Source organism: Ooceraea biroi, chromosome 9 (assembly GCF_003672135.1).
Source record: "Ooceraea biroi isolate clonal line C1 chromosome 9, Obir_v5.4, whole genome shotgun sequence".
Classification (NCBI taxonomy): domain Eukaryota; kingdom Metazoa; phylum Arthropoda; class Insecta; order Hymenoptera; family Formicidae; genus Ooceraea; species Ooceraea biroi.
In genome coordinates, this window is record NC_039514.1 from 4196862 (window position 1) to 4268950 (window position 72089).

The 72089-nt window shown below is 39.3% G+C and overlaps 3 protein-coding genes and 1 pseudogene across 3 annotated transcripts; 1 reads left to right on the top strand and 3 right to left on the bottom strand.

Annotated features, from left to right (window-relative positions):
- Nucleotides 1-11538: 11538 nt before the first annotated feature.
- LOC113562592 lies at nucleotides 11539-12591 on the bottom strand. Its single transcript, XM_026972380.1, has one exon. It carries the CDS (start codon nucleotides 12589-12591, stop codon nucleotides 11539-11541), a length of 1053 nt encoding a protein of 350 aa, XP_026828181.1.
- A 10636-nt stretch (nucleotides 12592-23227) lies between these two features.
- On the top strand, nucleotides 23228-27200 carry LOC113562593 (annotated as a pseudogene).
- A 14748-nt stretch (nucleotides 27201-41948) lies between these two features.
- On the bottom strand, nucleotides 41949-44189 carry LOC105275147. Its single transcript, XM_011331804.2, has 2 exons — nucleotides 43669-44189; nucleotides 41949-42372 (listed from the first exon to the last, which is right to left on the bottom strand). Exons 1-2 carry the CDS (start codon nucleotides 44187-44189, stop codon nucleotides 41949-41951), a joined length of 945 nt encoding a protein of 314 aa, XP_011330106.1.
- A 660-nt stretch (nucleotides 44190-44849) lies between these two features.
- LOC105275148 lies at nucleotides 44850-46577 on the bottom strand. The gene has a single exon (XM_011331805.1). The coding sequence runs from the start codon at nucleotides 46575-46577 to the stop codon at nucleotides 44850-44852; it is 1728 nt and encodes a 575-aa protein (XP_011330107.1).
- Nucleotides 46578-72089: the final 25512 nt, after the last annotated feature.

A 72089-nucleotide genomic window follows, 5' to 3' on the forward strand; every position in this document is an offset into this window, starting at 1 on the left:
AATTGGTGACGACACCAAACTCTTTTTCAGTCGCTCAAACGCCACTTGGCAATTGGGGGACCATTCAAACTTCCGTGTTTCCTCCGTCAAACGATACAACGGTTTCGCTAGTAATGAAAAATTCTTCACAAATTTCGGATATTAAGAACAAAAACCTAAGAAGCTTCGTACTTGCTTCTTTGTGTTTGGTACAGGCCAATTCATAACCGCGGAAATCTTTTCAGGGTCAGTTGTAACGCCCTCCGCTGACACAATATGCCCAAGATATTTCACCTCTTTACTGAAGAAAACACATTTCTTAGGATTAACTGTCAGATTTGCCGCCACAAGTCTCTGAAAAACTTTCTTTAAAGGAGGGGTGTCAATAAGACCGTTTTTGGCCCACGTCAGAATCGCTCCGAACTGTGGTATTTTCTTCCTGCCGATGTAGCTCACAACCTCCTAGAACCGTTTGATGTCCGAGCAATTAGAGGCTGAGAATGGGCAACTTGAAATCTCAAAAATCAATGGGGTTTTTCACATGGTTGTAGTGCCGGTCTCATTTCAGCATGTCATTGTTGAGCTTTCATCACTATATTTTCTCAAAAACTACTAGAGTATGTGCTGCTTTAAATACGAAAGGAAGCTCATCTGACCTTCATGAATTCAAGATAGAATCAAGCCTGATATTTTGAACGGATTGCCATATTACTGAACAATTATACAATAGCATCCCTTGCGATGAATCGGACGATACTACTATAAGCCCAAACTTGATTTTAAGGGATTCGATCATTTTGCGAATGCAATGTATATTCGAAATCACATATTGTGAAAAAATATTTGAATTCCAAACCTCAGTGAGGAGATGTAAAGAATATTTTCCGGAACGGACTTCTTGTTCATGGAATGCAATGCTCAGCTTCGCGGAGCATTTATTAGGATTGGTATCTTCATTCAGATTATTGTGTTCTGCTGCATAGTATGTACGAAATAATCAATCGTTCCATTTTAATTAACAATTCATGCATTCCCAAAGCGAGAACAGTACTGTGCACTATCCACCAGTAGCTTTGTTCTTTTGCTTTTCTCCCCGTCATTCGTTTGTCTTCACGAAATCAGGACCCAACGCATTAATTCTTCACCTCATTCAATCAATGGTTTCTCATCAACGATAAAAGCAATCCTAGAGCACAAATAGTATTGCGCACTCTTCATCTGACCAGTAGCTTAGTTGTTCTGTCTCCTTTCCGGCATTTGTTCTTCTCAACAGATTCAACAATCGACTTGGATACACAGTTGTCTTTTTAGTGCGTTTTTGAACTAGAAGCATTGTAGGTGAACTGTCACCGCATTATTTTCATCGCACTTATGCTTAAATGAATCGTCTTTATCAACGATCAGCGCACTTTCAGAGCATAAACTGTGTGCGCTAATCTTCTTCAGTAGCTTAGTTTCTCGTTTTCACTACTTTTCATCGCTCATTTTCTTGTTACTATTGCATTAATATCCATTATTCGATTACATTATGAGCAATCGTACAAGCAGTAGTATTCAAGTACTATTAGTACTGAATCTGTTGCTACAAATGATACTCCTCAGTGCTCCAACATCTCAGAATCAAACAACATCCCTTCTTCGATGAAGATAAGAGTTAGCATCCAGGGCTGCACAGCATCCGGGACGAGATGCATCGTATGTAAGAAGGCTAAGAAACTGACTCGTATCTCTCCTATGGCGAGAACACAAATATTCATAGACAGAGGTATACTCATTCCGCCAAATGCTCGATGTTGTATGAGACACTTGGAAAATGGTTTTTTCAGTAAAACAGCAACAAATGATATCGAAGTAAAGTCAAACTATTCGATTCTAGACGATAAAACTCTTTGTGGGTTGTTAGAAAACTTGCGTTCAGTTGCTTCTCGGAAAGGACTTAATTTTGATTATCCACCTGCACTTACTGATGACGATTATTATAATCTGACCGGGTAGAAGAAAGATCAATTCGACTCCGTTCTTGCTTCAATCTCTGGTCATATTAGATCTACATCTGGACGTTCTCCTCGGACGTGTCTTGCCTTGCTTTTGACGAAACTACGTACTGGTCTTTCCCTTTCAGTTTTGTCTACCTTATTCGCTCTCCAAAAGAGGAGAGTAGGTAGGGCGATAGCTGCAGCTCATACTGCTCTCCTTTCAATGTTTGTCCCGAACTTTTTGGGAACAAATCATATCTTTCGAGAAGATTTCATCACAAAGCATACGAGAACCATGGCTAAAACGTTCTTCGCGGGTGGAGAGGATGTTTGTATCCTTGTAGCCGACGGTACGTATATGTATATAGAGAAAAGTTCTAATTACAAGTTCCAGAGACGAACTTTTTCACTCCACAAAGGACATTCGCTAGTAAAACTCATGATTCTCGTAAGTTCAACAGGATATATCTTAGAAGTTTTTGGACCTTACTTCACGGATGGTAAAAATAATGATGCAAGCATTTTAACCAGCATAATGCGATCTGACGCGAGTAGGCTCCGATCTTGGTTGCAACCTAACGATGTTTTCGTGGTGGACCGTGGTTTCAGAGATTGCCTCGAGATGCTGGAAGATCTAGGTCTCGTAACTAAAATGCCCCATTTTCTCCGAGAAGGTTCGCAACATATTGCATCTGAGGCCAATGAATCACGCCTCGTGACTAAAATACGCTGGGTGATAGAGGCGGTTAACGGTCTCCTTAAGAAGTGGAAAGCATTAGATCATGTATTCCCAAATTCTCAGATATCGTATGTGGGAGATTACGTACGCATTGTATCCACTCTTTGCAATGCTTTCAGACCACCGAGGATCAGTGACGATCCAAATGATACAATCATTGCTGAGCATATGTTGCGTCTATCGTAAATGCCTAACCTCCTCCAGGAAAGAGTTGAAAGAGAAGGTTGGTCCAGGAAAAGGGTGATGTGGCAACCCGTAGTTGCGGATTCAATACCTGATTTCTCTCAATTGACTTTACACGAGTTGATTCATCTGACCATTGGCTCATATCAATTGAAACAAGCGTAATCTTATGCAGAGGAGCACACAGCTGAAGATGGGATGTATCAACTGTTTGTTCATAGGCAAGAGAGAAATATCTTACGTCTCCAGATACAATCGCGCCACACATCATCGAAGGTGTATATAACTTGTGTGTGTATAACTTGTGGATTGAATATAGTCAAGGAATCAATCCCATCATATCCTGGTACTGCCAATGCAAAGTCGGTGCTAGAACCGTTGGTTGTTGTGCACATGTCGCTCCGTCCTTTGGTATTTGGGGTATTCAAGATACTCTGAAAGACTTCAAGAACGACCATCCCAATCCTACGCACAATACATCCAAGATGCAGCTGAGAACATTTCAGACTGGTCTGACAATGAGTCAGGTGGAGATGGCGATCAATCTAATGGCGAATAATTTTCTAATTGAAGATTCTCCGGCGCCTACTTCCAATTCCTCAATCATTGACTGTTCACTTTCTCATTGTGAATTCGGAGAATATTGTAAACCCCATTGATTTTTTAGATTTCAAGTTGCCCATTCTCAGCCTCTAATTGCTCTGACAGCAAACGGTTCTAGGAGGTTGTGAGCTACATCGGCAGGAAGAAAATACCACAGTTTGGAGCGATTCTGACGTGGGCCAAAAAAAGGCCTTATTGACACCCCTCCTTTGCAACCATTTCATTAAAATCCTTTCCATAAACAATTACGCCATCTAAATAGACGAAACAAATTTTAGAAATTAAATCTCGCAACACTTTTTCCATGAGGCGTTCAAAAGTTGCAGGAGCGTTACAAAGACCGAAAGGCATCACAACAAATTGTCACAAACCGTTTCCAATAGAGAAGGCAGTTTTCTCTTTATCTTTAGAAGACATTCTTGCCTGCCAGTATCCGCTTTTAAGATCGAGCGTCGTAAACCAAACATTACCCACTAACTGATCCAAAATATCATCTATCCTTGGTAATGGGTAAGAATCCTTTTTGGTAACTGTGTTCAATTTCCGGAAATCCACACAGAATCTAATTGTCCCATCCTTTTTTTTACTAGAACGGCTGGGGAGGTCCACGGACTATGCGACTTCTCAATTACTCCTTGTGCTTTCATCTCAGCAATAATCTCATTGACTTCTGCTCGTAAGTGTAATGGAACTCGTCGTGGAGCTTGCTTAATGGGACGAGAATCAGTTAGCTCGATCTCATGTTGTACGAATTTACAATTACCTGCAATAACTTTTTCTGAAAATACATTTTCAAATTCTATAAGAAAATCAGAGAAAACATCCTGAAGATTATTTAAATTCTTAGTTTCTCGCTTAAAAATTTCAGAGAGCAGAGGGGGAAGCCGAGGCGCGTCTTTATTCTCTAAAGAGGAGAAATCTCCTAAATAAGAACAGACCGCTCCGAAATCACTTTCCTCCTCCATTGATTGACCAAGAGCTTCCTCGAGAAAACCATCGAGAAGCCCTGTTTCATTAAGAAAATCTCCACTCAGAATGTAGTCTTCTTGCATTCTGGCAACGACCATAATACGACGTTAAACCGCCCAAGAAGAACTTCAGCAGTCACTTGATACAATACGGGGACTCTCTCCCCCGTCGGATATCTTAAACAACTATCACGCGCTACTTCCTTCACCCGAGAGAGATGAACAAATTTTTCATTTAAAATGCTTACGTCCGAGCCCGTATTTATTATAAATAAACAAGAATTCTTATTTAGTTTCCCGCGGAAACAAAACCGATTTCTACACGGACCATCTATCCGTCTAATATTAAAATTCGGGGCCTGAGCCTCAATTGCCAGGCCGGCCCCACGACGCTCGGCAAAACCTAGTTTTCCTTCTCTAACGCCGGACATTCCGCACGAAAATGCCCCTTCGCACCGCATTGCCAGCACTCTTTTTCGCTTTTCTTCTCATCCCCCTCCTTCCTCTTAAATTTACTCTCCTTCCCAGCCTCTCCGTTCCCGCGCCTTCGCTCACCATTCCCTTCCTTTTTCTTTGCAAAACTATTTTCATTAATAGTTTTTATTGTTTTGGCCCGTTCAATGGCCGCACGAAGGGAGGTGATGCCCTCCAATTGCAACGTTCGTTTGGTATAACCATCTGTTAGCGCAGCGACAAATTGAGAGCACGCGATTTTATCGCGAACGTCTACCGAACATTCCGGATAAGCGAGCCGAGAGAGCCGTTCTAAATCGGCGTCTAGCGTCGGAAAATCTTCTCCAGCGCCTTGTCTCCGATTAGTAAATTGCAGGTAATAATCCTGCGCGTGGATGCCCTCGCCGAAACGGAGCTCTAACTTAGATTGTAATTCCGCAAAGCTGAATTGTTCCGGATTTTCTAAGGCGCTGAGAACCGCTCGCGCTCGTCCTCTCAGGCAAGACGCTAACGCTATTGCCTTTGCCGCGTCATTTCATGCGTTCGCACGCGCGATCAACGTAAATTGCGCTAGAAATTCTCTCAGCGGAACGGATCCATCAAACACATCTTGTTTCAACTTCAACCCGGGCACCTCTGTACCCGAGCCCGTACTAACAACCACGCCCGCGCTCGCGATCCCCTCCGAGCCCGCGCCCGCGTTCGCGCCCGCTCGCTCCCCAGCGCACGAAGGAATATTATGAAAGGAGCTTAGCTCTGTAAAGCGCTGCTCCATCCGCCACTCCATCCGCTCCAGCCGGCCCTCGACATCGGCACGCTGTTGCTGCAGCTCCGCCAGAATAGTCGCGAGGGCGTCCGTCTCTGCGGCCGTCGTCGGCGGCGGCGTCTGCTCTCGCGGCGATCTCGTCGGGGTGGACATCGATCGTAGAAACATAGGGATTCTGATCCTGGCGATCCCGGACGAGCCCCAAAAATGTTGCGCTCCGGTGTCACTCTCGCACTCGCACTCTCAAACACTCGCGGAATACGTTCACGCAAATGAAGAAACTCTCGGTTTTTATAAAACGTTGCGCTTTATTCCGTGAATCGGTATATCGGTATATCGGTATTCAATACAATGTACACGTCCGAACTGCTCGACAGCTGGTCGTCAACTCCGTGTTGACACGTTGTTTACTTGTCTCCAAGCAGCCGCGACTCTCAGCTGGACGACGACGATCAGCGTCTGGCACACCGGGTAACTCGTCTCACGAGCCACCCCCGGACGCAACAATATCAAAGACCAGTATTCATAGTCCGTTCTTATTTCCAGATGATCTGAAGTAATGTCTTAAGATGCTAATACGACTGTGTGATTGGTTTCAAATATCTTATGATTGTACTTAAGATGATCTTAAATCAGAATCAACAATGAATATCGGCCAAAGAGTAATAATAAAGTAATAGATTTTCTGGTTTGCATAAGTACCCATTGTAGTTGGCGCAATTTGTTCATATCATTAGTTTTTTAGAGTCCTTTTTTGAAAGAACTTCAGGCGCGTATACTTGGCGCTTTTTGTACCTTTTTTTTAAAAGGTAATTTTGTTGTGATTTCACACATTTTGTAGTGTGAAGTATGTTATTCTTTTTTATAATATATGAGGAGATGAAAGCCATAGTCCTGTCAGTCAAGGTTTTTAAAATTATTAACTTATATATTTATAAAATATAAAATTATATTAAGTATATTTATGCACAGAAGTCAATATACATATGCAAGAACAAAGAGTTTACCCCCGTCGTTTTTTATTTCGTTTAATAAATAAATATAAATATACATTCTGCAAAAAAGTATCCGGAATTAGTTAATAAAACACAAATTACTTGTTTATTCATCAATATTGATTTTGTCACCTTCAAAATAGGCCCCATCGGATGCCATACACATGTGCCAACGCTTAAGTCCTCAAAACACTTTTCAAACGCTGAAGCTGGTATTGCTTTGAGCTCCTCGTTGTCGTCGTCAACGTGGTCCTCTCACTCACGCCCTCTCGCTCTCTCACTCATTCGCTCTCTCATTCACTGGCTCTTTCGCTCTCTCATTCACTCGCTCTCTCGCTCTCCCGCTCTCTCATTCACTCTCTCTCTCTCTCTCTCTCTCGCCCTCTCGCTCTCTCACTCACTCGCCCTCTCGCTCTCTCATTCACTCGCTCTCTCGCTCTCTCACTCACTCGTTCTCTCGGAAATATATCTTTTGTCATTCCAGCTTCTTGCACTACATCGCGTCGTACACTTATCGTACACCGACCGGCGGAGATGCTGTCCGTATATCCGTGTGACTTACACATGACGGTCAGGTCGATAAGTTAGAGTTTTCTAATGTAGAGCCTCTACATATAATCGTTATGTGTGAGTCACATGGATATACCAACAGCATCTCCGCCGGTCGGTATATGTACATGCTATCTGGCGCACGCGAGGAAACGGAGTTGCTGCCATCTCGTTGAAAAGATCGAACTGTACAAACGACGTTGATGACGTTTCTTAAGTGAAATTTACCAATTGCAGACTTTGCATCGCCATATCTCTGCTCGTAGGGCACGTAGAAGGAAAATGAAAACACTTTTATTACATAATTCGACCCCAAGCTATCCACTGAGCCTACTCTGAACTTGATCCGTTCAGCGGTTATTGAGATCTAATAATCTGAGTGTCTGCAAAAGCGTCGCTTCGCGTAAAAGTGTCACGGTGCGGTCTCGCTGCGCATATGTACTTGGCGCGAGACACTACGTGTCTCTTGATCTGTGTGAAGCATACATAGTATTGCCTGAAGTGATTGTTTTGTTGACTGCCGTGAATGTATAGTTAAAGGAACCAAATATTCATTTAGGTCACATGGATAATGGTTCCGTTCAAATATTTATTTGATCCAAGAAACACTATATTTCGTTAAATGAATCAGTTATATAAGTTTGCATGAACTGAATGTTATTTTGAAATAACTATATATATCTTTTATGTAACATTATACACACGTATTTGTACCAAATATGTTGTTGACTAGACTACCATATTTCGTTAGATAGATGTTCTATTTAGTTGGATTTAAGGAAATAATTCATTTATAGCGAATTTATCCGTAAACGTTACTGTGCCGCTGTGATGCATACTAATACATTGCCATACACGAAATTATGTAAATTTAAAGTTCATGAAATATATTCAATATGTATTCTCTTAAGCAACATGATGTTTACCTAAAACTATGTTGCTTATGTCTTTCTAACATAAAAGAGAATACATATTAAATATATTTCATGAACTTTAAATTTACATAATTTCGTACATGGCAATGTATTAGTATGCATCACAGCGGCACAGTAACGTTTACGGATAAATGCGCTATAAATGGATTATTTATGCATATATGTTATATACATAAATAATACACATTGACACACATATACATGTATATATTCAGTTTATTTTTTATATTCCATTATGTTTGAAATGATACGTAGTACATACATTGTATAAACATTTTGAATTTTAATAATAAGAATTATAAGGTATTTTTAATTTCTCATATTACAAACGCATCCGGACATAGTATAATATTAACGAATAAGACTCATTAACATCATATTAATGAACATAACTCATTTATAAACAATAATGAAAGACGAATAAAAGACAACAGAGATAATCTTTTAGAATAACTTACAGCTATGTAATCTACGATCTACGAATGTATTAGTACTATTTAAAGAAACTTAAAAGTAGCCTTAACGTTTACAAAACTTAAACTTTCGCATAAAACTCGCCATAAACATTAGGAAACGAAACTATTAAACAAAGTATCCCACTAAAAACACCTCACAAAGGTAAAAGAAGTACGCCAAGTACATAAAAAATCCCACCTTGTACGCAACAAAAAGTTTAAAAAACTATTTATAAAAATGAAAACTAAATATGAAATCAATAGTTACCTAGTCAAGTATCTCGAAGCAATTCAGTTTGAGTATTTTATCTAAATATTTCCATACTCTCTTATCACACGACATTGAAGTACTTGGCGTGCCCAGCTCGCATTACACGTGTCTTCTTGTAAACATCTTATAAAATTCTTATAAAGTACAGTATCTGGATTTGTATTTTATCTTGATTTTTAATAATGACTCACAAATCTTTTTAGTTGGAAATATTAAAATAAACACACAGTTTTACAGACTAGCAAAGTGATTATAAATATCTCTTTTCATTACTTAATCAATACAAATAATTTACATGTAAAGTACAGATTTTAGGAAGGACAGTATATTTTAATGCGAGCCAGGCACGTCAAGTACTTCAATGTCGTGTGATAAGAGAGTATGGAAATATTTAGATAAAATACTCAAACTGAATTGCTTCGAGATACTTGGCTAGGTAACTATTGATTTCATATTTAGTTTTCATTTCGCGGGAGGGCGTCGCCCCTCCCCCCCGCCGGGATCAATGCCATAAACCAGGTGATCAAAATCTGTACAGTGAAATCTGTTCCACCGGCTCCAGCGGGGGAGAGGAGTAAAGCCCCTTCCTCCCGCCCTCCCGCAAAGCTGGCTGAAAACGATCGTATGTGTCCGGGGTTCCAGTTTCGGAAAATATAACCTAACTCAAACTTATTTCTGATTTAATGCTAAAATTCAATCAAATATACTCTTTCGTAAACGTATATGGTATCGTAAAATTATGCTCTAGTCATTAAACTTTTTTATTAATGATTTTGTAACAAACAACGAGCGACAGGTGAAACCTAGTGCGGGTTATTCAGGAAGGTGACCTTGTAATATATGTCAAACTCAAGTCCTTGCTTCGCGTGGACAGTTGAAAAGTCGTGCAAAATCATTAAATTCCTTTTTTTTAAATAACTTTTTAATAAATAACGAGCGACGGTTAAAACTTTTTGAAGATCACTCAGGAGGACCTCTATAATATATGTCAAAATCAAGGTCATCGGGACGGGCTCCATTATTGTCAATATTTACCCTATATTGTTTTGAATAACGCGAAAATAGTCTGCACCTGGCAAAAAAGCGTTTTTGTCGATTTCTCAAATTCCAACTAAAAACCTCCATATCTCCTAAATTAAACCAGATAGACACTTTCACCACTCTTTAAGTTTTGTTTGTAATGGCCTGTAGATGAAGAATCCACGGTCAAAACTTGGCGCTCCGGAAATCGTAGTATCCCCCCAAGATGTTACAACTTTAGAATTTTGTTTGATTTCTTTGTGTTGAGCCTCAAAACGTATGCAAGATACATATCAAAGGACCCATTTTCATCATTATTCGAGGATAATGTGTTAAATAATGATGTTTAGGTTTTAACGCTTCTTTGAAAAGATTCATATACAGGGTGTTAAAAAACACCATTCAATATTTATATGGTAGATAGGACACACTATACTGACAAGTAAACCTACCCAAGTGGAACACTCCGATTTTTTCAAATTTGGCACAAATGTAGAACTTTGAAAAATATTTGACCCATATTTTTTCATTTGTGCTCTAAAACGGTTTTAAGGGTAGTTATTACCCTTCCAATTTTCACCCTTCTATCATCAATAAGTACAATAAAAATATATAAGAAACAAAATTTAATACAAAATATATGTTTCTGGATCGCTAATTGTGAATGTGAAGTCAGATTTGCAAAATTATTTGTTTAAATAATAAATTGTTTCAACAAAATAGCAAAAAAGTTGAAAAAATACAGTATAGTGACGTTCGTTATAACTTATAAGAGTTAACATATTATAAGAGTAAGTGATACTTAAATATGGCGTCAAATTTGTAAAATGCAAAGCTTTAAATTATTCGAACAATAAACGGTTAAACAAATCAGGAAGAAGATTGAAAAACATTGAAGTGTGTTGTAGCGGCTTAAATTATAAAGGATTTTAGAGGTGTTCATTACATATGTTGTTGACGTAAAGATTCTCTTTTAATATTGTTATATAAAACCTATTTATTACAGTAGTAAGGAAACAAAATGTGAGATACAGTATTACTAGATTTTTAATAATTTTATTTGCAAATGTTTTTCAATCTTCTTCCTGATTTGTTTGAACCGTTTATTGTTCGAATAATTTAAAGCTTTGCATTTTACAAATTTGACGCCATATTTAAGTATCACTTATTCTTATAATATGTTAACTCTTATAAGTTATAACGAACGTCACTATACTGTATTTTTTCAACTTTTTTGCTATTTTGTTGAAACAATTTATTATTTAAACAAATAATTTTGCAAATCTGACTTCACATTCACAATTAGCGATCCAGAAACATATATTTTGTATTAAATTTTGTTTCTTATATATTTTTATTGTACTTATTGATGATAGGAGGGTGAAAACTGGAAGGGTAATAACTACCCTTAAAACCGTTTTAGAGCACAAATGAAAAAATATGGGTCAAATATTTTTCAAAGTTCTACATTTGTGCAAATTTGAAAAAATCGGAGTGTTCCACTTGGGTAGGTTTATATGTGAGTAAAAAAACCTAAGTAAACATTGGTCGAAAGCTCAACCGTTTCTGTGATATAAACGTTTTGTATGTTAGCATCATAATTGACTTACTGGCTTTTACGTATCACATGCGACGTGAGTCGATATTTAGAGAAGGTGTTCCACATGTCCTCCTTCCATTTCCATACACGCTTGGCATCTTCTTCTTACAGATTCGCGAACTCTCTCGAAAATTCTATGTCTCTGTCGAATGATTTCACAAGCATTGTGGATTCGGTTTCGTAATTCTTCTAAGTCATTTATCGGTGAAGAATACACTTTGGTTTTTAAATATCCCCATAAAAAGAAATCCAAAGGGTTGAAATCGGGAGATCGAGGGGACCATGCAACTGGTCCACCACATCCAATCCACCTTTGACCGAACACCGTGTTTAAGTGCTCTCTCACATTACGCACAAAATGAGGTGGAGCTCCATCATGCATGTACCACATCGATAATCTTTCTGCCAAAGGCATATCGTCCAAGTACTGAGGTAATGTATTAACCAAGAAATTGAGATAAGCAGCACCTGAAAGCCGATTTGGGAGTATTACAGGACCAATGAGGTGATCTCCAATAATGCCCATCAAAATGTTTAACGAAAAACGGTGTTGGTGATTTGTTTGAATAAGTGCGTGAGGATTCTCTTCTGCCCGTACGTGATCATTCTGGAAATTTGTAATTCCATTTCGTATAAATGAAGCTTCATCGGTAAATAAAATGCGAGATACAAAATTCGGATTCGAAGCACATTTAACGAGTAGCCACTGTGAAAATTCCATTCTTGCTTGATAGTCCGACGGAGTGAGTGCTTGCACTCGTTGGATATGGTATGGATAGAGTAACTGCTCATGAAGCGTTCTCCAAATAAGAGTAGTACTGATTCCTACGGCATCGGATATTCTTCTTACGCTGGTTCCGGGATTTTCTTCTACAATCCTTAAAATGCGATTCTCCGTATTGGGCGTCGATACAGATCTAGGTCTGCCAGAGTTTTGATGGCGAGTTTTAAATGAGTCTGATTTACAAAGACGGTGGTGAAGATTTTTAAACAGCGTATGAGAGGGAACTCTTCGATTAGGAAACTTTTCCATGTAAAGACGTCGTGCAGCTAAAGCACTTCCATTAGCACGACCATACATAAAATGCATATCTGCCATTTCTTCATTAGAATAATACGCTGACATTTTAAGCACGATACTTTGTAACTGTGTAATCACTAAATACACCCGCAATCGCCGGTTGATGACAACTGACTGATTGCCGGTGAAATCTTCTGTTATGAAGTGTTACGTCCAGAGCTCCGACGGCTCTACAGTGGGGCGGAACAAGACGCTTGTCGAGTTTCGTGGGCACTTAGCCGCAGAAATCTCGAGTCGAGCCTACCCATACGCTTCGCTGTAAGGGCCTACGACCTTAGGTCGCAATAACCCGAACACACGAAAGGGTCAGCTCGTGGTACGTTTTTAGGCAAGGGAACTGAATCCCTTTTACCAAGGATAGAACCTCGTGCGAAAAGTTGGCAAGAAAAATGAAGGATGAGGTCAAAAAAATAATACTGCGATTTAAATAAAAAGATCATAATATATTGTTGTTTTTTTTTAAATACAATTCGCCGTTTTCTTTTGACGCACGGATTAAAATTAAATATATATATATATAATTAATTAAAATATAAAAGAGGGAAAAAAATTAATGAAATTTCACAATAATTAAATAATAAAATACGAATCTTAAGTATGATGTTGAGAGGATAAAGGTGGTAGGAAATCGTGGGTTAGCAGAGGTTGAAGGAAAGACACCGGGATTAAAACTGGATGTTGTCTGTTTCGGGTGATGACAGGAACGACGGAATTAGGACTTGCGGTGGACAATACCTCTCTCAATCGCGTAATGTCCACGGGATCAGGTCCTACAAGGAAAGCTGAAGGTGGAAGAGGTAGAAGTTATATGGGGAAAAAGTCGAGAGTATACTCTCTCAGGATCTCTAGACCGAATTCGTAAAAGGAACGGATTTGCGGAAGGGAGGGGAAACAATATCCTTGGGTGTCGAGGGGAAGAGAAAGCGGGATTTCTGAAAGAGGAACCGAATGTTCCTCAGTATCAGAAGGGAGCAAATATTGGTCAAGCTCCGGGGAAGGAATAGGCGAAAACCATGGAGAGGATAGGTTTGGGAGGGAAAAAGGGAAATCGGTCTGAGAAGAAAATGATGGTGAAGGAGAGGATCTATGATCGACTGAGGAATCTGAAGAGGAAATGGGGGAAGGTGTGTGCGTGTCGATTGAATCACGAGGAAGAGGACTCGGTGTTAAATCGCAATTGTTGCGAGCGGTCGCCGTAGATTCGGGAGAAGCTGCCCTTCGGTTGGCCGAAAATGTCTCCGCGGGGTGAGACGAACTCTCTGTTCCGCGTTCTAAGTGAGCCACTTAAAGGGGAAAACGGTAATGAACTCTTTGATCATTATTACAAATTAAGGAGGTTCCAGCAAAATAAAATCGGAAGGGAAGAAAATAAATCGAATGATAGATGTTCGGTTTACTTTCTTGCTTTGTAGAGTATATCTTCGTTTGGAAGTCTTCGATTGCTGCCACGGAGTAGAGAGTCGAGCTGGCCAGAAATGAGTTAGAGCTGAGAAATTCACTGACTCTACGACTCAACCGCTGGACTTAGAAACTGTTTCGAGACTTTTCGTATCAAGACTTTCACGTAGTATCACGGAATAAATTTTTTGGAGAAGAGCCCTCCGGCCAGATCGCTCTCTTTATATATGGCTGAAAATGCTAAAAGTGGGGAATTCTAATTCTGGGAATAATAATTTTTTATAAACTAGTGGTCGCTCTAATAATTATCGCGGTATAAACAGACAGCTTTATGATAATGTTTTTCGGGAATTATAATGCGGCACTTGTGATGAACCACCCCTTGACTCCCCTTAATATGACCAACAGGATGTTCGTCGCGTTGGTCCAGATTAATTTTTTTTATAAGTAACTGGGCCACGCGTGTCTGAATTCTTAGTATAAAAATTCAGTAAGTTAATTTATTACTTTTTGCGGGTGACATCTCTCAAGTGTCGCTCCAGCTTTCCCCGATCTGAAGCAATTCTTAGTATAAAAATTCTGTGAGTTAATTTATTACTTTTCGCGGGTGACATCTCTCAAGTGCCGCTCCAGCTTTCCCCGATCTGAAGCAATTCTTAGTTGTTTGATATTAGCCGCATACACGCGGTATGTTTCGGCCATGTAGTGTTTCGGTGGAGTGCAGGTGGCCAGCATCTCAAGAGTTTTCATTCATCACTTAGCATGAGTCTTAGTGAGACCACGGGGCTCCCTGCACTCCCCTTCCCTGATCTCGACGCAGCATGAAGAGTTAAACTATTTGGATGTATTAATTCTCTTGGAAGCGAGGAACTATGGAGTCTCTTGGACGTAACAGAAGTATGTATGGAAATAGAATGAGGATATTTAGAACGCGGTTTATGAACATTAAGGTAAATATCGCATGCGATACGTAGAAGCCAGTAAGTCAATCATGATGCTAACATACAAAAATGTTTATATCTCAGAAACGGTTGAGCTTTCGCCCTATGCTTACTTAGGTTTTTTTACTCAGTATAGTGTGTCCTATCTACCATATAAATATTGAATGGTTTTTTTTTAACACCCTGTATAATACGTGATGTTCCGAAATGAGTGTCTCTAGTAATCTACAAGTGTCTTTCGTAAATATCGGTGCCATTATTATACATATAATTTCTCTAAGAGAAATATATAAATCCCAGATTTTATTTTTGAAAGATACTAAATCGCCAATAAGTATACCAAGAAACTTAAAACGACCTGACCCCGGTTCGGTTGTGCTTATGCACGGATAGGCTCGCCGGATATGGGTTCGGTTGTTAGGTCGCGGGCAGTGAAGAGACGAGATTTCCAACAACGTAATGGTTTATTCAAACGTACTATATACAATGGTTTGCACCGTGTTGACGATTGGTGCGGTCGTCGTGTTCTTATATCGGGCGGCGTGGCTTCAGATTCGCGGGGCGTGGTTAGTGTCGCGGCGCGAAGATAACACCTGCCCCCCTGTTGTTATTGTATCGCGTTGCGCCGATGCTAGTAGCCCGACGTAATGGCGAGTAGGAAATGTCTCCTGACCGGGCCAAGAACGCTTGGCGGAGGCGAAGAACACTTTACCCCGCGCTCGGTGCAGTGACGAAAGACGGATAGTCGTCTGACCGGAGCTCGTGGCTGAGAATGCTCGGCGGAGGCGAAGAACGCTTCACCCCCGGGCGCGAGTTCGGTGTGTGTGACGGTTTGCGCACGGATACCTCTAACAGACCGTTGCCGAGAACGCTCGGCGGAGACCAAGTACGCTTGACCCCCGTGAACGGTGCGGTGTCGAGAGAATCGGTGGCGGGGATCGGACTGGTCGTCTCACTAAGAACACTTAGCGGAGGCCAAGAACACTTGACCCCGGTTCGGACCAGGATAGATCGGATTCGGATTCGGCTTGGAGTTCGGATGCGGCGTAGATCGAGAATTCGTATTGAAAGCTCGGATCGTAGCGTCGGATTCGGAAGTCGGATCGGACTAGTGTGTCCCTCAGCTGAATACAGCCTCTTTTATACCCTGTTCCCTCCGGTGGGGGTTCGATCGGCGGCGGCGTTGGAGCGGCGGTACGGAGGACATCGCGCCCCCTTCCGGCCTTCACCGGAGTAGCTCGGCTTAGGAACCGGTTAACTTGTTTGTACGTTGTTTTGGCGCACAGCGCCAGGTCTTCGCCCGCCTGGTGTTCGGGCGGGCGGCATCGGCGGATGTTCGGCCGGAAATACGATGCGGAGGGGTGCATCGTTACAAACTTAACTAAAGTAGACATCTCTGATGCTGAAATTAAAAGAAATTCTTTTTTTAAGGATGCAGAGGTCACAATAAGTGGAATATTTTCGTTGTTAGTAATAGGGTCAAAATAGCGTATTCTATCATTTAAAGTATTTAAAGAGAATGGCCTGTCTCTGTTTATCAAAATATTCAAAAATTTAGCAATTTCATATCGGCAAATTCCTTCAAAAATGTCATGCATTACATCGAAACATATATTTTCAACGACGTGAAGCTGGCAATTGTGTTGAAAACACATTCTTCCTGTATATCATGACTTTTTGTAATGCAATCAGCATCATAATTTAAACGAGTTCTTAACATTTCGGATCTTTCTAATGTCTGTTTTTGAAGAATATGTTTATCAACTAAACAAGCTCTGCAGGAATATATCGAATTAAAACTTTTAGAAAAACCGAAAATTGTATGAAGTCCTAGATTATCTACAATTCCTATGACGGCAAAATATACTTTCTGTTCTTTATCGCCTACATTTATAATTAAATCATTGGTTTCTAAGTCTTTGATCTCATTTATTATATAACAAAACGTGCTTTTGTTACCAAACTATGATATTTCGTATTGTGCATTTGAAGTAAAAATATATTTTCTAGTAAACTTGAATAGTCATTTGGAATACTGGGTATAGTATAATATACGACACCAATTTTATTAATACCACTATGAGATCCAAGAGGATTGTTAATTTCAAAATCATCAAAATATAAGAGAAGGGGTAAAACTATCTTCTCTGAAAATTGGTCTTTGAGATATCTCCATATTTCACACTGAAGACCAGAAGTTAATTCCTCACTGTTTTCATTTTCGCGCATATATTTCACGATTGTGTCGAACACATTTGGTAGTTGTAAGAATTTTGTTAAAAGAGGTCTCATTGGAATAATTTGTATATCTATATTTACTACATCCATGCCGTTATGCACTTTTATACGTTTTGGATGTAGTGTTGCACCGATGTCAACAGATTGCGGCATAATAAAATATCCATGTCGTATAAGAAGTTGTAATGTTAGATGTTCTGTTTTAAAATTGGCGAAAGCATTTTGTAAACCTATACACATATCTTTTATGTCAAATGGTACATTTCATTTCGTTTCTTCACATTCGTACTTACATTTTATAATTTCAATAGTAACGCCATACAAATTGCTTACATATTCTATTATTTTATGTGCAAGTGATCGTGATAAGACATTGTTAGAATATAGTTTTGAAACAAATAAAGTAGCATTTTTAGTAACTATATTATCAAACTGTTATAACGTTATTGATGAATTACTTATTAAGTTTTCGCAACCTTGCACTGTCAGTACGTTTTTCGAATCGATATAATTTTCAAATATATCTTGGCTTATAATCTCTGGACATGATACATCACTATGAAATGAATGCAGATCAGTAATGAAACTATTATTATTTTCAAGTGGATGCTTCAATAACAAATGGCGTTTAAATGAATATATGTTAGTGAAACTGCGCGTGCAATTTCTTTGCTTACATATAAATGTAGATGATAATACATTATGTATCAATTTTAAGTGTGCTATAAAAGTATTGATGAGTAATCTTTCCATTCTTAAAAAGCCGTGTTAAATCAAATCGAAATCATTATTGCCTCTTTTCTGCGATGCTAATTGGTTATCTCGATTCGCGTTGTGCGTTATGTTCAGTTTAGATTACCATCGCGCGGCTGTCTTCGCGTGGAGGTTAACAATTTGGTAGAGTGTGATAATTGTGTTGTGCTACGTTTATATTGGTTTATATTGGAATTGTGAAATAATGCGTGTAATTTCTGAAATAAGAACGAAGGAACTATTGTGCGACGATTATGTTGGTGCTCACAGAGATGCATCAACTAATATAGCCGAACGAGAAATAATGCATGTAATTTATGAAATAAGAATGAAGGAACCATTGTGCGACATTTATGTTGGTGCTCACAGAGATGCATCTATTTTAAACGGTGGAAATACCGATTCACAAGGTATGTTTTCTATATTGCGATGACAAAATAAACATTTCCCATTGTGTTGTGCTACGTTTATATTGGTTTCGAACGAGAAATAATGTGTGTAATTTATGAAATAAGAATGAAGGAACCATTGCTTTACATATATTCTTTTTATTTTTTAGACAAATATTTTACGAATTTTCACGATGATTTTAATTAGAATTAAAAACATGCGTTAATCATAGTCTATTTTCATGCGCAATCCTCTTCAGTTTCTTGATGAATTTTTCTAAATATTCTTGGCGTAACTATGATGTCATGCTTTTGCGTAATTCTTTAATAACAAGTGCATCCTTTGAGGCTAACGGCACCAATTTCGCGAATTGCTTAGAAATCTAACGATGTCGCCGGATGAAATATCACCTAGAAAAAAATTAGTACAATGGAAAATGTTTATTTTGTCATCGCAATATACAAAACATACCTTGTGATTTAGTATTTCCACCCAAGAAATCTTTTCTTTATTTATTTAAATAACATAATAACAACTAATAACATAATAACAAGAACACATAACACAGCATAATACCGCATCACGAAATTTATATGTATATATTTTATATAGGGTGGGGCAATACTATTACCACCTTAAATATCTTCGAATTTATAAGGTCCAGAGGAAAATTTATGTAATCAAAATTATACGGTACGAAGGGGGCTAACATATAGCGATAATAATTTTTGTGCTGGTGGAGACGCTTCGAAGATATCAAGGTCACCTTCATTTTTTTAATGGGTTCGGTATGTTGTTTTTTCATAATTTCATAGAGGAGCTTAAAACAAGTACGGAACTCATGACACAAAATTATTGAACAAGATTAAATGTAAATGAAAACGATAAAAAATACATTTTTATGTTAAATGAAATTTACATATAAAAGATGTACGAAATGACGCTTTATTAGTATGTTTTGTCGGAATGTTTTGATTTTGACATTCCTCATAAATGAGGATCAACTTGTTCTTCAAACGGATACATCGATGAAAATAAATAGTGACGTAAACTTATTTCAATGAAAACAAAGACCCTTTGAAGGCCATCTTAATAAGTTCACAAGATAAGATAAACATGAAAAGTAGTATCGATAGATAAGTCAATTGTGCAAGATGTATTCATTTGAAGAACAAGTCGACATGATCCTCATTTATGGAGAATGTCAAAAAATTCAGTGAGAGCGCAAAATTTATACGCTGAACGATATCCTAATCGCACTCAGCCTTCGCGTCGAACATTTAAAAATGTGTGTGATAAACTTAGACAAACCGGTAGCTTAAATACACGTAATAGTGAGCGTAAAAAGCGAAAAACTAATGAAGGGAATGAAATTAGAGTTCTCACAATGGTGGCTCAAAATCCGCACATTAGTTCGCGACAAATTGAACGAGAATCTGGTATTAATCGGAGGAGCGTACTCCGCATCTTGCATCGTCACAAATTCCATCCATATCACCTCAGCCTTCACCAAGCATTACATGGAATGGACTTTGTAAATCGTGTTGAATTTTGCCAATGGACTCAACAACAGATTCGAATCAATGACTCATTTTTTGATACAGTGTTATTTACTGATGAGGCAACATTTACTAATCACAGGAATGTTAATTTACATAATATGCATTTCTGGGCAGTGGAAAATCCTCATTGGCTGCGGCAGATTGAACACCAGAGACAATAGTCTTTGAATGTATGGTGTGGTATCATAGATAACAAAATTATTGGTCCTTATTTTATCGACGGACATCTAAATGGCAACAGCTACGCCAATTTTCTACAGCATAACTTGGTTCATTTATTAGAAGACCTGCCTTTAATCACACGACAAACAATGTGGTACCAGCATGATGAATGCCCTGCTCATTTTTCATTAGTTGCGAGAAATAAACTTAATGAAAAATTTGCAAATCGCTGGATTGGACGTGGAGGTCCTGTAGGGTGGCCAGCTCGTTCACCAGACTTGACACCACTGGATTTCTTTTTATGGGGAACCCTAAAAGACATGGTCTACACCTCAAATCATGCGACAACGGATCATTGAAGCCTGTGCGTCAATAGCTCCCGACGTTATTAGAAGAGCAAGCCAATCAGTGATCAGAAGAATCCAGTGTTGTATTGATAGTAATGGCCATCACTTCGAACACCTTTTATAAACATTAATAATAAAATAAGAGATAAAACGTCACGTAATAAAATAACATAGTTTCATTTAAAAAAATGTATTTTTTATCGTTTTCATTTACATTTAATCTTGTTCAATAATTTTATGTCATGAGTTCCGTACTTGTTTTAAGCTCCTCTATGAAATTATGAAAAAAAAAACATACCGAACCCATTAAAAAAATGAAGGTGACCTTGATATCTTCGAAGCGTCTCCACCAGCACAAAAATTATTATCGCTATATGTTAGCCCCCTTCGTACCGTATAATTTTGATTACATAAATTTTCCTCTGGACCTTATAAATTCGAAGATATTTAAGGTGGTAATAGTATTGCCCCACCCTGTATATATATTCCTCTGCTTTCATTTTATATAGAATTTCTTTTTTTCTGTAATAGAATTAGGGTTTAAATTACAGACTCAATGCAAATTATGTACTCTTCTAAAAAAAGTTTTTTTTAATGTATAATTTTATGTATCTATACATATAAAATCCCTATTCTGTCTGTCGTTGAATTGATCGGGTACTTCCCAAAATGCTAGAAACACCAAATTTCGCATGGTGATAGGGGTTCACCCCCAGGTAATGGGAAAATTCTTGAAATCTTTAATTTCAACAATGATAACGCCTGGCGTAGACAGGCGTTTCCTTAGTTATTTATATTTTTCTAATTTTAATAATTTGAAATATTGGTAAAACTGACGTTTAGGGGAGGCAGCTCCGATGACCTTGATCTTGACGTATGTTGTCACCCTCCTGAGTGACCTTCAAAAGGTTTTAGCCGTCGCTCGTTGTTTATTAAAAAGTTATTAACAAAAGAAGTTTGATGATTTTGCAGGAATTTTCAGCTGTCCACACTAAGTAAGGACTTGAATTTGACATATATTACAAAGGTCACCTTCCCGAATAACCCATACTAAGTTTCAATCGTGGATTGTTGTTTATTAAAAAGTTATTAACAAAAGAAGTTTCGAAAGTATAGCAGTTATTTTGAATATTGAAAACTCAAACAGTTAAATACAAAGTATTCTCTGCTTTAACTTTTTTTTTATGGAGGAGGAATCCGTCATGGGCCCCCCCGCGCTCCTTGGGCGGAACGCGGGGGGAGTGTGAGACTCTTACTCACTAAACCTACCTCCATCTGCCAGTCCTGCCTGTGTGAGGCACGGAATCGACCAAACGGCACTTCATCCGCGCCCCACTTTGCCAAGTGTACAGTCCCTATCGCCGGTGCGCTGCCCTTTTGGGCCCTAACCCCACCCACGGAGTGTGGCAGACCACCACTCCGCGGGGATCTCCCCTCTGTTTGAGGGGAGGTTTTAGGACGAGAGCTGACACTCCCAAGTCAGCCCCCGCCCACCCATCCCTAATACTCCCTGTTGGGGGTCGTGGTGTCCTAGGACCCCACGACGATGATGGCCCGGGCAAATGCCCCGACGACCTATTACCCGAGTGCTCGGTCAAATGCCCCGCCGACCCTCAGCCCCCAACAGGGGACTCCGCGACCAAAGCCCCAACCTTTACAGTTGGGGCCCTCCCCTTTGACTCCGGAGAGAGGTCTCCCCGACCTCCCTCCCGAGTCTCCTCCCCAAACAACTCACTCTCCCAGCCCGGACGCGATGAAGGGGCCGCCAGTGTCGTTACAACACCCCGCGGCCCCCCCCATCGTCATCCGTGGCCGGGACCCCCCCTTCTGACCTTCCCGGCGGATTCGTTCGGCCCCCTCCTTCTGCAGCATCACCTGCTCGCAGAAAGAGGAGACCGCCCTCCAGTTCCTCTCGCTCCCGACCATCTTCCTCATGACGGTCGGGAGCGACAGGTCCCCCCCCCCCAATTACCTCCGTAAGGACACGGCGTTCCACACCCCACGCTGGACATTCAGCAAGGGTGTGGTCCGCCGTGTCCCTTTCCACCTCGCAGTGGTGGCAGTGTGGTCCGCGCTCCTTCCCGATACGACACAGGAACTCCCCGAAACACCCGTGTCTGGAGAGAACCTGTGTCGTCCTATACGTCAGCGACTCCCATCCCCTGTCCACCCACTCGCAGAGGATGGGCTGGACAGCCCCGGCGACCCTCCGACCCGATTCTCCCGGGTTCTCTGCTTTAACCTAACCTAACCTAACCAGGTTATGTTAGGTTAAGTTAGGTTAGGTTAGGTTGAATTTCTGCAGTTTAACTAAAAAGACTAGATGCTAGATCTAAATTTTAATGCAATTAAAAAATCTTAAAAATAAACTTATTTTTTTTACTTTCGATTAAAGTAGTTTCGAAATGGTCTTTAATTTCGAGTAAAGAAGTTTTTACTTTCGATTAAAACAGAATAATTTGTATTTACCTGTTTTGTGCTTTTTGTTAAAATAAAGAATACTTTGTATTTATAAAAAAACTATTCTATATATTAATGATTCACTGCTTTAAATAATTTTTGTTCGTTCATATTCAAAATAACTACTATATTTTCGAAACTTGTTAGTTAATAACTTTTTAATAAGAAACGAGCGACGGCTAAAACCTTCTGAAGGTCACTCAGGAGGGTGACCTTGACAACATATGTCAAGGTCAAGGTTATCGGAGCTGCCTCTCCTAAACGTCAGTTTTACCGAAATATGTTTCAAAATAAATAAAAAAGTAAATTAATATTTAAATAGTTTAATTTACTTCTTGAGCAGACTCTTCTTCTATCTTTTTTTTGTTGGGAGTACGCATGGACCTAAGAATACATGGACGGAGTATAAAGTGACGATACGGGCGAGGGGGTTGTGAAATTTGCCGTAAGGGGAGTGATAGTGCTCTCCTTGTTTATTCTCTTGTCGTCTTTTTCTACAAGTGGGCACCGTCGGCTGAGATCGTATTAGCCAAAGTTATACGAAGTTGACATAACGTCTATGCGTAATAATTTTTCGAAGACAAATCGCGCATATTAAGGTTTCGAGCATCGTTTTATTTTCTTTTGTAGAAGTGCTAATTTGCATTTATTTTGAAAATGCCATCCTGTGTATTATCGGGCTGCGCTAATCGGAGTGATGTGAGAAGAAAACGTGACGCACAGATTGAACTGGAGAAGTTCAGAAAAATTTTCTATCACAAGTACGTAATATTGTTTATTTTTCTGAAATGTTTCTGAATATCGTCGTTTCTGAATGTTATGAAACATGTATTAGTACATACAGTTATTTATTTTCTACGTTTTTAAGTAGTTACATGTCAAGTATAGGTTATGATTTTACGTATTTTAGATTTCCTAAAGAATCACACAAATTGTAAAGTTGGTTGGTAGCTTTAGGGCTGTGTAACTGGCATCCTTCAAACACAAGCACTATTTGTTCTGAGCATTTTGCAGACAGCGATTTTCACAATTGGTGCACGAATAGGCGAACATTAAAGGAAACAGCAGTACCTTCGGTAAGTATTTGTATGAATGCATGTAATAATTCAATCTACCTGTTTAGTACAAGAGCCAATTGTTTTTTGCAAAGGACCCCGCACAAACCTTATGGAAAATGGCTTTCGGTGAAATTGGCTGAAACTTTGCCATTTTGTACTTCAAGTAATGCTGATCGAAAGTTACCATTGCAACAAGTCAATCCTATGAACCGTTCTTGTTCTAAAAAGGCCCAAAGTTTGTTAATAGTGTCTATAATACGTTCTTGCTCTAGGCGTCAACGACATGGACGTAGCATGGATCTGACCCTTTCTTTCTGTGTGTGTGTGTGTGTGTGGTGTGTGTGTGTGTGGTGTGTGTGTGTGTGTGTGTGCGTGCGTGCAACTGTCAGAAATAAGAAAATAAAAATAGCAACACGAAACAAAATGAATTAATTGTTTCCAAACAGAGATTGTTTTTTCGTATTTTATTTTATTATCATAATTGAGTCTTAAACAGAGAATTGGTAGTATACACATAACTCATAATTAATAAGTCGGGCTCATGTGTATACCACCAATTCTCTGTTTAAGACTCAATTATGATAATAAAATAAAATACGAAAAAACAATCTCTGTTTGGAAACAATTAATTCATTTTGTTTCGTGTTGCTATTTTTATTTTCTTATTTCTGACAGTTGCACGCGCGCGCGCGCACACACACACACACACGCAGAAAGAAAGGGTCAGATCCATGCTACGTCCATGTCGTTGACGCCTAGAGCGAGAACGTATTATAGACACTATTAACAAACTTTGGGCCTTTTTAGAACAAGAACGGCTCATAGGATTGACTTGTTGCAATGGTAACTTTCGATCAGCATCACTTGAAGTACAAAATGGCGAAGTTTCAGCCAATTTCACCGAAAGCCATTTTCCATAAGGTTTGTGCGGGGTCCTTTGTGCAATATGAATACTATTAGTAGTGACTTACTATAAGTTTATTTTAGATCAACGGAAAATGCTTAGACTAAACGATTAAATGCAAGCACTTTTATCAAAGTAGTTATATAAGTATGTGTATTACAAAAACGTATAAGCTAGTAATTACTGTGCGTGCTTATTATGAGAAAATAATATTAATATTTCATTCAGATTCATCCACGTAAAAGGAGTACATCGCCTGCCAGCCTTACAAGTATACAAAATGAAGCAAGCATCACAGCAGAGGTGGATAAAGAAAATGACATGGCAAGTTTCAATGTACCTGCAAGTGTACCTGTAAGCACTGATGTATCTACAAATGTTCCTATCAGTGTATCGGACGAAGTACATGAGACATCAACATGTTCAGTACCGGTAGGTCATAGTGAATTTTTTGTTTGCATAAGTACTTTATGCAAACACAGAACATTATGTCTTGCTCTTTGCATATTTCTTAAAGCAATGTACAAATGTTTTTAGTTTATCACTAATGTTGCTTTTTAAATATTTCAATAATGTAGTGTATACAAATGCTAAAATGTTTTGCAAATATTTGCAGAAGTACTTTTTTGTTTAGGTTATGAAAGCAGTCGATACTCCACCTTGTGCATCAAAGGTAGATTCCTCGACAGCTATTATACCAAAGAGGTTATTCAACTCCCTAGGAAAGAAGCGAATTCGAGAAGCACATAAACAGGAAATGCAGTTAATTCGCCAACAATTGTACAAATCTCAACAACAAGAAGTGCGCTACAAAAAGAGAATTGCAACTCTTACTACAATTTTACGTGCCTTAAAACAAAAGAACCTGTTGTCATTGGAGGAGTTGGACATTGTCGAAAATTTCAGTGAGTTGAATAAGACCTTATTAAATGGACAAATACGTAAGACTAAAAAATTAAGAATACCTCGCTTGTACGCACCTGAATTGCGTCGTTTTGCTCTTACATTACATTATTACTCTCCTCGTGCATACAATTATGTTCGAAAACAATTGAATAATTGCTTACCACATGCAAAAACACTTTCAACATGGTATACTTCTGTAGAGGGTGAACCGGGAATAAACTCTGCGGCACTCGAAATGATAAAACGTCACGTCAAAAATGCATCTTATCAACTAATTGGGACATTAATGTTTGATGAGATGGCTATACGTCAACATCTTGAGTACAGCTCAGATGTTACTTATGGGCACGTTGATTTTGGTCAGAATGTTGAAAACGATATTTTATTGGCCAGGGAAGCTTTGGTTTTTTGTGTGGTTTGCATAAATGTAAACTGGAAGATACCTATTGCTTATTACCTAATAAATGGTATTACTGCTGAAAAAAAGCAAATTTAATTGTGCAATGGTATTACTGCTGAAAAAAGCAAATTTAATTGTGCAATGTCTGATTTCTTTACATGAGATTAACTTTACAATTCTGTCACTCACGTTTGATGGCTTGACAACTAATTTAACCGCATTAAAAATTTTAGGATGTAACTTTCAAATCAACAATTTTAAAACATATTTGCAGCACCCATCAACGAATCGGAGAGTCTTTGTTTTCCTTGATGCAAGTCATATGATAAAATTGATACGAAATATATTAGGAGCGTTTAAACTTTTAATAGACAACACAGGAGAACAAATCTAGTGGCGGTATTTAGACGAACTTCATAAACTCCAGATAGCCGAAGGCTTTCACTTAGGTAATAAGTTAAGCATAAGACATATTGAATATGTGAAATAGAAAATAAAAGTTAAATTAGCAACACAACTCCTGAGCCAATCAGTTGCTGATGCGTTCACTTTTTGTAAAGATTCTCTCAAATTACAAACTTTCCAAGGTTTCGCTGCCACAATAAAATTTATTAAAACATTTAATGATTTATTCGATATTTTCAATTCTAAATCTTTGAAGGAACATGGATTCTCAAAACCAATTTCTGAAAATTTCGAAAACATTAAACAAAACTTTGAGTGCTCATTATATACAGAGTTTGCAGTTACAGCTTTCTTCGAATGAATCTGTTAAACTTCTAGATTTGAAAAAACTCGGTTTTCTTGGTTTTCTAATTAGCATTCAAAGTTTGCTCACCTCATTCGAAGAGATATGCCAAAAAGAATATATTTTAACATATATACCAACATATAAATTCAGTCAAGATCACATCGAAATGTTGTTCAGTGTTATTCGGTCGCATGGTGGTTATAACAACAATCCTACAGTAAAACAATTTAAATCTGCCTTTCGAAAAATTTTAATTCACGATGAACTGTCGACACCCTCTACGGGGAATTGCATACCATTGGAAGAAATTCCGATTTTAAATGTTTCCTCTAAAAAAAACAATCGATGTTCTTAATAACACTTCCTCATGTAATACATATCAATGGACTGACATACTCCATACAGATGAGAATCACGATTACTTAGCAAATACGTGTTATACTACGGAATTTAGTATGAATGTTATCGTGTATATAGCTGGGTTTATCGTGCATAAAATTCAAAGAACTGTACAATGCATAAAGTGCCTAAGAGTATTATTAACTACATCGAAAGAGACAATATATCATGCCTTAATACGAACAAAATCACGTGGGTATTTGTTACATCCATCTGCAGATGTAATATATATATATATATATATATATATATATATATATGCAGACGTGCCGAAAAAGTCATCAGATTGCATTTTGAGACTTACAGTAAATTTCCAACAAAAAGCAAAGCATTTGAAAATGCAATTATACAAGAATTTATAGGCAGCAATATTTTTGATCAATTAAATGACCACATAATAAACCAAGAGCCCTTGAAAAACCATCGCATCTATTTGATACTGTTGGAACTTGAGTAGGATTTAAGTTTTCGCGCCCTTATATTATCTTTTGACTCATGTTGTATTCATTTGTATGTATGCGCACGCGCGGGATTTCTGGTTACTTCCTTCTTGTTCGTTCGCGCTTACAGTTTACGTAGGTCGTTCGTGCGTGCATATCGATATTTTACTTTCTTTGTAATACTGTTTAATTAAAGCGTTTGTGATCCTAGACAGTGACTTTCGATCCATAACCTTAAGAGGTTATTGCAATATCTCGAATCCGATCGCGGTTAGTGATAAGAGGGCGCGCGTATCGAGATGCGGAATTATGGGGTTTCGGAACGCGCGGCGCGCTGGCGATTGCGCGGCAGCTTTTGGCGCGTAGAGTAGAGGCAGAAACACTAGCGACTACGCATTGTAACCGAATAAAGAGTTGTATAAAAACAAAAGGAAAACTTGGATATTGAGAGCCACGGTGTGACCTCCCCTCCTTAGTTAAGAATACAGCAAGTTGGCAACGAGGTACAGACGAACGAGCGCGAGTAATACGCAACAGGATGGCGAATCCATCGCGCGGCACGCAAGGTTATGTGGGCTCGGTCGCTGAATACGAGGAAAGTGAGCCATTTCCATCGTACATGGAACGTTTCGAACAATATTTGATAGTGAATGACGTACCGGACGCAAAAAAGGTACCGTTATTATTAACTGTCATCGGACCGAAATGTTATGAGATCTTGCGGAATAGCCTATTGCCCGCGAAGCCATTGGATAAGAGCTACAACGAGTTAAAGTCGGTGCTTTTCAATTACTATATCCCGCAGAAATGTATCATTGCAGAGAGATATTGATTCCACAAACGGTCACAAAAAGCTGAAGAATCTATTACACAATTTTGTGTAGAGCTCAAGCGGCTAGCGCAGCAGTGTGAATTTGGTGCTTTTTTGGATGATGCGCTGCGTGATCAGCTCGTATGTGGCGTTTTGAACGAGCACATTCGACAAAAGCTGTTGGGAGAAGCAACCATGGCATTCAACGACGCAGTGAAAATCGCTGTTTTAATGGAATTAGCAGCGGCTAAGACAAAATCTATTGCCGGCAGAGAGGACTACGATGTTTCGAAAGTGGTAGCCAAATACAACCCGAAGGGGAACCTAGGAAACTCCAGAAATGTAGCAAACCGCAACAAGCCTGAATGTTATCGATGCGGCAACCAATGGGACAAGGAAGATAACAAGACATGTATAGCACGGGGTGCTGTATATAACAAATGTAGTCAAAAGGGCCATTTTGAGAAGGTCTACAAGACAGGAAAATCTAAGCAGGTCAACGTTGTGAAAGACGGAGGAGGACCATCGGCTGCATCCTGTGATTGCGGAGTCTGCGCTTCAAGTCTCAACTGCGTCAACAGCGTAAATATACCGCGCCCAAGCGTTGTAAAATCGCTTTTTGTACAAAATAAGAAGTTAGAGTTCGAAGTTGATTCGGGCGCGGCAGTTACGGTTATGAGTTTTAAACATTTTTTATTACATTTTCGTGATGAGTCATTAATAAAAGACAGCGACGTAACGTTAAGCGTCGCTTCTGGTCAAAAGTTGAAAGTTATGAGTCAAGCGGAAGTGCAGGTATCGGTAGAAAAGAATGTTCGAACGAAAAGTTTGCCGATTGTTGTTCGCGAATGTATGTTAAAACCATTGCTTGGTAGAAATTGGTTAGATGCTTTAAATCCTTCGTGGAGGAATTGTTTGTTACAAGTAAACATAGTTCCAAATACTAACAATTTGCGTACCTAAATATTAACGAAGTTTGGAGATGTTTTTCACAGCGATATGAAGAATTGTATAACAAATTTTAAAGCTAGCGTAGTATTAAAGGAAAACACAACACCGATATTTAGGAAAGCTTATGGAATACCTTATAAAATTTTAGGTGACGTTGATGCGAAAATAGACGAGTTAGTCGAAAACGGCCTTTGGACACCTGTTAGTTACAGTGAGTGGGCATCCCCGTTGGTCGTCGTGCGAAAGAAGTCAGGTGATTTAAGGTTATACATAGATTATAAGGGTACAGTAAACCCGAGCATATTGCGGGATATTTATCCCATACCTCGAATTGAGGATATTGTCGCCTCTTTGGCTCAAGGTGAAGTTTTTTGCACTCTCGATTTATCAGCAGCTTTTACACAATTAGAGCTTACGGAAGAGAGCAAAAAGATTTTGATAGTAAATACGCACCGCGGATTATTTGCGGTAAATAGATTACCTTTTGGCGTTTCTAGTGCGCCTACTATTTTTCAAGGGGTTATGGATGCAATTTTAGGCAGACGGAAAGGCGTCCGTTGCTATATTGATGACGTAGTAATCAGTGGATCAAATATTGCAGAATGTCAGGAAAGATTGTTTCAGGTACTTCAGAAATTGGAATAATTTAATATTAAAGTAAATATGAGTAAATGCGTTTTTTTTGCAAACTCCGTGGAATATTTAGGGCATGTAATTGACGGAGACGGTATTCGGTCCATCCAGAGTAAGATAGAGGCAATCAGAGATTGCCCATGCCCGAATAATGTTACACAATTGAAATCTTTTCTCGGTATGGTGAATTTTTATGGCAAGTTTGTACCAAATTTGAGTACTTTATTGAATCCATTGTATAATTTATTGAAAGCAAATAGTCGTTTTGTTTGGTCAATAGATTGCCAGAAAGCTTTTGTTGCTTGTAAGCAAGCTTTACTTCAAAATAAGTTATTAGTACATTATGATACAGATGCTGAAATTTTTGTGGAATCAGACGCTAGCCCTTACGGCATCGGTGCGGTGCTATACCATAAAATAAATGGAAAACAACGCCCGGTAATGTTCGCATCAGCGACTTTGTCAGCTGCGGAGAAGAATTATAGCCAAATTGAACGGGAAGCGTTAGGCATCATTTTTGCAGTTAAGAAATTCCACAAATATATTTATGGCCGAAAGTTTGTGTTGGTTACAGACAACCAGCCGTTGAGAAAAATTTTAGGGTCGAAAGCAAATATTCCTCCTTTAGCTGCTAGTAGAATGCAACGATGGGCAATGATTTTAACAAATTATGATTACGATTTAATTTGCAAACCCAATTTGAGATGTGCGGATATGTTGTCGAGGCTTCCTTTAAGGGAGGGCTCAAATGATTCGATTTTGCAAATTGCAATACCTGAGGCGTTATCTAGCTTTGACATAGAAGCGGAAACAATGAAAGACCCGATATTGAGTTTGGTCGTTGGGTATACAAAACGGGGATGGCCAACCCATATAAGTGACGAGGGGTTAAAGCCATTCTTCGCGAAGCGAAATGAACTCTCATTGAATGGAAATTGTATTTATTACGCCGATAGAGTCGTAATTCCAAAAATATTGCAAACTCAAGTGTGCAATTTGTTACATGAAGGGCATCCAGGTATCGTACGAATGAAAATGTTAGCTAGAGCCCATGTGTACTGGCCAAAAATTAACGAGCAGATAGAGAAGTTATTAAAAGGCTGTAGCACGTGCCAAGTAACACAAAATGTACCGAGAAATAAGGACGTATTAGTGTGGGAAGCTTCAAATCGCGTGTGGGAACGTATTCATTTAGATTTTTTAGATATTTGCGGTGTCAAAATACTCGTGTTGGTCGATTCATTTTCAAAATGGATCGATGCACGTATTATGCATGGTTCGGATTATACCAAGACAATAGATAAATTGTTGTTATGTTTTAGTATTTTCGATTATCCGCAAAAAATCGTTACAGATAATGGCCCACCGTTTAATGCGTCGCTTTTTGGAAATTTTTGCCACACTTACGGAATCCATTTGACTCACAGTCCCCCTTACCACGCGAAGAGCAATGGTATGGCGGAGAAAGCCGTGCAATCCATTAAAAGCACTATCAAAAAATTAGTCTTGGAATGTAAATCAGGGGTAAGCATGGAGCACAAGTTGGCAAAAACTTTATTTTTTTGCGGAGCACGCCAATGTGTCAAAACGGGTTTTGCACCAACAGCAATGGTTTTAAAACAATTACTGCGTACGAAACTTTCCATGCTCAGGCCTGAGTTGAATAGGAAAAAGACTATTAGTAGTCAATGTAAAAAGATATCATTTTTTAACGTAGGCCAGGCCGTGTTCGTGCGAGCCTCACAGGACAAGATTGTTAAGTGGTGGCCGGGCGAGATTGTCGAGAGAAAAAGTCCCGCCACATATATTGTAAAAACAAAAGGGAAAGAGCGCCTTTACCACGTCGACGAAATTAAGGAAAATGTAACGGAAGTAAAATCGACAGGGGACAATGTACCAGACGGTGGCCCACGGGTGGACTCGACGAGACCGCTGGCGGAAGCATTGTTACGTGGCAAAGCTAGATCCGTCGGCACGCAAGGCGAAACTAGTTTAGCTACTGAACTAGGAGCGAATAGCCGAGCTATAGTTAGTACCCCGAGTGTTGCTGCAGGAGAGCCAGGCCCAAACACCCCTAGCGAACCTATAGTGAGGAGATCACAGAGGGTTTGTAAGAAACCGGACAGGTTTACCCCGTAGGAGGTAGTTATTTAAGCGGGGAAAGAGGTGCAATATCTCGAATCCGATCGCGGTTAGTGATAAGAGAGCGCGCGTATCGAGATGCGGAATTATGGGGTTTCGGAACGCGCGGCGCGCTGGTGATTGCGCAGCGGCTTTTGGCGCGCAGAGTAGAGGCAAAAACGCTAGCGACTTACGCATTGTAACTGAATAAAGAGTTGTATAAAAACAAAAGGAAAACTTGGATATTGAGAGCCACGGTGTGACCTCCCCTCCTTAGTTAAGGATACAGCAGTTATGGGCCCAGATCGTTGGTGAATAAAACTGTCTGGAAGAAAATATCGTGTAACCTCACCGTGAAGCGTGTGAAGTCGAAGTGCAAAGATGTCGGACGAAATTTCTACGAGACAGATCAAGAAATTGGATGGTACCAACTTCCAGACATGGAAGTTCCAAGTAAATGCAATGTTTGTGTCCTGTGGCATTTTAGAGATCGTCAGTGGAGCGAAGGAAAAGCCACTAAACGCACAGTCGAATGAAGCAAAAGCATGGATCAAAGAGAATGCCAAGGCCATGTTCTTGATATCATCCACATTGGAAAACTCTCAACTGGAATGCCTGTTAACATGCACAACAGCAAATGAAATGTGGACGAGACTGGGAATCATCCATGAACAAAGATCAGCATCAAGTAAATTGATTCTCACACAAAAATTCCACGAACACAAAATGGGATCGACTGATAGTGTAATTCAGTATATATCGAAAGTTCAAAACATGGCGGCTCGCCTAAACGACATTGGAGAGAACGTATCCGACGTGGCCATAATGGCGAAGATTCTCGCTGGATTGCCGTCAAAATACAACGCTTTAAGAACGGCATGGGACAGTGTGGACGCTGAAAAACAGACAATCGCAAATCCGACAGATCGACTCATCAAAGAGGAAACTCGCATGACAGCGGATGATGAAGCATCGAGTGCCCTGGCAGCCGTTAACATCAACCACGATAGAAAGCTCGATACCAAAGTAAAACACGTGAAGAAAGAAAATTCAACGAAAGAGTCACGGCAGCAGAAGAATAAGAAATCCATAGAGTGTTTCTATTGCAAGAAGATGGGACACATTGCTCGCGAATGCCGAAAGAAGAAACATGATAGAAAATATAATACAGAAAATGAAGGTGCTGGTGACTGTGCATTCGTCGCATCATTAACTGATCAAAAGGAAGGAGAAAGTGAACTTTTAGAGGAACTCGAAGGACGTATACTGAACAGCGTCGTTAGAGACATCTGGATCGCAGACAATGGCGCCTCCCGCCATATAACCTACAGGCGCGACTGGTTTAGTGAATTCCAGGCGAGAGATGGAGACACAGTCGCACTTGGAGACGACGGTATACTTGAGGCAAAAGGAATAGGCACACCCCTGTTTAGCTAGCTCCCCCACCTTCAGAAATAAAAAAACAAATAGCGCTAAATTATGAACTATTTATGAGCTTTTATATACCGCAACTTAAAAATTTTGAGCTCGTCACATTGGGCAGAAAATTAATATTTTTTGTGGAGGGGCTGAATCAACATTGACTCAGCCCCTCCACCACTTAAAAATAAAAATTTTGAATCAATCTTTGCAGCCAAATTAGGAGCTATTTATAAGCTTTCAAAGTACTATAGTTTCGATTTTTGAGCTCATCCCCTTAATCCTAAACCAACCCTTTAATTGATTCCACTCAAGAGAGAAATGCTCGAAAAAGTAAAAATACATCGTATTCTGGTTGTAACGTAAAACTTCCAAAAATAAACTCCACGTCGGATACGTTCTCTCCAATGTCGTTCAGGCGAGCCGCCATGTTTTGAACTTTCGATATGTACTGAATTACACTATCAGTCGATTCCATTTTGTGTTCGTGGAATTTTTGTGTGAGAATCAATTTGCTTGATGCTGATCTTTGTTCATGGATGATTCCCAGTCTCGTCCACATTTCATTTACTGTTGTGCATGTTAACAGGCATTCCAGTTGAGAGTCTTCCAATACGCGCATTTCGATTATTGAACTGCAACCCCTGTACAAGAAAACTACCCCACATCTCCACGGCACAGGAGAGAACGGTACTTAAAATGAAGATAATTAACTATTTTGTGACTAAATGTTGTTTATTGATTTATGAGCTCGCAAAATACGCGCATTTCGATTATTGAGCTGCAACCCCTTTACAAGAAAACTTCCCCATATCTCTACGGCACAAGAGAGAACGGTACTTAAAATGAAGAAAATTAACTATTTTGTGACTAAATGTTGTTTATTGATTTATGAGCTCGCAACATACGCGCATTTCGATTATGACTGTCAAGACTAATCTACGAGAACGGTACTTAAATGAGATTAACTATTTGTGGTTGTTTATTGATTTATGAGCTCGCAACATACGCGCATTTCGATTATTGAGCTGCAACCCCTTTACAAGAAAACCACCCCACATCTCCACGGCACAAGAGAGAACGGTACTTAAAATGAATAAAATTAATTATTTTGTGACTAAATGTTGTTTATCGATTTATGAGTTCGCAAAATACATTGATTGTACATTAATTTAATTAGAATTTCTTTTGCAACCTACTAATACTATTATATTCCTACTATACGATACAGTTAGAGACATAAAATAAATTGCAATTAGAAAATAATGTAAATTATATTTTATCTAAATGTTTTTCCAGTTTTTTGATAGTCTAAATGCAGCTCAATAAAAAGATAAGTGGAATTAACAATTCGTATTATCTAATTTTGTTTATAAATACATTTATCTATTATTTTTTATTATTTAGTTCATATGGATATTTACTATATTTAGTATTACATTTGGATATTTTTTATATATAACAAAATGCCTTTTTTCTACAGGAAAATAGTTTATTTTAAATATGTTACATTTATTAAAACTTGTTATAGTTATAATATATATAGATAGAATATATAATTATAATATAGTTATATTTCATTTAAATAACATTGTTTTGCACAAACAATTACATATCTAATGCTTCAATATACAGTAAAGAAAGTAATAAAGGTTACATTAAAGAGTATATAATAATAACTGTACATTCCCGTTGAAATGTAATGATACAGTAATTTCTGTCTGCTTTAGGTCGTCATACTGTAACCAAGAATTATCTCTCCTTCGACAAATAGCAGTAAAGTGTCCTATTGCTTGTGGATCAGAACTGCGTGTCCCAGAAGATTTGAGATTAACCACTCCTCTTAAGCGGTACGGTTGAGACATAAAACTACATTCTAGAGCAGTTGGTATGTCAGAAAGTCATATAGTTTTATTGATATTTTCGATATCATATAATTCCAATATTATGAAATTTCCTACAAGATAAAATATATCATTGTAAGTAAAATTATAACAGTTAAGTAAAAAGTATATAATTAGAAGATATAATTAGATATATAGGTGAGATTAGATATATCGGTGACTATTCTTAACAGAAAGTTATGTTAATCTAGCAAAAAGGCAATACGTTTATAGTATATACTATATTTCTTATGCTATTATTATATAAGCACTTGTTACTGTGTCCATCCATTTTTATACACAGTCTTACAATATTGCATTTCATTCATCTTCGAATTTCTCTATATATTAACACATTGTTGACAGTATACTGCGAAACGAATCGAGCCTCTATTCAAATGCACTTATTCAAAACAATGTAAATATTTTATTAAACGAAATCTTGTATTAAAAATTGGTTACAATTATTGATGATGCTAATGATGATTTTTAGTGTGGTAGTTAGTAAAACATTGCCCCTTATGGAGAATTTACGCTTCTGCGCTCGAGAAATGAAAAACGCCGATTCACGTCTCCCGTCGACAATGTGTTAAGTGTCATATATACAGAGTGTTAAAAGAAAGGGTCACATATGTAGGATTATTTCGGATATGTAGGAATATCTCGAACAGCATCGAATTTTTTGCCAGATAGCAACAAGTGCTATTGTCAATCTTTCGTAATGCGGTCTGCAAAAATCAATAATTTATCGGCGAATTCTGATAACTAGATAGTAACAGCGCGATCGTTGGTTCTTGAAAAAAGTATTTTGTTAGAAGGTCCCTAAGCAGCCAAATTGTTATTTGGTTGCGAAGTGAATTTTCTGAAAACTTTGACGGGGAAAAACGCGGTTATAAAAGAGAGAAGCGAAGGTCCAGAGGCAGAATCCGAATCTTTGAACCGATACCAAGCGTGAGTGAATCTGCGAGTAATCGAGTCAGTGTAAACCGAGCAATTGTAAACTGAATTTTAATAAATGTTTCCAAGTTGTAATTGGAATTCATTATTATGTTACCATACATATTTTGTAAGGTAGTATTGATCAAAATAAGAAAAAATGTCTAATGAACAGGTCCTACAATTGATATCTTTAAAGATGCAGGCTATCTTTCTATTTGAGCTTTCTTTTCTCATTGGTTGTGTCACCTCTACAATCCAGTAGAAAAAAAGAGTATTTACTAGTTTTGCTATAGCAGTATTGGGCTATAATAATATTGTAGAATCCATGTTAAACTTTTTCTTTTCTTTTTTTGATCAATACTATTATACTTGCTTTCAAAATATGTGACCTTTTTTTAAAATATTCTGTACATATTACAATACTGTTAATAAATATACTTGAAAAATAGAAGATTTTAGACATACATAATATAAATACACACACACACATAATACCTGCTTGGGGTGGAGTAGTTGTTTCAACACCAATACAATTTGTTCTGCAACATTTACTTGCGCCGCTCAAAAGAAAATGGTCTTCAACTATTTTACTAAATTTTTTTCTGTGAGAAATGCATGTTGGATTTGCAATGTTGGAAAATATTTGTTTCGTGGTGGACAACCTTCATCACACGAAGACGTTTCTTCCAGGCTTTGCGTTGTTAAAAATAATTTCATGCATAAATACGCAACAGTAACTTCGCAATTAATAAAGCCGCAATTATGAGATCCTTCAACCGAAAAAATATCTTGCAAAATTTTGGCACGATTATAATATGTGTTTCTTGAAATTCCTTTTGCTGAGGTATCTAATATCATTTGAAAAAATAAATTTTCTTGTGCCATTAAACTGCATTTATTTGCAAATTCTGTGCTATCATACACTGCTGCTAAAAATAATTGGAATATGCTTTCAAAAGCGCAAGTATTCGCCAGCGTCAGTTTTCTTCGTTTTATATTTACAGCTTTTAGTTTTAAGCAATTACCATTACTTAAAATAGGAACCTTTGAAAGTTTATCATGTAATATAAACTCAGTTTTGCTGAAATTTTTGTGTAAATATCGCGATTTTGATTTTGATAGCGTTAATCCACGCCAATTCTCTATATCGTTGAGACTTGACATCTTACTTGTGATACCAGGTGACATATGTTGACAAGATCTACAAATTCGTTTTTGTCCAAATCCTTCGTCTTCTTCTTCAATAGCTTTTGAACATGAATTTAATGCATGAACATTTTTTTACATATGTGGCATTTGTGAGCACCAGAAGGAAAATCATTATTTTTGCACGCAGGACATTCTTCAATTTGTTGATCGTCATATGTAATTGTTATATTAGATTGCATATTGATATTAGTATTTATAATGTCGTTGTCGAAGTTCTGCGATATATTTAATATTTTGGGTTCAGTATTGTTTTCTGACATAAGTATCTGACTATTTGCTAAATTAAGACGGCCTTTAAGATATTCAACATGTTTTAGAATAAATAAATCTGCTCTCATTGGTAATTTAATATTCGAAAGTAATTGCGATTTTATAATAGAAAATTCAGCTTCAACAACTGCACTGGATGCAGGTACTCTTCCATATCCGAATTTATCCCGATACACAGATGACCAAAGAGGAAACCATTTCATGTCTTTCAATAGTTTGATTTCTAATTCAGGAAGATAATGAGCGTTTTCTCTGTTGCCGTTGTTATTCAAATTGTTATGAACATGCTTACTAATATTATTTGCCCATTTTTACCATCGATTCGCTGTATTTGTATTTATATCTAACTCTTCATCTTCAAGTTCATTATTAGTTTCAAAGTCTTTTGCAGTATTTAATGTTTCGCTTGTTAATAAACATTTTAATTTTTGTTTATGAATTTCGCAGCATGTCGGTGTGCCATCGGGATTATTTCCTTCCGTTTCATTAATAGCAACAGTTAAAATTAAAAATAATATATTTTCCGCTTCTCCCATATTACGAGCTAATATTAATTGGCTAATACATGCCAGATAAAATGTTTTTACTCGTAAACGTGTAATTTTTAAAAAATTTGTGTATTTTTTAATAAAATGGGCTACGTCTATACGTATATAACAAAAAGATGTTTCTCTATCTTCCCATATGTTATCAGCATAATCATCAATGGTATTATAGTTAGTGAATGCTTGAACAATAGCAGTAAGTAAGGCTGTTGATGCATCACAAGTTACCTCTCGTGGAAAAGGAGCACCGCTTTGAATCCATTGTATTAACCACATCCAAATCGTTATTGTGGTATGTGATTCATTTAACATTTGCGTAACCGGATATTTTGCATTACATGAATTAACCACGCAAGTATAAAGAAATATATGTTTTGATTGTGATTTATCGTGATACTTTATTTTCTTAATAATTCTGCCTATAGCATCAATAGCTAAAGAGGCGGGCTCTATAAATGCATATTGCCTATAAGTATCAAGCTGATATTTTAACCAATATATTGTATAAAAAGGATCCAGTCTGATGTTGTGAATAATATTTGTTAATATAGATCGTTTTGCTTTACCCAATGATATAATTGGATTTTTATCAAAAACTTGTGATTCTAAATATTCATGTATTGCACTACGAAGAGCTTGTGGTTTATACAAATGAGGAGGTTCAGGATCGCCCGGTAACATTATTTTTGCAGCAGTTTTAGTTCTATATATCATAGCGGTTTCATTTTCTTTATTATAATTGTTCACCTATTTCAAGACGTATGGGATTTCGTAAATATCTCTTACAAGTTCCTGCTCCTTTTGTTATGACGCATTTAATTATAATAGATTCACTATCTGTAATATTTTCCGCAATTCCATTTATAGTGCTACCGCAATTACACTTTCCACATATTGTTAAAGTATTATTAAATATTTTATTTCTTTTAAATTGGTATCCACATTGCAATTTACATGTTTCCCATAATTTTGTTGTAATTGCATCTTGCCATTTTCCTGCCTTTAATACTTGGTATTGTCTGAAACCTAACTTGCGTTTTTTCTTGTCCGTTCTTGCATACTGTTTCGTTTCTATGAGATTGTCAAATTCATTTCTATTAAATACAACATCTGTCTTACATAGTAATGTATTTTCCGGTTTTTCATCTGATGAAAGCAAAGTTGATTTTGATAAATGGGCAATACTAGCATCCGAAGAACTAGTTTTCGAGAGATCCTTATCTTCTGATTTTAATCCTATTGTCTTTTCAAGTAAGGTGCTTCTAATATTAAAGCGATTATTTACAACGAGGGTATATACAGCATGTAGTTGTATTTGTCCTATTTCTTTTGATATACTTGTCCATATCTAATTATGCTTGGATACAATTTTACCTTGGCTTGTTACAATGTCTTGCGCATAATAGAGAATAATACGCTTTATGACTCCTTTGTTCAACACACGCGGTCTTCCTCGCGGTCGAGATGCCATATCCGTGGTTGAAAGTAAGTTTTCTGACAGTAAATTCAGCTTCAACACTGGATGCAGGTATCCTCTTCCGTATCCGAATTTATCCCAATATACAGCTGACCAAAGATTTCGTAACGAACAAATATCGTAACAAATAAATTTGTGTTCACTTTTACTCTCACTTTTTAGCGAAATGAAATACAAGACTAAAATAACGTATCAACTAATCGACTGATTCGACTAAAAGCTCTTGATCGACTGAGACTTTGGAAATCTGAATCCTTCTTATATAGAGACAGATTCCTGTATAGAGACAAAAGACTGTGGGATTACTTTTAACTATATTTTGACATATACACACAAATGTGCATGTATATGTAATGTCGGCGAAATTAAAAAGCGCCTCGCCGCGACGCGAAGCGGCAGACGCGTATTGTCGGCAGGATACTATCGGCTATCAAAGTATACCGCGAATTTCTTAGTTTTCTTGAAGATGCCGCACAACAGATCACGCAATGTTCAAACGAGTCAGCCGCAGTCAGAAGTTAGTAAGAGTGTAAGAGAAAGATAACAGATATATATGTCCTTTACGATTTAAGATAAGAGATCTATAGATACCGATATTAAGAAACGTATAAGAGTATACTTGCGTGGTTAATTTATGTAATGTAAAATATCCGATTACGCAAATGTTAAGTCAATCATATCATATCACAATAGCGATTTGGATGTGGTTAATACAATGCATTCAAAGCGGTGCTCCTTTTCTGCGAGAGGTACCTTGTGATGCATCAACAGCTTTGCTTATTGCTGTCAAGCATCAAGCAGTCATTAATTATAATAACATTGATGATTATGCTGATAACATAAGAATCTATAATACTAATACGAAAATGAAATGAGAACTCCTCCTAGACCATAGGTCATAGGTCAAAACGGACAACGGGGATCGATCAGGCATGGTCCCAAAGGTGCTCAGAAGGTTTATATTTTTCTGAACTTTAACTCCTGCGCTCAAGGGTGGCGTAAAATTTAACTAGAGATCTATCTTTTTACTCGCGCGTTGCGCGCGATGGGTTTGCTAGTAGTCTCATATATCTAATTATATCTCCTACTTATATACTTTTTATTTATAATGTTGTAATTTTACAATGATATATTTTATCCTGCAGGAAATTCCATAATATTGGAATTATACGATATCGAAAATATCAATAAAACTATACGATTTTCTGACATACCACCTGTTCTAGAATGTAGTTTTATGTCTCAACCGTACCGCTTAAGAGGAGTGGTTAATCTCAAATCTGGGACACGCAGTTCTAATCCAAAAACAATAGGACACTTTACTGCTATTTGTCGAAGGAGAGATAATTCTTGATTACAGTATGACGGCCTAAAGCAGACAGAAATTACTGTAACATCACATTTTAACGGGAATGTACACTTATTCTTATATACCCTTTAATGTATACTAAAGCATTAGATATATAATTGTGTTAAAGCGGTGATCGAATGCAGTAACGAAGGAGTAGAGAAAAATATACGGAGAATATTAGAACTTAGATAGCGTTTATTCTTGATAACTGTTAAAGCGTTTGAACAAAGCCGTGACTCGAAAGATAGGCGTACTAATTGATTTCGTGTTTGCTTTTCAAGAGATTCGAGATGACTGTCCTTTCGTGTTGTCGCTCAGCTGATGTCGCCGGGGCTTCCGCGGGGTTCGCGCGGTGAGACGCAGCAATGTTGGTCGCGGGTTGAGTCCCTGCTCATGGAATAGCGCAAACACAATCTTTCGTTGCGGGATAAATACATGCGAAAACATAACATCTAAACGCTGGTTCCCGGTATAATTGAACGCACGATTAAAAAACAAAGTTATATGATCATATAGACGTGAATACATAAAATAAGTTTGAACATTACCGCCCGCCTCAGGGGCGTAGAACGTCGCTGATTAGATATGAGTCCCGAATCGATGCTTGCAAGGTTTGAGTGTGTATACAGAACGCATGAAAAATTACCCAAAGAGATATCAGTCCGTAATCGGAAGCGGACACAGTTTGTGGATGGGCCGCTTAAAGGTCGACACGGCGGTGCGTATCGTGACGACACGGACGAGACCGTCTTTACCGGGATGGGTTTCGATGATGCGCGCTAGAGGCCATTTGGCCGGCGGATATCGTTCGTCGATAATCAGCACGACAGAACCTGTCGTGACTCGCTGCTCAGGTTGCTGCCATTTGTTCCGGGCTTGCATTCGCTGTAGATATTCCGTGGACCACCTTTGCCAGAATCTATCCACTAATTGGCGAAGTAATTGCCATCTCGAAAGTCGGGCGGGTGGTACATCGGGCAATGCAGGCTCTGGTAATACATTTAAAGGCCCACCGACAAGAAAATGTGCCGGAGTTAGAGCTTCGAGATCGTCAGGGTCTTCGGATAACGCATATAGCGGTCTAGGATTTAAAATATTAGGTTGTTCATTAAGTTCTGCGGTTTTCTTGATAGATAGCGTTTGTCTATTGAAAAAGATAGCATGCATCGCCTGAACCGCGGATTGCCGCATACTCCGTGACAGGTTAGACAACGCTTGACATTTCGCCAGAGTCTTTGTTGTGTTTTGACGTGTTGTGTGTACGCGCTATTCATTGAAAATGGAGGATCAAAAGGTGCATTTTCGGCACATTTTGCTATTTTTCTTCCGCAAAGGAGTAAAAGCGACGGACGCACAACGTGAGATATGTGGCGTGTACGGGGACTCGGCCATAAACGCTGACACTTGTCAGCGTTGGTTTGCGCGCTTTCGTTCCGGAGATGTGAACGTCTCCGATGCTGCTCGTTCCGGTCGTCCATCCACCACTGACGACGACCAAATCGTGGCCGCAATCAAAGCAGACCGACACCTGACGACGCGAGAGATCGCGGAGCGCTTCGACATCGCCCATACAACGGTTGCGCAGCGATTAAAACGGCTTGGGATGTCGAAAAAAGCAGATGTTTGGGTCCCTCACGAGCTCACCGAAAAGAACATTTTGGACCGCGTCATGATCTGTGAATCCCTGCTGAAATGGAACTCGCTGGAGGCCTTTCTCAAACGGGTGGTCACGGGAGATGAAAAATGGGTGGTATATAACAACATTCGACGCAAGCGGTCATGGTGCGGTCCGGGTGAGTCGTCACAATCGGTTGCCAAAGCGGATTTGCATCCGAAGAAAGTGATGCTGAGTGTGTGGTGGGATTGGCGAGGCGTCCTGTACTTCGAGCTGCTTCCGCGCGGTCAGACCATCGACGCCGAGAAGCATTGCGCTCAGTTAGAAAAATTGAAGCAGGCAGTGGCGGAGAAGCGGCCGGAATTGGCGAACAGGAAGGGCGTTGTCTTCCACCACGACAACGCCAAACCACACACTGCTTTGGTGGCCAAGAAGAAGTTGAAGTGCTTTGGCTGGGAAGTCATGCAGCACCCACCGTACTCCCCAGACCTTGTACCGTCGGATTACCATCTGTTCCGGTCACTCCAAAACAATCTCGACGGGCAGCGCTTTAATTCAGTGGACGATATTCAAACGTACTTGAAGGACTTTTTCGCACAGAAGTCGCGCGACTCTACAAACGCGGCATTATGTCCCTTCCAGAACGTTGGCAGAAGGTGGTCGATCAAGATGGACAATACATTCTAGATTGAATAAATGTGTAAGTACAATAGATTTATATTTTAATTTAGGGCAAAAAAACCGCAGAACTTAATGAACAACCTAATAGATTCAATTTGAATTAGTACAGTATTAAATTCTTCATACGTAAGAACGGCGTCGCCAATGATACGTCGCAAGTGGAACTTTGTCGATTTGACGGCAGCCTCCCATTTGCCGCCAAAGTGTGGAGCGCCCGGAGGATTGAACTTCCAAGTGGTCCCGTCATTCGCTAAGAGAGAGGCGATTTCCGCACTTTCCTGGGAGGATGAATTGAACAACCGACGCAGCTCTGCATCTGCCCCGACCAGATTCGTTCCGCAATCGCTGTTTATCGTAGAACAGAGGCCTCGCCGCCCGGTGAACCGCTTGTACGCTGCTATGAATCCTTGGATGGTGTAGTCGGTGGCCAGTTCCAAATGCACCGCGGAGGAGGAGAAACAGATGAACACCACCAAGTATCCTTTGTATTGGCGAGCGGCGCGCCCTCGCCATGTTCGCAGGGAGAAAGAGCCAGCGTAATCCACGTCAGAATGCGCGAACGGACGAGTAGGTGTCACTCGAGAGGACGGAAGTTGCCCCATCATTTCCTGAGCCGCAATAGCACGGTAGCGAGCACACCGCACGCATCGCCGGACGAATGAGCTGATTGGTGCACGCCCTCCGAGAATCCAGAATCGCCGTCTTAACAAGGCGAGCATGAGTTGAACTCCGCCATGGAGAGTACGAAGATGAGCGTTGGCGATCAAGAGACGTGTGAGCAAACAGTCTCGTGGTAGCAGAACGGGATGCTTAGCATCCGAATCGAGGAGAGAATTGTTTAGTCGCCCACCCAGACGCAACACGCCTTCGGCATCTAGAAAAGGAGCGAGTTTAGCGAGAGGGTGGGTGCGAGGAAGAGACTCACCGCGAGACACTAGGACCATCTCCTTCTCGAAAGAAACTCTCTGCGTCATTTGTATCCAGAAAAGGCGTGCTTCTTGTATTTCCTCCGGCGTTAGAGTCGTTGATGTCGGTTGATACGGATTGCGTCTGAACGCGGAAATGACTCGTTTTATCCACGCCGTGATTCGCAGAAGCCGATCGAGTCGGGAGTACCGATCGAGAAGATCCCAACAAGTAGCAGCGGACTTAACCGTGTTAACTGTAAGAGAACGTCGAGCTTCAAGATTTACTTTGTCATCGATTGGAGGTGTTTGGTCTGGCCACTGTACGGATGGTTGAATAAGCCAGAGAGGTCCGTGTCACCAAAGTTGGTGATGAGCAAGAAGGCGAGGCAAAAGTCCGCGAGATGCACAGTCGGCCGGGTTCTCAGTGCCGATGACGTGATGCCATCGAGCGTCCGGCGCCAACTCTTGAATGACTGCAACTCGATTCGCGACGAATTCTTGCCATTGAAAGGGACATCCTCGAATCCAGGCGAGACATACACTGGAGTCCACCCAGAGGTGCGCTGGAACATGATGGTACTTAAGTATGCTGCGAATCCGTGCCAGAAGCCGAACGAATAAGACCGCAGCAGATAATTCCAAACGAGGGATGGTTTGTTTCTTCAGAGGTGCGACTTTACTTTTGGCCGCAACTAATGTGACTTTCACGTCGTCGATATCGGAAAAGGTGCGCAGGAAAATGACTGCGCCGAGAGCATTCTGAGAAGCATCCGAGAAACCATGAAGTTCGAGAGTTTGAGAGTCTGAACGAGTGTGCAACCAGCGAGGAATCGCGTAGGCTTGAACATTACATAGCTCCCTGGAAAATTCCATCCACTGCAGAGACAAGGACGGAGAAAGCGGCTCGTCCCAACCAACTTGAGCTTTCCACAGGCTTTGAATAAAAATTTTGCCGAGGATGGTGACTGGAGAGAGCCAGCCGAGTGGGTCAAATAGCTGCGACACTCGAGAAAGAACGATTCGTTTTGTGGGCGTGACCGAAGAATCAGATTGACTGACCCTGAAGTGGAATGTGTCCGACGACGGATGCCATGTCAGTCCCAACATGCGAGTCTCCGCATCAAACTCTCGGGTGGATGAGCTGGATGGTGCTGGTACGACGATGTCCTCCAGGATCGAGCTTTCATTGGTGGACCATTTCTGTAGTTTGAAGCCGCCCGCCTTGAGGAGATTCGTTAACTGGTGCACTTTTTCGTGTGCGCGCTGAGGAGTGTCATCACCCAAAAGCACATCGTCCACATAGAAGTCAAACCGTAAAACGTTTGCGGCCAGAGGAAAGCGATGCTCCTCGTCGTCGGCGAGTTGCAGCAGTGTCTGAATGGATTGATAGGGTGAACTGACGAGTCCGTAAGTCAGCGTACCCAAGAAATACTCCAGAGGGGTTCCAGAAGCACTCCACAAGATTTTCTGGAAATGTTGATCGTCCGCGTGGAGAAGAATTTGCCGAAACATCTTCTCAATATCGGCAGCGAAGACGAATGCGTGAACCCGCCAACGAAGCAGAACAGCGTCAATGTCTTGATGTAATTTAGGCCCAACGTGAAGGCAGTCATTGAGCGAGAGTCCAGACGAAGTGCGGGCCGATCCATTGAAGACTACTCGGAGTTTAGTCGTTGAGCTGTTTTGCCGCAAAACTCCATGATGCGGTAGAAAATTCGCGCCCGTTGATGACGAGGTAGAGCTGTGCGTCATGTGCCCCAACGCCTCGTACTCCTTCATGAAGGCGACGTAGAGTTGACCAAAGATAGCATCTCGCCGGATCTGATGTTGCATGCGTTCTAGCAGTCGAAGTGCGGCGGATCGGGAGGAGCCCAGTTCTCCACACCCCGCTCGGAACGGTAGACGGACGATGTATCTCCTCGTATTGTCGCGGGAGTGCGTTGAGCGAAAGTGATTCACGCATTCTAGCTCCTCAGCGGTGAGACGTGCGCGTGGTAATGCAGGAACCTTTTCTTGTTGCCAGAAGCGTTGTAGCGCCTCGTCCAAGTTTACGTCGGATGACGATGAAATGGAAACGGTCATCACCTGCCCCGCTCATCGAGATTGCTGCGAGGTCGGCCTGGAGACTATCCAACCGAGAGAGGTCTCTTGAGCCACAGGAGCATTTAGCGGCCCTTTGCGGATGGTGGATTTTAAGAGAAGGCCATAGATATTTGCTCCAAGAAGGAGGTCAATGGGACCGGGAATGGCGAAGTCCGGGTCCGCAAATGGCAAACCTTGGAGATGTTCCCACGAATATGTGATCGGTTCCGACGGAATTTTTCCGGTCAACTGAGGTAGAATATACGTCTGGAGAATGAACTCATCAGATGGTTCGACGCACGATTGGAGTCGAAGAGACACAACTCCGCGAGTGGCTCCCACGTCCCGAGAACCGACGCCGGAGATGTGCATAAGAGAACGATGACGAGGAAGACGAAGTAGTTGTACCAACGATTCTCGGATGAAAGAAACCTTTGAGCCCTGATCCAGTAGAGCTCGTACTACCAGACTGTTTCCACCCGTGACAAGAATGCGAACTTTCGCCGTGGCCAAGATAGTCGGCGAATCGGAGCAATCTACGGTGACAGCCACGTGAGAAAGGGCTACAGGTTTTTCAGGTGTTCCTGCAACCGAAGAGGTGTCATTAGAAGGTGAAGTGTGTGACGATGTTGAGGCAACGGGAGCTACCGACGAAGACGCGGTTTCTCGATGAAGCAACGTGTGATGTTGACTTTTACAGCGTCTACACCGTTTTACGCAGCGACACTCACTCAAGCGATGGGTTCCTAAGCAATTAAAACAGAGATTCTTCTTTACAATGAATTCATGTCGCTCATCGAGGGATTTGGCGGCGAAGTCCGGACATGCAGCGATGTAATGAGCGGCACTGCAATACGAACATCCGGATTTGTTAACTACAATCGCGTGAGTGCGGGCGGAATTTGTTTTGTAGCTCGACTTTTGTGTGGCAGAGGATTTGGATACAAGACGACTCGACTGAATCGCCTCCAGTGCACGAATGCGCCCTTCCAGAAATGTCTCGAGCTGAAGGAACGTAGCAAGATCTGTCGACTCACCTAGATGGATTTCCCAAGCCTCGAGAATACTTGTGTGTAGCTTCCGAGTGACGAAGTACACGAGGAAGAGGTCCCAATGCTGAACGGGAACGTCAAGAGATTTGAGAGAACCGGTGCATTCCTTCACCGTGGACAAGAGAAGTTTGAGATCGCTGCTGGAAGCCTGAATCATGGATTTCAACTCGAAGAGGCGGTCAAGGTTGGCTGTAACGAGAGCTCGCTTGTTCTCGTAGCGAGACGTGAGTGCTTTCCACGCCCGAGAGAAGTTTTCGGATGTCATTTGAATGTTAACGATAAGTCGAGACGCTTCCCCGGTTACCTGAGTTTTGAGATAGTGTAATTGTTCGACAGGCGTGAGGTCGGGATTAGATACTACCATTGATAAAAAGAGATCCCTAAAGGCAGGCTATTCCTGGTAGCTTCCAGTGAATTTAGGTAGACTGATCTTCGGCAACGCTCTTCCGGGTTCCGGGTTGGCGGAATTCGAGGTCGACGTCTTCTCTTCAGGATCCGGGAATGTGTCACAGAGTTGCATAAGGCTGGATTTTACCTCAAAATATGCATTCTCACACCCGGCGTACAGGTCATCAGTGAAATAATCGAGCTTACGTGTGTCTTCCGTGATGGATCCGATCAATTTGTCGTGATTGCTCTGGAATCGAGTCCAATCCGCTTCCAGATTTTGAATCCGAGCTTCCAGTACGTAGCGGTTGAGATTCTCCAGACCCTTCTTCAGCGTGTTTTTGTGCGCTCGTGAGATTCAACCGAAAAGGTCATTCTGTTTCTCGATAACAGCGGTAGTCATCTTGTCACTTCTTGAGAACTCCGAGAACCGCCGAAACCGACACTAGCAACCACTGCGAAGGCGATGGAAAGGCGCAAGGCCTGACTTGGATGCGATGGCGTGCACCGAAGAGAGCACTTCGAGGATATACGCACCAAATTCGACCGTTACGTTCACGAACACCACCGACGTTCGTACGAGGAAGAGATGTTATTGACGAAAGATCCGGCTCGAAGGACCAATACAAATTGTGTAACACAATGTTATTTAAATAAAATATAAACATAATATAAATATATTGAAATATTATTATTACTTCGCCAGTTAATTTCATATTGAATATTAGTTTTTCTATTGATCTTCCTGGCTAAACGTATGCTAGATGGTCAGCAATCCCCTATTATTTTATTATTTATAATAGATCGCGCTTAAATAATAAAATAATAGAGGATTGCTGACCATCTAGCATACGTTTAGCCAGGAAGATCGATAGAAAAACTAATATTCAATATTAATATAAATATAATTTTAATAAAATATAAATATAACTATATTATAACTATATATTATCTATATACATATTATAACTATACATATTATCTATATATATTATCTATAAGATAATATATATATATATTATATATATATATATATATATATTATAACTATATTATGACAAGCTTTAATAAATGAAACGTATTTAAAAGAAACTATTTTCCTGTAGAAAAAAGGCATTTTGTTATATATAACAAATATCCAAATGTAATATTAAATGTAGATATCCATATGTACTAAATAATAAAAAGTAATAGATAAATGTATTTATAAACAAAATTAGATAATACGAATTGTTAATTCCACTTATCTTTTTATTGAGCTGCATTAGACTATCAAAAAACTGGAAAAACATTTAGATAAAATATAATTTACATTATTTTCTAATTGCAATTTATTTTATGTCTCTAACTGTATCGTATAGTAGGAATATAATAGTATTAGTAGGTTGCAAAAGAAATTCTAATTAAATTAATGTACAATCAATGTATTTTGCGAACTCATAAATCGATAAACAACATTTAGTCACAAAATAATTAATTTTATTCATTTTAAGTACCGTTCTCTCTTGTGCCGTGGAGATGTGGGGTGGTTTTCTTGTAAAGGGGTTGCAGCTCAATAATCGAAATGCGCGTATGTTGCGAGCTCATAAATCAATAAACAACATTTAGTCAAAAAATAGTTAATTTTCTTCATTTTAAGTACCGTTCTCTCTTGTGTCGTAGAGATATGGGGAAGTTTTCTTGTAAAGGGGTTGCAGCTCAATAATCGAAATGCGCGTATTTTGCGAGCTCATAAATCAATAAACAACATTTAGTCACAAAATAGTTAATTATCTTCATTTTAAGTACCGTTCTCTCCTGTGCCGTGGAGATGTGGGGTAGTTTTCTTGTACAGGGGTTGCAGTTCAATAATCGAAATGCGCGTATTGGAAGACTCTCAACTGGAATGCCTGTTAACATGCACAACAGTAAATGAAATGTGGACGAGACTGGGAATCATCCATGAACAAAGATCAGCATCAAGCAAATTGATTCTCACACAAAAATTCCACGAACACAAAATGGAATCGACTGATAGTGTAATTCAGTACATATCGAAAGTTCAAAACATGGCGGCTCGCCTGAACGACATTGGAGAGAACGTATCCGACGTGGAGTTTATTTTTGGAAGTTTTACGTTACAACCAGAATACGATGTATTTTTACTTTTTCGAGCATTTCTCTCTTGAGTGGAATCAATTAAAGGGTTGGTTTAGGATTAAGGGGATGAGCTCAAAAATCGAAACTATAGTACTTTGAAAGCTTATAAATAGCTCCTAATTTGGCTGCAAAGATTGATTCAAAATTTTTATTTTTAAGTGGTGGAGGGGCTGAGTCAATGTTGATTCAGCCCCTCCACAAAAAATATTAATTTTCTGCCCAATGTGACGAGCTCAAAATTTTTAAGTTGCGGTATATAAAAGCTCATAAATAGTTCATAATTTAGCGCTATTTGTTTTTTCATTTCTGCAAGGTGGGGGGGCTAGCTAAACAGGGGTAATCTACAATTCCCGCAAAGAGTTACCGCACGCAACAACTTTACCGCGAACGTAATTCCATCAACGACGCAAGACGATAGATATGAGCGTTACTCCACGCAAACGATAACTATTACCGTAACCGAAATGACGAGACATATCTCGCAACTATTTACCAAAACCGAAATGACTCATTCCGGTACACGAGATCCTTATCGGACGCAATACGCAAGGGATCTTTAGGTACGCGGTATACAATAGATCGATATTGTACGCGAGACACCCGAAAACGAGATGAAACGAAAGTACATACGATACGAAAGGTACGCGATACAATGCACGCGATACTCTATAAAACGATACAAATTGACTGGAGCCGACGAATCCCGAGTGGGAGGATATAAGCACTCCGGTACTCAACACCTTGCGGTGACTAGATACGTTCGGAAGTTATACGGAATTATAGTATTGTCGCGGTACGGTTTCCGGAGCCGACGGGCCACGATAACGCGCCTCCGGCAGGTTAGATCTCGATCTTTAGAGTTCTACCGAGGCTCGAGATGCCACCTTGGCCGGGAACGGAAATGAAGTCGCCGAGTGAGGTTTTTACAATTTCGGGCGCTCGTCCCACGTCGTCCTGATCTCGAGTCGAAAGGGCCTCGGAGTCGCTCCGCATTACACGCTAGCCGGACTCGCAGTGCTGATCGCGGAGCGCGCCGGGAGGGCCTTATCAGACCGCGCATCGATCTGCGCATTCTATCGATTCGGCGGCGATAGATCCGTGATTCGGCCGCTAATTTGGCTTATCCGCAACCCCTCTGGTGACGATCCTTGTAATATATACAGGGTGTCCCATAGGAAGTTGCTGAAACTAATCAGCTGTCATTTTTAAACGTATGCAGTTATTGAAAAAACAAAAATTGCATTGGAAAGAGGAAAGTCTGCAGTTTTTAATGGGTATAAATAAAATTTAGCAAAATGTTTGTATATCAGTTTATTTTATTAATGAAAAATATGCTAATAATCAGGTAAGCTAATGATAAATATTTTCAAAGTGTGCACCATCTGAATTTGTACAAAAATCAATTCTTTTATGAAAACTTGTGAAAACTTTTTCTAACATGTCGTCTTTAATGTTGCTGACGACCTTTCTAATAGCTACTACTAAATTTGACACTGTTTCTGGATTTCCGGCATAACAATGGTCCTTAATGTATCCCCAAAGAAAGAAGTCACATGGATTTAAATCCGGCGAGTACGGTGGCCATTCTAGCCCCCCCTGGGCAAATTTGGGGTATCCCAGACCGATGACTCGATTGCCATAAATTTTATGGATTGTTTCGAAGACCTCCTGGGTTCGATGTGGTGTCGCTCCATCCTGTATGAAATGAAATCCTCTGACCAGACCTCTTTTTTTTGCATGAGGGAAGAATTGTGTTTCGAGAAGCTGCTTGTAACTTTCACCAGTGACTGTTGATTCGAAGAATTGTAGATAAATTCCTTTTACCGAGATCGCAGCCCATGCTGTTATTTTTTGTGGATGTAAAGGTTTAGCCAGGGAAACGTTGGGATTTTCCGACCCCCAAAATCTATAATTTTGTTTATTAACATAACCATTTCGCCAGAAATGTGCTTCGTCCGTGTAAATTATCAATTTTGCATCAAGTTCTCCATCTTCAAACATTCCATTTATCGTCTTGCAGAATTCCACACGTTTCGTCATAGCGCGTTTGGTTAGCAATTGATGCGATGTTATTTTATAGGGATGCATTTTCAGGAAATGTTTTAAAATCCTGTGTAACGTTGTTTTGGATATTTCAAGAGCTTGGGCAGCTTTCCGAATGGAAGAATTTGGATTCTCTTCAAAATACTTCTTAATATCTTCAACGTTTTCTTCTGCAGTTACAGACACAGAAGGACCTGGCAGATCATGTCTACGGTCTTGGATAGTTCCATACTGCATAAAATTATCGATAATTCTGATAAAAATAACACAAAACATTTTAATGCAGATTTATTGCCAAAAAATGGAGTGACGTAACGCATACGTTTAAAGAAATAATAAATTCTAACCTTTTCAGCGTGTTTTCGCTCTTAACTTTATGTGTTCCGTATTTAGTACGAAACCCCCTGTAAGCATTGCTATAAACTTTTCCTGTGGAAAAGAAGCACTCGACAAGATAAATCTTTTCTTCCGTCGTCAGATTACTCATTTTGACGCGCACCGACTTGCATCTACCACAACCAGAATAAAACTGCGGACACTCAAATGAACGACCGTTAACCGTAAGACCCTTTCTGAAGTCATGGAGGGGAGAACCAATCGTTTACTTTCAGCAACTTCCCATGGGACACCCTGTATATCTTTATTAAACGGGATAATGCCCTCTAGTACAAAAATAAATACACAATTATTAGTTAATGAACAACAATGTCATAGTAGTTACAACAATTCAATGAGTACCTCACAAAACATCAAAAATAAAATTAGAGTAAGATCCGACGCAAAGTAGTTTTGATTGAGTTTCGGACAACATTAAAAAAGTCAATGTCTGTAGAAAATCTATTAGCAGTCATGCGCAAGCGATTCAGTGGCTTACCATAGCCGTAAGATGTTCTATGAGACTCAATAAAAAACAGCTCAGTGAATCTCAACGAATTATTAGGAACATGCAAATTAACACGTTCCAGCAACTGTGGACAGACAGTGCGGCCGCTAACGAGATTACGCATAAACATCGCATCCGCTACAATCCTGCGGTTCTTCAATGTCAACAGATAAAAATCCCGTAATAAACCATCATAGTTATGATCGGTATATTTCATTGGTTTATGTAGGTTAAAGCTAACCCGACGCAGAAAACGATGCTGAATTCGTTCAAGCAAGTCGCACTGATACGCCAAATAAGGAGACCACACGACGGACTCATACTCCAATTGAGATCTCACAAGGGAACAAAACAACAGTTTTAAAGTATTCACATTCCTAAAAAGTTTACTGGCTCGATTAATAAAGCCCAATTTCCTAAATGCAGAGTTCGTAATTAAGCTGATATGTTTTTCGAAAGATAAATCAATGCAAAATATTACACCAAGATCACGAATAGAATCAACTTTACTAAGAGTGGATCCAGCAAGAATGTAATTATGCAAATAACTATCCCTCTTACGGCTGAAGTGTACAACATGACACTTTGACAAATTAAATTGTAAATTATTTGCTGCACTCCAAGCATCAAGCCTTACAAGATCTTGTTGCAATAACAGTGCGTCAGCTGGGCAAGAAATTCGTCGAAAGACCTTCAAGTTGTCAGCAAAAAGTAAAAAATTCGAGTAACAAAAAACATATTTAATATCATTAATGAAAATATTAAACAATAATGGACTCAAGTGAGATCCCTGTGGAACACCCGACGTAACCGCTATATCCCTAGAAAATGAGTCATTGGCTGCGTTCGGCAGAAAAAGCTGCTTTGCAACCGTTGTAAAATTCGTGAATATGATTGGCGTATGCTTTTAGATTGAATCAAAATTAAGCGCATACGCCAATCAGATTCACGATTTTTACAACAGTTGCAAAGCAGCTTTGCAACTGTTTCAAGATTCTCTGTTGAACGCCACCTAGCGATTTACGCTTTTCTAACATGTTTACTAAGCGGTCGCCATGTTTTCTAGCGCAGTAAAAGTACGCTTAATAAGCGCAACGTGTTGGAAATCATAACCGTCACTATCATACCTGGAGAATATAACCTAAGCTAACTTGTTTATACGTGAATACGTATTTTAGATTTGCACTATAAAAACCCTAAGGCGGGTTGAAGGTGTGATAAAAAGTTCTAACCAGAACTAATTAAAAAAAACTACGTGAATACGTTAAGACACTGCTCATTAGGTTAACACGTTTATAAATTTATAGGATGGTTTTCTATTATATTATTTGCATTAAGGCCTTCATCCATCGCTATTAAAATTATTGCATCCATTATTGCGTCTTCTCCGTGGTTTGGTATCAACAACACTAACCTATACTATTTGAATTGTGTACGTATGTAGTATTTGCTATATATCTGAAAAAGGTCCGTTCAGCAGAAACCATAAGCTGCTGGTAATGTAGCACAAAGCGCTTAGTAAGCTGCTTTCTCTGCTGAAATTATATTTTACAACCTGACTTCTATCCACAACAACACTTGATAGTCAGTTCAACAAAGTTCCACTGATTCCAATATCATGCAACTTTCTTATAAGAGTCATATGATCTACACTGTCAAATGCTTTTTTAAAGTCAGTATAGATAGAATCAACTTGAGATCCATCCTCTAACGCATTAACAATGAAGTCATGATACAAAATTAAATTAGTCGTGGTTGATCGACCCGCCACAAAGCCATGCTGCTCAGTGATAACAACATTCTTCAGCAGAAATGACAAGTCCCTTGTGACAATGCTGTCGGATAACTTTGACATGATATATTGCTTGCTTATAGGTCTATAGTTAGTAATTTTAGTTTTAACGCCTCCTTTAAAAATCGGTATTACAATACATTTTTTTCCAAGCTTTAGGAAAATGCCGCTAGTTAAGGATTTGTTAAAAATCAACCAAAGTATTCTAGAAAATACATTATTGCAAGATTTAATAAAAACAGGAGGAATTCCACCACTTCCCGGTTTAGAGTTTAAGTTCAAATTATTTATATTTTCGAAGACTGTACTAATGTTAATGTTAAGATTCATCAATCCAACATCCAGCATTTCACTCACGCTGCACCCACTCCTCAGATCTTCATTATATGAGTAATTAGTTGTCTTATTGCCAGCATAAACAGATTCGAAATGATCTGCAAAATGATTAGCCAAAGCTTCATTATCCACTACAAACTCATTATTAATGCAGATGTGAGGGAAAGACATTTCCCTGTTTGATAAATTTTTAATAAAATTCCAGAAAATGTTTACATTATCAGGAATTGCACATTCAGTTTTCCGCAAGTAATCATTCTATACCCTTCTAGAGAGAAACTTGCATTGTGATCTCACATCTGCAAATAACAAATAATCAGACAACGAGTTAGATCTTTTATATAGACAATGAGCTTTCTTTTTTGCTTTAATAAGAGCGATTAATTCACCAGTAAACCATACTGGATAGGTAGATGAACGAACCGTGTATACCGGCACATAAGAGGAGATAACGCGATCCAAGTGCGAATACAAGAGACTAACAGCATCTTCAACACATAATCCCTCAAACTCTTCGTCCCAATGTATACTGTTCAAATATAATCGTTAATAGCCGCATAATCCACACGCTTAAAATTCCACCTTACTTCTGATGGTTTCATAACAGGCAACGCAGACGCCCCCGGTAACACAAAATCAAGAGCCGGGTGATGTTTATCGCAGTTCAGTATCGGATCTAAACTCTGCCTCACTGAAATCGCAGATAAGTTGGAAAATACTAGATCCAGTGTGTTACTAGTCGCATTGCCAACAAAATTACGCTGATACAAATGAAGCTCATTAAAATAGTTTATAAGTACATCTGCCTGTCTTAACATTTTTCATTGGCTTGTATTTTCATAAATAAGGGCATCGTGAACATCATTATCAAAAGAGATATGCGGGATATTATAATCTCCTGCGAATACAAAGTCACAATTAGAGACATTGGAGCAGATGTCGTGTACTACACTACAATGCGACTCCTAAACAAAAACATCCGATCCCGGCGGGATATAGGCCGCACCGAAAATAACATGTTTTCGCCCAAATTGAGCATCTACAAATAAATGTTCGATAGCAGATTCACGCACATTTAATAATTTTGACGGGTAACAATCACGGATCGCAATTAAAACGCCTCCACCGCGAGAAAGATTACTAGATAAAAAATCTCTGTCCAAGCGAAATATATTAAATTTATCTAAGCCGAATGTTCAAGATCTGCAAATATAGAATCTAAGCGACGAAGATTATCCCGGCGAAATAATGTGATCGAAAATTCGAGAAGCGTCGTGATGTTTGTCTCAATCTCGCAACGGTGTCGAATCCAAACATCATCCCCAAGTCAGCAGTTTTTATGTCAGAATTTGTGCGACAAACAGCTAACGGCCAAGATCCCGTGCGCCAGCAGATAATCACTCGATCCGAACTTGTCATGCGCTAGATCGTGATGTAACCGCAGATCCACCTATCAGCGATCGATCACCGCGTTTCACGCAGGCGCGATATCTCCCAGCTTAACGTCAAGTGATTCCGCACCAATAGACTGCGCGCCCAGGTTGTCACGTCGAACAATTTGAAGGGATTGGCGGCTCCGACAGATTCCGAGCTGATATAGATGCCAACGCGATGCCCACTTAATCACTTGCTTTGTCTAGTCGAACCGCTAACGATCATTTGAACCGCTACTTACACGAACCACTTCACGAACGCAAACTCGCCGCATAGTTCACCGCTTCGCTCTGTATCGTTTCGCACTGTACTCTATCGGAGCTAAATTGATTAGTTCATTTTGTTAATTTTGTTGAGTTGTTTTGTTTGAACGAATAAACTTTGAACCAAAGGTGGAGTCTAAGTGATTGCTTAAACGTGCCTGTCCGTCCTAAACCGTGATTAGTTAGTACGGCTGCTCGCATTATAACAAGCTCGCGAACACCGAGTTTATGTAATCCTTCTTGCACCGCTCCTTCCCGTCTTTACTACCAGTAGTTCCCTGCCAGGGCGGCCAGACTCCGACAGGGACGAGGCGGAAAGATTCTCCACCCGCTCTGGCCAGCGGACTCGCCTCAGTATCCGGGAACAGCGGCTTGCAGTTATGATGGCGAGCAGATACTCTGCTCGGTACTCCGAGGGTGCGGTAATTTGGAATGGCTGTGCTCCGGTATTGCTGAGAGTCCACTATGACTCGGCTCCTCCAGGGCTCCCGATACTCGGTCATGGCGCAGGACTTCCTCTCGTCCTGTCCTTCGCTCTTCCGTGGCTGACTTATCCTCACTCGGCTACCCCATGCGCTATTTCCCTCGTACACTTTTTCCTGTAACCTAAAAGAAACGCGGACGGATCGCTCCCCCTCGAGTGGAGGGAGCGACTCCGATGAATCCCCTCCTCGGTCGAGCAACGCCCTTGTGACGGACGCCAAAACGTCACGTCACAGGTTATGACTGTTTACTAGAAGCATCAGGCTTTCTCGGACGCCAACAACGACCTCTGGCGAAGGCACAATATGGCGGAAAATTTAAATTGAAATTTGTCCGGATTTTGGTGACGCACCCTGTAGAAATAGATAAGTCTTTATTTTTAAATGATAAATAAATATAAGTTTTGTTATTAAATCAAGCACTTAATTAGTAATAAGATTTATTATTTATTATAATAACTGCTTCTTGCATTTTTCAGATGATTACTTGACGAATTCGTCATTTGAGAAAATTTTGCGACCGTTAACTCCTCTCTTGATAACGAATGATGCGCCTTATGTTTCGTTAAAATCTTCTCCAAGTCCTGTGCTCCAAACTTTATCCTCATGCACTTTATCACCTGGTAGTTCGACGTGTTATTCGTCATCGACATCCCAGCACGTTCAACGCCAATGTCATCACTTCCTCCACCGAATTCAGGTCGAGCTGTAAAAAAATGTAAACTTATTTTTCTGCATTTATACTCTCATTGAGCATGTTTGATTTTAATGACTCCAAATGCTTTTATTTGAATATATTTCTATGTACTATTTTTATCAGGATGTATTCACTAAGTGTTTTATTCCCCAAGTAAAAGTGAATTACTAGATCCTATAGATGAAGCGATTTTAAGTCTGACTCGTGAAAAAACAAAAAGGGATAGTCTAAGTGATTTCACATCGGACGATTTATTTTATCTCTCTATAAGTCGCGATTTCCAACAGTTAAATATTACGGATAAAATACGCTTAAAACAAACCGTTTTGAATACTCTGTTGGAAATATTGAGCAATAATAAAAATATTGAAGAAAAATAATTATGAAAGTATATTTACTTATCAATAATTCGTCTTTTCTTAAGTTCTGCTATTACTTACAGCCTTTAATATCTGGTACTTTTCGAGTTATAAATTTTTTTAATTCTAATATATACAGGGTGTCTGATATCTGAGTGACCAAACGAAAAGTGATGGTAGAGTAGGTCAAACTGAGAAGAAAAGTCCTCTACCATTTTGCAAAATTCGCAATAATTATTAAGTAATAAGCAAAAATGTCTCGGTGAATGAGCGAACGAGAAGCGGTACGGATCGAGCGACGAGCGACACGCGACATATGGCACCGCGCCGAAAAAGTATAAACGGTACGTATGCAGTCATATAAAGTTCTTGTGTTTCCGAGTTTGACGGCAACAATAATATTTACTGCTCAAAAATACACAAATGTGATTGTTCATCGGCTAGCGAAGAAAAATGCGTGTGCACGCAGCTCGGATTTATTGTACGTAGTGATTTCGTGGATATGAATGATTTTCTACAAAACGTATCAAAAATGTGCAATGTGCGTACATTGTATTCAAAATATCGACACAAAGGTGCATAAGTGCATCGCATTTAAAAGGAAAAGAATTGTGAGTCTTCGATGAAAAAACCTCGGTACTAGTATGTGTAATACGGAATTGCATTCCACCTTTTGCGGTATGTATTATACTCGTGCAAAACAAATTACTACTTCATCTAGGTGCAACACCTTTCAATTCTTGCATTGAGTAATGAGAGTGGATTAGGCCTATCGAGAAAACCACTATAAAAAAACTTACCAAGCTATCTACCGCAAGGTGGTATGGAAATGATAGCGCATCATTTTTCTATCACTGAAAAACGAAGTAACAATACTTTTTCGGTGCGGTGTCATATGGAGCGTGCCGCTCACCGCTCAATGCGTTCGGTCTACCGTTTCTCGTTCGCTCATTCGCCGAGCGAATTTTTGCTTATTACTTAATAAACTATTGCGAATTCATGACCGAGATGATCTCTGCTTTTATTCAAATAGATAGTAATGGTAAAAGCGAGGGACATTTATGCTGAAGAATGAGCGCGTGTTGTTCCTTGAAAGAGCATCATAAATAACGATTTACATACGACCTTATTCTCAGATATTTGAATCACTTCGTAGATTCGTCCAGGAAAAAGCAATCTGTTATACACTGCAACAAAAATTATATGAAAAGGTATATCTTCCGACTAATTAATTAACTATTGCATAGAAGGTTTTTTAAGCGTTCGATAGAAACAGGATGTCTTACTGAGACGTTAATTAATCCGACCATCAGACAAAGAAGAGAATAGCTTGAAACGGCATCCAAGGAAAAGCACGATGTAAAATTTCCTAAAAGCTTATCATAAATAATTAATGTCGAAGTCGTGCAGGTTTGACGCGACTTTTCGGATCCACAGACATCGCAAATTTCTTGCGAAACGACGCGCAAATATACTTCAACAAATTGCAAGATTACCACTCGCCTGTTCGCCCCAAGGTGAGAGGGATGAATTGACAGATTCGATGGAATCAATGGTTTTCCTCTTGGCCAGAGGGAGGAAACGCCCCGTTTCGCGGTAAAACTTTGCGTCGCAGAGCACGACGTGCGACGCCTAGTTATTTCGGATGTATATCTGCGAGGAAGATAGTGGGGACGTCGGCGACTGTCGTCTGATCTCTGTCAGTGCGTCGACGTCGACGGAGCACGCGGGACGTCGCGATGCGAGAGACGACGAATCGACGGCGACGACGAGACCAACAACGTGGAGCAACGTCGCGAGGGCGACGACGACGCGAAGGTGACGCCGGAGAATGTGGACGAGCGCATCGTGCCGTTGAGAAACCTGAAAAAAGTCAGCGGCTCCGAGTTGTCGGCGAAGCCGCGGGAGTTCCGCAAAAATCAATCCTGGAAGGGTCCCTCGCGGATAGTTTGCGATGTGCACGCGTTCAAGGGATCCCGGCGCAGCGCAAGCTTCATCCAGACTCGGGAGATCGGCGGGACGGTGCGGAACGTGATCGCTGAACAGCGCGGGAACACCGTGGAGGACAATGGATTCACGGCGGTGGTGAACCCGCAGTACTGCGACACGTTGACATGCTCGATTTACGCGTCATCCAGGAATGAGAATACTCGCGGACGCATCTTGAAGAAGAGCACTTCCGCGCCGGGAACCGGCGAGCAGTTCCCTTCCGCGAATAATCTCGCGAGGACCAAAGAGCAATCGCGTGTTAGCGCGAACGATCGTGCGGTGAACGAGAAGGCAAAGGATACCAAAGAGAACACACTCCCCGGGAACTCGGTTCCAGGATACAGTACTTTCCCGTCGAATCTTGACGTCACAGACGGGGCGCAGATAACTAGATATCGTCCGAGGACTGAGTTACGATCGAGCAGATCGCAGGAATCCGCGATGAAGACGGAGCAGTCGATCGCGAGACGTGCTACCGCGCCACCGATCGATCTTGCGAGGCGTGCGAAAGCCGCGTCCTTCCTAATCGAGCGAAAGGGACACCGACCGAGTGCGAAGACGCCCTCGAGGTCCATGGAGGACCTGTCGCAGTGCACGACAAAAAGCGACACGGGTGCTGATGGAATGCGGAATTGTGGCAGCGCTGTTGCGGGGGTCCTCTCGAGAACGAGGGTTGCGTCCTGCTTGGGGTACGATCCTTTGAAGACGCGCCCCAGGTCAGCTTGGCACCGCGGCAGGACGACAGGTGCACGAGGAGGGATCGCGAACGCGCGAGGATCCTGAGGCGCAGGAGAATCAATGGCAGATCAGCCTCGGTGCCCAGATTGAACGTGAGTGGAATCTTTTGGATATCCGACGAAAGACTGTAAAAAACTGTTCTTATCGAGCGGTCGATGATAATAGCGAAGGTTGTAAACTTTGGCCGTTATATCGCACATTAATAAATGAGTAAATAGAAACAGTTTGCCAGTCATTTCGTGATAAATATTTACCTTTACACAGCCCGCACCAAATGACCTCCGATTGACCTTGACATTGACCTTGACCCCTAATAAGGTCAAGGTCATTGACCTTTTACAATGCTGATTGTTCATTAAAAAGTTATTAACAATATAAATTTAATACTGATTCTATTACTTCTTGGACACATAATACTTCCATATTACACAAATAATCAATAAGATTATTATAATTGTAGGTAAGATGAAGAAAATCGTTTTTAAAGCAGTGAATCGTTGTTTAAATTAATTTAATAGATTCTATTACTTCTTGGACACGGGTTGGATTAGACTTGTATTTTTGAGATAGATTTGAAGGACGGGCTTCGCCTGTATTTATGGCTATGTTTATATACAAATTTTCAGTCATATTCTTATATTGTCAGAAATAAAACGTAACCAGTGTGTCGTATAGTCAGTGCGTTAAGTGTTCGATTAATTTTCCATTAATTATATAAATAATGGTATATTCAGTTGAACAAATAAATAATAATCCTTAATAAGTCTTTAATTTCGATTAAAGTAGAAAATTATTTGTATTTACCTGTTTTGTGCTTTTGGTTAAAATAAAGAATACTTTATATTTATAAACAAACTATTCTATATATTAATGATTCACTGCTTTAAATAAATTTTGTTCGTTCATATTCAAAATAACTACTATATTTTCGAAACTTATGTTTCCTTATGTGCATAATTATTCCAACTTGTTTTGTTACTAATTTACAAATTCTTATACTTCATTCTCTTACTGCTTTTGTTAATAACTTTTTAATGAACAATGAGCATTGGAAAAGGTCAATGACCTTGACCTTGTTAGGGGTCAAGGTCAATCAGAGGTCATTTGGTGCGGGCTGTGTAAAGGGAAATATTTACCACAGATTATTCTTATTTAGTCATTCTTATCAATTTTTCACTTTCTTTAGCAAGAGCTTGATTGATTCCGATATTCCTGCACATATGTTTATTATCCTCAATTATTGATGATTAAAGATTACTAATATTACTAATAAGCATCTCACAATCAGTCACTTCGAGTACCCGATAAAGCAAACTCCTCTCGGTACCACCTGTCGCGGCTGCATCAACATCTTATTTTTTTTCCCCATGTTCGTGTAGCAGGTGGTAATTATTAGCCAATTACGATCAGCGTGAGTGCTTGGAACTCGTTTTACCGGACAGCTAGTAATTTATAATAACTCGCTGTGAGCTGCTAGCGCGGGGACGCTTGCCGGTTTTGGATAAAAAGAAAAAATCTACGCACGCCGGATCTCGCAGGATAAATGTTTACGAGATCGAGCGACGCACAGTGATGCTGAGGCGGAAAACATTCCCCAAACTGTGTTTTTTGTTTACAATGGAAAATAATGTTTCTAATTTAAAGAAACATCAAGATCTAGCTGCGTATATTTGCGCCATTGATAAAAATTCGAATTTTTATTCGGAGATGTTATACTTCGATGCGTCACGTAACTAACATGGCGCACTTGTTGTTGTTTTATTTCTTTCCTCGATGATGCACTTTTTGTTTCTTTATTTCTTTCCTAGATGGAGTTTTATATTAATTGTTTCTCGCAATAAAAAATGTTTTAAAATAGCATATTACTAAGATTCGAAGACATATTGCTTTGGGTTGGGAAATATTGGTATTGATAGAGGGATTTTATTTGCGATCTTTCCTGACACATTTTAAAGGTGTTCAAATTCTATTTGATTAATTGTTGATTGATTGAAAGAGGTTTTATTACTAATAATAATAGAGTTATTCGATTGTTGTTATTTCTAATAATTCGTTCCTTGAATTCTTATATTTCGTTTTTTTAAACTTATTTTATTCCTTTAAAATTACTTCATCTCATATAATACTATTAATAACATAAGTATTGTGTTCGCTGTTTAGTTTTAAAAATTTTATAATTAGTTGTTTAGAGTTTTCTGTTCATTAAATGTACTCATTTTATCTAATTCTTAAACTTACTATTTATATGTACAATTTTTAATTCGTATAAATTATATATTAATGACCTATTCTTAAAGTTTGTAAGTAATAAAGTGCGTTTGATTATTTTACAAGGGCGACTTTTTCCATTTCTCGTGAACATTTGTCAGAAATAGTTCTAACTAGTAATTATAATACAGACAAAATAAAAACATTATTAAAAACTAAATTTGCAAACTTGAAGGCAAATCACTTCGATAAAGTGATTAAAGATATTCAAAGACATTTTCTGTTTCAGTTGAAGAAAAAATGGCAAAATAGTCAAAGAAAATCTGATAAATTCAAAAAAGAAAATAGAAATTGGTTGAACGGAATATTCATAGTACAACTTGAAGAAGAAGTTAATTCTGATCTGCAAACTGAATCTCCAATGAAGAAAAAGGTAGGGAGGCCTAAAAAATCATTCGAAGAATGTTGTGATCGAGCAAAACGGTATAAGGTAAAGCATCTTCGTGAAACTTTTCCCATTAAGGGGTCTCCCTAGTGTGTCGGGTAAAAAAAATCGAATTTTTTTTATTGTATTTTCTTAAAGTTTAACATCTTAAAAATAATATCCCGAAATATTATAGCTGGTTTCTAAGTTCTTTTAAAGATATAGGCCCCGTAGTCGCGCCGCGCGCAGGGAAAAATAAGTATCCTCGACGGTCGGTCGGAAGAGACCGGCTCTCGGCTAAACCTATTGATATTTACGATATCTCGTAGTATATGTATATATATGTCGTTGTGTATGTATTTATCGACGCACATGCACAGTAAGACGTACTGAGAAGGACAGACATACATAGGAGACAACAACAAACAAATTTGCCCTTTCTAATATATATGTTCTGAGATACCTGGGGTATATTGCAAATTTAGTACGTTATCGGCTTCCGAACAGTGTACATCTGATCGTGAGTTTTGAGACACTATGGATAGAAAAAGTAACAGAGATGATCGGAGCCATGCGAGTAGAGAGCGCCAAAGGAAATGTTATGGTAATCGTTACACATTGGAGAATAAAACCAGTTTTGCTAGTACGTCGTCTGAAAAATTATTACGTTTGGGTGATAGAGAAATTACCATCGATAATACGCACGCTTATCGCATTTTACATTTGTTTTCTGTTTTTTCGACAATAAGTACTTTAGTGAATTGCAAAACTTGTAATAAAGATATCACATTCAAGGAAGCAAGTTCACGAGGATTAGGATTCAAAATTGCTGTAACGTGTGAGTGTGGTACGGCGTACATAAACTCTTGCCCTTTGATCAATAATGCTTATGAAATAAATCGTAGAATTGTGATGGTAATGCGGTTGTTGGGAATTGACAATGAAGGACTGAATCTTTTCTGCGGTTTAATGGATTTAGCAGTAGAATTTTACAGTCAAACATACTACAGCTGTTTGACTAATATACAGCAAGCATCACAAGCCGTTTACAAAATACTTGTCAAGCATGCCGTTGATGAGGAAAAACAGAAAACTTTGGAAAAAAAAGATTCAAATGTAAATTTAACTGTATGTGGAGATGGCACGTGGAAAAAGCGGGGATATTCTTCATTGTACGGTGTTACAACGCTCGCAGGGAAATATTCTCATAAAATAATCGACTCAGTTGTGAGATCCAGCTATTGCAAAATGTGTGAAGTGTGGAAGAAAAAAGCGAAAAACGAGGAGGAATTTGAAGAGTGGAAAGAAAGCCATCAAGAATTATGCACTGTCAATCACGATGGTTTAGCTGGAAGGATGGAGGTTAACTCTGTGAAGGAGATGTTTGAACGGTCGATTGCAGAGTACGGCGTGAAATATACGCGCTACGTTGGAGACGGCGACAGTAAAATCTTCAAAGGTATTCTCGAGTTGAATCCATATGACGTCCAAGTGAAGAAATTAGAGTGTTTTGCATGTTACAAAAAATATGGGCTCACGATTGAGGAGTGCGAAAAAGAAAAACAAAGGCATTGGAGGAAAGGGCCCTGGTAAATTAACAGATAAAGTGATAAACGATTTGCAAACATACTATGGATTGGCAATTACAAGACACGTGCATTCAGTAGATGATATGCGGAAAGCCATTTGGAGTACTTATTATTATAAATGCTCAACTGATGAGAAACCACAGCATACGTACTACCCAGTCGAAGATGAGAGTTGGTGTGCATGGCGTCGAGTGGAGGCCGCGGGGACAGTGAAAAATTTCACTCACGATCCACCACTCAGCGAAATTGTTTAGAAAGTGATTAGGCCAATTTATGAGGATTTATCGAAGGATGATTTATTGGAACGTTGTTTGGGCGGCAACACGCAGAACGATAACGAAAGCTACAATGGCTTGCTGTGGCACTTTGCTCCAAAACATTTCTATTGCGGCTTAAAAACAATTGAAATTGCCAATTATCTCGCCGTTGACATATTCAACGAAGGATACTACTCCATTTTGAAAGTTTTCGAAACGATGGGAGTCCTCATTGGCCCAACCGTCAAACAATTCTCTGACAAGCGCGATAATAAGAGATTACGAAGCGCTGAGCGCCAACACCTGATGGCGACGAGAGAGGCTCGTATTGCTCGGAGAAAAGCCCAGGCTGCCTTGAATGAATTGTACGAGGAAGAGGAAGGTGTCCTGTATGGCCCTGGAATAGCTGATTAGCTGTAAGTACCATGAATCTTAAATTATATACTGAAAATATGTATGTGAAACTTTAAACGCGTTTTTCTCAAAACAGCATTTTCCAAACTGGTGGACATGATAACTCGGAAACGGATAATCGGATCTACTTGAACTTTTAAAGGTATGTTCAGCACATCTCTAGTTTTCGTTCGAACTAAAACTTTTTTGATTCGTTCAAAAATAAACATTTTACACTCAAATAACTATGACATTTTTTGCTGAAAAATAAAAAAAATATTTTAAATAGCTATAAGTTTTTTAATTTTCAATATTTTTTCAAGATTTTAGTTCAGACAATAGCCACACTCTTGCAGATTAAGAATCTTTTTGATTTTTTTGTTTCAGACAACTACAACGGCTGCAATCATGTTCACCATCCAATAACTTTTTTTCGAGGCGCTCCGGCAGAATGGCTGCCACGGAGTTAATAACAAATGTTTACTTTTAAAAAATATTTTACGCATTCTTAAAATATAGTAAAATATAGGGGAAAAGTTATAAATCAATTGGTTTGGTCGTTTTCATTGTAAAAATTCTCAAAAATCACTCTACTTTAGGTCCTGTCACACTAGGGAGGCCCCTTAAACAGTTAACTTTGGCTGCCAAGAATGCACCAGAAACTAATGTAACACGAAAATATATAATAGACGCATCTGATGCATTCATGTATATGGCATCTATAGTGCCAATTCAACTAGTTTCTAATGATGATATTATGAAACACTTTTGGCAAAACTCACGCCCATCAAGTCCAAGACTTTGTAGGCCAATTCAGTTTGAATTTGCCAAAGAAACACCTGAATTGATAAACAAAACTGTACAACACATAGAAGAGAAAATTTCACAATTGCATGAAACAATAGTAAATATATCCGGACGTACATTCAAAGTAAAACATAATATGCTATGTACAATGATTGATGGAAAAACCGCTCAATCTCTTACTCACACAAAATCATCTTTAAGTTGTTACATTTGTAAAGCGACTCCTCGAGAAATGAATGATCTTAATCGAATTTATCAAAAATCTTATGATGATAGTAGATAGTAGATATATAGGGCGGGTTCTGACCCATGGGGCAACGAGGGGGGGTGAGGGACTGAGTCAGCAGGGGGAGGGGGAATGTTCAAGGTCACAGGGGGGATGAGTCAGCGGGGGGGGGGTGCTGACTCAGCAGGAGTATCATGTTCACATCGGAGGGATGAATCAGCAGGGGGGGGGGGTCGTATATTGTTACATGTGTAAACCTGCACAAACATGTTCAAGGTCACGGGGGGGCTGACTCAGCAGGGGTATCATGTTCAGATCGGAGGGATGAATCAGCAGTGGGGGAGGGTCGTATATTGTTACATGTGGTACAGCGCTATTGTTACCTATTGCATCATCAGCACAATTTTATATACGCTTGGACCTGCACGAACATGTTCAAGGTCAGGTGACGTGTCATCGTTTTTTCTCGGAACGCGCCCCGAAACTGCGTAATAGCGCAAATGGCGGCTGCGCTATTGTGTTACATAGTGCAACATCAGCACATTACATAGTGCAACATCAGCACAATTTTATATACGCTTGGACCTGCACGAACATGTTCAAGGTCTGGTCACGTGTCATCGTTTTTTCTCGGAACGCGCCCCGAAACTGCGCAGTAGCGCAAATGGCGGCTGCGCTATTGTGTTACATAGTGCAACAGCAGCACATTACATAGTGCAACATCAGCACTACTTTTATGTACGCTTGGACCTGCACGAATACGTGCAAGGTCAGGTGATACCATCACTAATTTTGCGGACGCGGCGTCTAACGTATTACTCTCTATAATGCTAGTCACTGATACTACATAGATGTTATACAGATACCCAGATAACCAGATACTTCCACGGTACTGGTACGGTGTGCGTACATCGTACACCGCGTATCAGTATCGTACCTATCACGTACGTGCGTATCGTAGGCATACATTACCAGTACACCGTACTGGTACGCGGTACGGCTACCGTAGCGCCACTATGCACTTGATATAGTATTGCGATCGTACGTTGTGCTCTCATAATATCATTAGAGTACTAGAATAAGAATGGATTTTCGTACCGATTTTTTCCCTTTTTTCCCCATCGCACCCCTTTTTTCTTTTTTTTTAGGTTAGGAAGGTTAAAGGTTTACAAAATTAAAAAGCTTAGGGTTATATTAAAGAAAACGTTTATTTTTATTTTAATTGAAGTATAAAATACATTTATTATAATATATATATTTATTATTTAATAATAAATTATACATATTTATAACAATAAATAACAATATAATTATAAAAATACACTAGCAGAAATTAAAATTCCAACGCTACGAACATTTTAATGTCAAGTGTTGGAATTGATATTTCCGTTAGTGTATTTTTATAATTCTGAAAGGGAAAGGGCCCCATCTCCACCCTTTCCTGTGAGGCACAACCAAAAAATTTGCCCCTCTGATCGGTGTACTTCAATCGTTGCCCACGAATTGCACTTTTGGCTACTCGATCCACTTTGGTGCAACACGGCGAGAAGCGAAGGAAGACCGGAAAGATGAATAAGTGAAAGAGCGGATGATGTGAAATGAACTTTAAATGTATGATTAACGAAAGCTTTATTGGAACACGTTGAAAGCGCGTTTGAACAGCAAAGAAACTTCGTAAGAGATACACTGTGGCTTTAAGTCCGATCGACTCGACTCGCGATGCTCGAATGACAATGATCAGCTGATTCGGAAGCTAGCCGGTGTCGGATTAGGTGGCGGGGAAAGACGAACGCGTGTTTGTCTTCGATTCGCGTCATAACAAGTTCTTATTTTGAGGCTTAGAATCGATGAAAGAAATATGTACATGCAGAAATTAAGATGATAAAGAAAATCGCAGTTATAATTATTGATAAAAGTCTGAACACCCTCCATATCCTAAAAAAGAAAATCAATGAATTAGGAGTGAGAACGGCCCCATCCCGCCGTTCTCTGTGAAGCACATCCAAATTTGAAACTGCTTCTCCAAGTTTAAATATTAAAAAAAATACTTAGAAATAACTTACCACTTACCATTTAAAAAGAGTCTGGTGGACTGAAGAGTACATCGTGAGTCTCGCCGTATAGATCTAAAATAATTTATTATAAAAATTAATAATTTTTATTTATTTAAGAATAAAATTAAAAAGTAAAAAAATTATTTTTTATATTATATGATTGAAGTTCTTAATTTATTCTTAAGTTTAATTTTTTAATTAATAATTTAAATTTAATAAATTTTTGTAAGTTATATATAATTAGTATAAATTATTATTAGAGGTTTACCTATGTGAAGTTGCCATTTTTGAATGAAAGTTTGACAGTTTGTTTTAAGAAAAACATTTTATTTTCAATCAAAGTATGCACATTATCAATACACTTTTGCCATTTCAACAGCAGTTGGTTTATAAAGCTAGAATATTGCGGCAAGCCAAAGATATTAAATGTTAAAGTTAACGATTCGCAAAAACGGCAACTTCATAATAGGTAAACCCCTAATATATTTCTTTTATTCATTATCCTCCATCCAATTTTCCTGCTCCTCAAGTTGCAAATTTTCGGCACTCATCTCCAGGGTCTGATCGTTGTCCACGTTCGTACTTTGGTTGGCGTGTTCAGCTTCGTCCATGTCCTCGATGTCTTCCACTCCATCCGTGTCTTGGGTCTCCTCTAATTCATTGATGTTGTCAGCTTCCTCCTCCTGGGTGTCGAATCCTGCAGTGTCCTCTTCCGGCTCGTGCATTTGCTGAAGTCGATTTCTTGGGAATTCCTCGTGTTCTTCATGAGAGGCTTGCCTTTTTTTGTTGTAACGCCATTTTCTAGTTTTAAGGCTTTTCAGGGCCTTCTCCATAGCATCATAAAATTCCACTTTGTTGGGATTGGGAAAATGTTTGTTGGCGTTTATAGCATCTGGAAAAATTCATAAGAAACATCTTAGTTAAGCAGTGTGTACAATTAGAAGACTTAAGACGTAATAGCTTTTGCGTACTGGATACGATGAACGATGAATGATGAGTAATATCCAATTAGAGTTCTGCTTTTCCGAAAAAGTATCGTTCATCGCTTATTGCTCATCGCGTTTAGTGTGCAAAGACCATTAAGCAGTAAGTAGGTCAATCAATCATGAGAGTTTTCTCAAAAAAACTCGATCATAATGGATTGATTCACTTACTGCTGAAGCCTTATGGTGATACGACAATCGTTGTATGATAGTCGGTAGCGTGTACAGAATAGCCAAGCTGGGTGAGTTCCATCCTCCGATTAAGTGAATCGAATAATTAAACATCAGAGATACCAACAGTTACTCGTAATTATAACTGGATGACATATTGTAATGAACAGCTGTTAGCATTTCTGTTCATTAATTATCTGATTCGCATGATCGGAAATTGATGAAATTCACCCTCAATGAAGAGTATAAATACTGACGATATTTTTTACCAACCTTGGCATGCTTGAGCAAAGCGACTGTCTCGCAATTTGCATCCTCCTGGTCCAGTTCTTCCATTTAAAGTGAGATACGGTGAAACTTTCTCATCTTCGGGAAATATGCTACGAAAATATTCTGCAGCGCAGTCAACTGCATTGGCCCGTCCAAGATAAACGAAGTATCCTACCTGTAACAAAATTTTTATAGTAAACTGAATTGCTGTAAATATATATTTAGAAGAATTTAGAAAAAAATCTTACTAAATTATTATAAGTTTCTTCGTCAACTTTTTCGAAAGTCAAGAAGTCATCCACGGTTTTAAATAAAATTCCCTGCGGCTTCATTGGTCTCTTCACTGCAGATTCTCGTAACAGTCGTTTAATGGCCTTCGCATTTTCACTACAAGAAAAATGAAATTATGGAAAAATTTATTAAAATTAAAAATTTATTTATTTATGTAAGTTACTTGCTGTTAGTAAAATTATTAATACTTACTCGGTTTTATTTTCAATAACAATTTGTCTCTTTTCCATACGACGTAGCTGTGCCATGATCATGCTGAAATAAAATGAGGTCTTAATTCATGCACAGACGATTATCTTTATTATAATAAGTTTTTAAACTTGCTTAAAGACTTCACTATATTACGAGATGCTTCTTTATCTTCTGTCCATTCTTCTTCATGTTCTTGTCTGACGGGTGATGGGTGACGGCGTTGTACAGGTGATAGTGGTGATCGTGATAATATCTGTTTATGTTGTGATGGTTTTGAGAGTGGATGAATGTTTTGTGAGAATGATTTTGTGGTTGATAAGGGCAAATTTAATGATGTTTGTTTGCGTGATGTTTGTAATGATGATTTTGATGCTGAAGGAATATTTCGTGTGAATGATTGGGTGGCTGTTGAATGTGAATGTGATGAGATAAGTCTATGCTGTAATGGTGCTGGTGGAGGGGTCATATGTTCATGCGATTGTGTAGATGCGAGTGATGATAGAGTATGTAGGGATGATGATGCTGGGGATTGTGAATGATATGGTGCTGTCTGTTTTTGTGTAGTTGTAGATGTAGTCGTGTTTTGTGACATGTGTTTTTGTATGTGTTTTTTATGTCTCTTCGTTGTAATTGATTGTGAGATGTGCGATATTTTGAAATATCCATACTCAGCAACTGCAACGCTTTCCTTGTCTTGTCTGCTTCTCTTCCTGTCTGTCGTCCTCGTTGACTCATCTGAGTAAAAATTTCAGAGAATCCACTTCACGAGACCGTCTTAATCCCTGGTATGTAAAATGACTGCTACTACCCAGACGTCAACTATAGGATCTGTATGCCCTTCAGTGTGCCAATATGGCATGCGAAAACATTTACTGTGCACTTCATTGAGATCTACTATAATGACTTCATCGGATAATACAGAACATCGAAAAACACCTAATGATGATGATGGTAAACCTACATCGAAAAAATCTTCAACTCTGCAAAATTCTTTAACCGCCAACTGATAATGCTCACGCAAAAGAATGATGCTCTGAACAAGACAAATCTTTG

Excerpts from the sequence above, each read along its gene's own strand:
- LOC105275148 (XM_011331805.1), bottom strand. The coding sequence starts at position 46,577 with ATGACCGTTTCCATTTCATCGTCATCCGACGTAAACTTGGACGAGGCG.
- LOC113562592 (XM_026972380.1), bottom strand. The coding sequence starts at position 12,591 with ATGGCAGATATGCATTTTATGTATGGTCGTGCTAATGGAAGTGCTTTA.
- LOC105275147 (XM_011331804.2), bottom strand. The coding sequence starts at position 44,189 with ATGGGGCAACTTCCGTCCTCTCGAGTGACACCTACTCGTCCGTTCGCG. Across the intron at positions 42,373-43,668 it reads ATTCAAATTGAATCTATTAG|ACCGCTATATGCGTTATCCG; the intron begins GTTGTTCATTAA and ends TTTAAATCCTAG.